We start from the raw sequence: 72,089 nt of genomic DNA, 5'->3' as shown, positions 1-72,089 counted from the left end.
AAGGTTAAAATAAGATTAAAACTTAACGGAACACTAACTCCAACGACGAATTGAAATTCGGGTCGTTACAATCCTCCCTCCTTAAAAAGATTCCATCCTGAAATCAGATACCGGTAGGAACGACTTAGGATAACGAGCTTTCATGTCTTCTTCAACCTCCCATGTCATTTCTGACCCGTGTCTGTTATTCTATTAGACCTTAATCAGTTTGGCTCGTTTCTTTCGTAGTTGATTGGTTTCACGATCCAATATGGCTACCGACTCCTCTATCAGACGCTTTGACTCCTGAATCCACAACTCATTTAATAGTAAGACACTCAGCTCCTGTCTAGTCTTAATTTCCAAAACGAACAATTCCATTCCAAGTTGAGACTTTCAACATCACTTTCTCACCAACCTCAAAGATCTTTGATCAAAACCCCACAAAATTAAACTATGCATGGCATAGAGGTGCTACACCAGACAACTCATCAGGAAAGACATTGCTATGAACATAGACATACCCTCCCTCGACAAGTGGAAAATTCACATGCTTTCAATGCACAGAATCTCAACCTAATTGGCGGACATCCACTGCATACCAATGACAACATCACATGACTTGATCTCGATCAGAATCAAATTCGGATGAAAAGTGTTTCTAACAATCATAATAGAACACTCATCGAACTTTTTAAGAAAACATAATTCTTTACTACTCTCTCAATGCCTAACAAAAAACTCATATGACTCTACGGTAACACAAATGAAGCACAAAAAATGAAATATAAATGGTCTAGTAGCAACAATATCAAATCAAACTATAGTATACACAACATAAACTATAAAAGTTTCGAGACTAACCTCATTGTTGCATCTAGTCTCCTCCTCAATCATCTGAAATGCACGAGCAGGCGCTTTAGACACCTCGGTCTTCTTACCACCTATATCTACCTGAACCTTCAGGTTCGAGAACAGATGGCTAATGTGAACCATTTATCCATGATCATAGTAGAACAAATCAGGACTCTTATAGTCTATCTTCTTGTGGCCCGACTTGCCACAATGCTAGTAAGTGATTATACTCATAACACCCACCCTATCACCTTTCTCCTGGTACTAACACTTCATCTTTGAGGATCCATACGAACCATCCCGCTTCCATTTCTCGTCCCCTTTACCCATAATATTATCACGAACCACAATATCTTGCTCTATCCTATGAGACTCGTCCATAGCTTGAATTGGAGTAGCCTTTGACCTAACCATTTCTAGATACTCAAAAGGTAGCCCATCATCATAACATCGAACCGTCTTCTCTTCAGTTTACACTAGTCTATGCCTAAACAGTAAAGATTTTGTTGTATTTTGCAATCATCATGGTTCCCTTATTCAATGCAAGAAACTCCAGCTTAATCTCATGTTTGCTACCCTCACTACAGAATTGCTCCTCCACTTTCTTACTGAGAATCACCTAGGTCATATCATTCCGAGAAACCTTAGTAATTCTTCTACCAACTACATCCCACCACTCAAGTGCCTCACCCTCGAAAATACTCACATCATGGTTAACCTTCTAGCGCTCTGTAAAATCACCTAATTGGAATTTCTTATCCATCTTCATAATCCAACTTAAGAACTGAAAAGGGTTTTTACCTGCCCAATAATTTGGCGGCTTGCAGTCCATGAAAACTTTAAAAGAACTTCCTTGAAGAACAACAATATCCCCAACCAGCTCCTCGACAACCGGTTCTCTAGTCACCGAACGGTTCTCAGCACCATCCTTAGCAAATTACCCCTCAACTAGAAGCAACCCTACAGCTTGCACTGCCTGCTGCAACTGAGCAATATGGACATCTCGTTCCATCATCTCATCGTCACGTGTCATTAGCTTCTCCTCCATGAGAGAATTTATAGTAGTACTCCCCGTACTACGGGAACTTGGGACTAGTTGGTTGTGCTCACTCTGAGTAGGTTGTACATGCGGTTGACGGACATTCGACGGTGTCTGGAAGATGAATGGAGCTCACTCCTCGTGTTCGTTCTAGTTGTCACCAGCTCCGCCCGAACCATTGTTCGTAGGTGGCCTATATATTTTCCCCAATATAGGAAAATTCTAATTACTTTATAACATGACGGAAAAAAGAGTCATATATGATTTATGTAACTATTCTAAAACACTCAGCACCCCCCCCCCCAAGAGTTTAAAACACTTAATTGAGCCAATCTACATTGTGAGTCCGAACACTGGCTTCAGTATTCAGTCTACTCACAACATGGCTCTAACACCAACTTATAACATCGTGATTTTTACTCCAATTTTTTTAAAACACTTTTAATAGAATACGTTAGTGGAAGACTTACTTAGTAATTATTTGAAAAACATCACCAACATTAATTAACCTCCAATAACAACCCTCAAATAGTTTAAGTTTGTCAAAACCAACTGTAAGTGGGACGTCAATCAAAACATGTCCAATGTGGTATCAAATACTAAAGGAAATACCAAAACATGACTACCCAAGTAACCCAATCTCACCAGCAAACTCCTAAAACACCTACACAAATGCAATGCTAACATAACAAGCACAAAACAAGTGTCAACAAGTGCTAAGTGAGCAAACTATAAGTAAAATGTTAATGAAAACATACATATCCTAAAACAGGTCAATCAATCATCACATTACATGTAATCAACTTCACACATTGCATAACAAAACATACTTCATACAATCAAACACTATATTATGTTCACAATAACCTTCGTATTAATCATCGTTATAATAAGCCACCAATGTTGATCTTTGTAATTATTCATCATTACTCTTAACAATAATGTTTTAAATATTAATGTTCGGTAAAATTAGTTAACATCATTATAATATTTAATATTATTCTTTGTTATCCTCATTGTAATTACTTATCCACATTCCTCAATGTAATTACTTTTAACTAGAAAAATACCCGCGTGTTGCACAAAATACAATTATATAGTTGAAATATTTACAAATATATGTTTTTGAAATGTAACAATCGAGTTGTTGGTACCTTTGATATAATAATTCTTATACTAAATTGATATAAAACATTGATTATTTTGAAATATATGATAAGGTAGATATCTATCAAAACTATATAATAACAATTGTCTCAATAACATATATCTACAGTTTCTCATGAATAAAATTAAATATAGTATATGGTTTAATGTTATTTATACTTCTTATTGTGATTAATTATTTAAAAAAAATATTTGTTTAACATTTTAATTTCTATCATACAATTATGTAAAACATCGAAAGTTTGTTTTCGTTTTTAAATACAATAATACAATTTTTTATATAATGTTACTTTTAAGTTTGTTGTTGTAACTTAATTTTAGTATAATTATTTGGAACCACTTAATGATTATAAAAATAATTTTAGTAATATTTTTAGTTAATCTGGGGTTACAATTTAGGTTTTGCATTTAACACGACAATTTATAACTTTACGCTATTTACAAAATAATCTTTTGATTTTCTTTTAAGTTTAATTGACGTTTTGATTCAAGTAAACCCTTTAACATTATATTTAAATTAACAATTTAAGTATTTTATACACATTATTTATATGTTTTGATTTTAAAATGACAATAGTTTATATATAAAAACTTATACAAACTAATAAGTTATATATAATATGTTAAAAGTTAAAAAACATAATTTATAAGTAGAAGTAAAAGATTATATTTTAATATTAAAGTTTAGTTAATTTAGGATTACAATTTATGTTTTGCACATAACTAACAATAATAACCAATTTATAATCATTATTACAAAGAAATTAAAAAGTCGATCATGGAAGTTTCAAATACATGTGATGAAAAGAAAAATATCTTGTTGTAAGTTATTTTTAGGATAATTATTTCGAAACACTTAATGATTAGAAGTATAATTTTAGTTAATCTGGGGTTACAAGTTAGGTTTTGCATTTAACATGACAATTTATAACTTTACGCTATTTACAAAATAATTTTTGGATTTTATTTTAAGTTTAATCGACATTTCGATTTAAGTAAACCCTTTAACATTATATTTAAATTAATAATTTACGTATTTTATACAAATTATTTATAAGTTGTGACTTTAAAATGACAACAGTTTACGTACCAAAACATATCCAAACTAATAAGTTATATATAATATGTGAAAAGTTAAAGACATAATTTTATAAGTAGAAGTAAAAGATGATATTTTAATATTGGAGTTTAATTAATTTAGGATTACAATTTATGTTTTGCACATACTTAACAATATTAACCAATTTATAATCATTATTACAAAGAAATTGAAAAGTCGATCATGGGAGTTTCAAATACATGTGGTGAAAGGAAAAATATATTGTTGTAAGTTATTTTTAGGATAATTATTTATAAACATTTAATGATTATAAAAATAATTTTAGTTAATCTGGGGTTACAATTTAGGTTTTGCATTTAACATGACAATTTGTAACTTTACGCTAAAAATGACTTTTGATAGAAAATTATTTAGGATAAATAACTTTAACCAAAGCTACAGTGTATGTGACAAGGGTTCCGTACATACAAAGAACGATAAAATCCGACTTCGTATGAAGAAGTTATGCTTCTTCGAAGTTTCACGCTTAAACCAGCACGGCTCTGCGTATCGTAAAAAGTGAAAAGATTTGATAGATTACCTTTTAGACTAAGTGATCTAAAAGAACGTCATAGTAGTCATTAAACCAAGAGCGTGCATATAGAGAACGTCCAAATCTGACTTCGTAAGAGGAAGTTATGATTTTTCGAATTTTCAGCGCAACAATATACGACTCAAAACCGAAGTAGAGATTGGTTGATTGTTAGGAAAAACAATCTAAACGAGAGTTAAAGATCTCATTCATATTTTTCCGTTGATATAAAGATAATCGAGAACGGATATCATATGAGAAAGTTATGAATTTTTAACGAACTTTAATAGTCTAAGACTCTTAAAAATATAACTTTAAAAATAAAGTCAAAGTTAGCTGACGGAGTCTAAACGAAAGTTGTATATCTCGTAGAGAGCTTTCTCAGGATATAAAAGAACGTCAAAAATGGAGCTTGTATGAAGAAGTTACAGCATTTTAAAAATCAATAAATTCGCACGCGCGAAGTGCGCTGCACGCATTGATGATGTGGCACCACGAGAGGGAGCCATGTGGCATGGTCGGGAACCGCTTCCTCCGGGAGACTTGTCGGCGTGTCCCCACAATAACCCAACAAGTGGCTCCATAATAGTGTGACATGTTTCACCTTCTAGAAGGGGGCGAGTTGGGCGAATGGTGACGCGACACGTGGTAAAAGCCCAATGGAGCAACCTATGCCCTAGAGCGAGGCGCACATACCTAGAGTGTGCGGCGTGCAAGTTTTTTCTTGCCTATAAATATCTAGATTTGCATATGCTTTCACCTCACCCCTACATACTTTCTCTTTCGAGCGATCTTACATTTTAAGCCATTTTTCTCTCGTTTATGACCTGCGGCGAAGCCCTGCGACACACCTGAGTACTCATATGAGTAATAGACTTCGAGTAGGAGATCCCAACTCATTATTCTGGATGCTTAGATTCCGGTCTTCATCAAGAACCTCTATAAGTTAAGCTACACTTAGTTCATGTTAAGTGTAACTTTTAATTATAGTCATAGTAGTTATTATGAATCTATAATTAAGGTTTATCAGTAATTCCAAGTCAATATATTTATTGATCTACTTATATGAGTGATGCCTAGGCTGGATTTAGTGAGGTGCTTAAAATGGGATTTCTAAACAGTATACTCTGTATACCAAACATACCCTACCTCCGATATGATCCTACTTGGTTATTCCTTATTTAGATCTTGAAGTAGACTTTAGGATTAATGAGGAATCTAAACCCTTAGGATTAATAATTCCATATAGTATGAAATTAGACTAAGACTTAGTGTTATGTACATCTAGGTGTTTTGGAAAAAGGTGTAAGGCGAAGCTCTACCCAATTCACCAATCACCAGACATTTTGTCAAGTGAGTTAATAGTCCCTTTCATGAACATGATTGAATATAAGTACTAATTAAATATTAAATATCTGCTAGAAGTCGTATGTGAATTATGTGTTTATTGCCTATATATATATATATATATATATATATATATATATATATATATATATATATATATATATATATATATATAATGCAAGCTTTATGATGTATTATGGTCCATGCAAGCATTAATACCTTTGTTAAGTCCTTATTGAGCTTTTGAGTCCCTTTTTGCCATGCTAGCACGTAAAGTTGCCAACTTTACGTGATAAGTAGTCATATAGAATTAGATCCGAGAGTTTGGCACTTTGTCTTAACCGATTAAGGGCTTATTGGAGTGAAAAGGTGACTGGAGGAGTACGTGGGGCGTACTTAAGAGTACGCTCAGCGTAACGCTGAGTTTGTGCATTATGGACTTGTACAATATGCTTCAGGGGCGAGTACGCGGGGCGTACTCCCCAGTGTGTAGTTTTGGGCTTTTGAGGATGGGCCATTGTTGGGGTTTCTTAGTTGGGCCTTGTTGGGCCATTACACTTCTAGGATGGGATTCTGGTTTGTATCTTTTGAGCTCCTTTGGATTTAGGCCCATGATGGGTTTTGGGGGCCCAATTTTGAAGATTGGGCCATATTGGGCTTTGGGGCATCATTTAGGAATTGGGCCTTGGAAGTAGTTGAGTTGGGTATTGGCTTTGGGCCAAGCGAGTAAAATGGTAGAATGGACTTTTACCCTGGTTTTGGGCTATGTAGCTTAGACTCTTGGTTATGGGTCGGAATTCAAATATTAGTTGGATGTTATTTGATATTGATAGTGTGGGGATTTTCTGGACAGCAGCCAGAGATTCATTCAATTGTTTATTAGCGGGTTGAGGTGAATTTTCCTCACTGTACTTTTGGGTCGACGACACCAAGGTCGTCCGTTCGGATTGTTATCCTGGTTTATCATATGATCGTATGCTATAGTGATCTGTTAGATCTGTATCCTGGTATATAGGATGATGCTATGTGTAGTTATCTGTTAGATATGTATCCTGGTATATAGGATGATGCTATGTTTAGTGATATGTTAAGTATGTATAATTGTCAGTATATGCTAGCTAGTGTTTGATATGGTATATGTTGATATGTGCTGGTAGGTTGGGTTGAGGCGGTCTTGCTGTGTGCTAAAGGCCGAGAGACATAGGGTGGCCCGGATAGACTACAGGCCAGAGGGGCGTACCGGTCAGGCCGAAGGCTCGGAGAATGATCCAGATAGGCTAAAGGCCCGGTGAGGCAGTTCAGTTATGCTGAAGGTTCTGTGAGCAGTCCAGAAAGTCTGTAGGTCGGTGGTGCGTTCCAGTCAGACTGAAGGCTCTGTATGCATGCTGTTTGATGTTGTTATTATGATTGTGTGTTGTTTTGGTACTTTGGGGGAAACTCACTAAGCGTTGGTTTATAGGTTTGGGTTATGTTTCAGGTACTTTAGAGGATCGTGGGAAGGTGAAGGCGTGACCGTAACATCCTCATGTTTATGACTTATGATCTTGGGAAAACTCTAATATTGAACATGTTCTGAAAACTATGTTGTAAACAATTTATAATTTTGGGTAGATTTTAAAAGTTTAAAATTTTTATGATTTTTATGGATATTACATGAGAAGTGTCTGTGAATCAATCGATGATGCGAAAAATGAGGAAGTAGCAAGTGTCCCACCATACTAGTGTGATATGCCAAAGACACAATATTCCCCTTCCTAAGAGCATCTCTAACCTACCCCCAAACTCTATTTTTTCCCATTTCTTCTCTCATTCTCCTCCAACCCTACCCCATTTCTACCTCTATTTTTGGAGATATGAATAGTATTCCCCCCAAATATGGAGAAACATTATTCATTTATCCAAAAGTGGAGTTGAAGTTTCAGTTATCGATTTTAGTCACTCTCTTTTTTATTTTATACATTTCTAGTTTATTTTTTTATCTATTAATTATAATCAAAATGTTATATTTAATAATTGTAATATCCTATTATATGCTAAGTTATATTAACTAATCATAAATATAGAGTTTAATATTTATTTATTGAATTTGTATAAAAAATTAAATATATACTAAAGATTTGAAACACGGTAACCTATATTATAAAACCTTATAATTGAAATATATCTTATAAACATGATAACATATTCTAATAAAACATACATTACTACATGATATAAATGACTACACACATTATTTTACATAATATCAAAGGTGAACGTGATCTTGACGTACCAATTCAAGTTGCGAAATAAGAGGTCGAAATATCGATGGATGAAGACAGTTAATTCTAATAATTTCTTGCTCGATATAAACATATTAAAAAATATAGAATATATATTTTTTATAAATATAATCTTAATTATATAATAGTTATTCATAATAAATTAATAATTAATTCAAATTTATTATATATAAACATTTTATTTTGTTATAATTTTATGATAATATATTTTATAATATTATTGTAATGAAAAAATATAAAATATATATTTGTTATAATCTAATTAGTAGAGGGGTGTTTGACAATATATATAAGTTACAAAAATAAAATATACTAAGAATATATTTTTTGGGGTAAAAAATGAAGGAAGGTTGGAGATGAAATATTATTTTATCATATTTTTTACTCCATTTATGGGATAAAAAATAAGAATGAGTTGGTGTAACATCCGTAAAAATTCATAAAAAATTTAAACTTTTTCAACCAACCAAAAATCATAATTGTTTACATTGTAGTTTTCAAAACAAGTTTAACATCAGAGCTTTTCCCAAAATCACAAAACACAACATGAGGAGGTGTACGATCAAGCAATTGCCTTCCCACGATCATTTGAGGCACCTGAAACATAATCCAAAACTGTAAGCCCAAAGCTTAACGAATTCCTCCAAAGTACCAACACAACAAATAACACATATACAATAACAACATAGTATGGGCCCAATCAACCATCAGGTTGGAATACCCCAGGCACCTCAACCATCGGGTTGGAATACCAACATACTATGGGTCTAATCAACCATCAGGTTGGAATACCCCAGGCCCCTCAACCATCGGGTTGGAATGCCAACATACTATGGCTCTAATCATCCTCAGGATGGAATATCCTAGGCCCTCAACCATCAGGTAGGAATGCCCCGGCCTGTTGGCTTACGCACAAAGCAGTGAAGCCTCAGCCACCGACCAAACATGTGCTCATAATACAGATAAGCATACTATTAACCAGCCAGCAAACAAATAAACAGATCTTACAGATCACTAAGCATAAGATTATCCTATCTACCAGGATACCAATCTAACAGATCAATATAGCATAAGATCACCCTATCTACCAGGATGCAGATCTCAACAGTACAAAAACATGCATAACAGGATATTAATCCAAGGGCTAGCATTGGTGCCTTCGACTCGCAAGTATAGTGAGGAAAACTCACCTCACACTGAAAGTCTCCGGCTGCTAGCTCACTAAAATCTCTGCACTAACACAACAAAATAACATCCAATTAATAATTAGATTAAAATCCTTGACTAATAGACCACACTTAGGGTAAATGACCACTTTTACCCTTTCCCTAGATGGGCTAAGACCCAGGACCAAATCTTGATCCAAAACGGCCTAACAATAAATAATCACAGAAGGCCCATAATTGGCCTAATTTTCCAAATTGGGCCCAACTACTATTTGGGCCTTACTCCAAGGTCCAACACTTCACTTGGCCCAAAATACTCATAATCAGATGGACCAATAAGGGCCTAAGCATCCAAGCCTAAAAGGTGGCCCAATTCTTGAAGCCCAAACTCGAAACCCAACAGGCTGAGTACGCAGGGCGTACCCAGCTGTACGCTCATCGTACTGTGCATTGACTGAAAACGCACCGATGACCACCTACGCCCAACGTACGCCTTAGTACGCCCAGCGTACGCGGTGGCTATGCAAAACTTGATTAAGAACTTATCCCATTCAGTCCAACGTCCAATTTTTAGATCTAGGCCCAAATAGGTTCCAAACCATAAAGTTTCACACTCTATGGTCATGCATGTCTTAATAAGGCCCAACATCAAGATTCTAGCTTGTCTTAACCACTAAGGACCTCATGCATGCACCGAAAGAGCCAAGATAACATTTTTATGACTTATTGCACCCCATTTCTTCATAAAGGACATATCATTTGGTCTTATAGTAACACATACTCATTAACACCAAGAAAAGGGACTAAGAACACATAGATTTTGTGACATCCCCAAATTCATGGCCAGAAAAGACCGGTTTAATTTATGCTTTTAAAATAAAATCAGAGTAATCCTTTGATTAAAAGAGTTGCGGAATTTGTTCCCAAAACAAAATATGATAAGAATTTATCAAAGCATTTCTTTAAAGAAATGTATTTTGCATTATATAACAAAATCTCGGGATGTCATGTTCCGATACAGACCAAAAGCATAAACAGTACAAAATATACCTTACAACAGTTATTTACAACTACTGATCTATAATCCAAAATATCTTGATAAGTCATCCAACTTCTGCTCTGGTGCCACTACCTGTAATACAAAGAAAAACTGAGTGGGTCAGGCTTGGGAACCTGGTGAGCATATAGGGTTTTCAACCCACAAACAATAAATTTATTATGTTTAAACATTAAACAATCAACCAAATTTCCCAACCCCATTATCTTCTTTATTCTTAAAGATCTTAAGAATCATCTATCCTTTACTCATTCATTCCTAAGGGTTATCTTAAGGAATAGGCTCAAAGTCCATCTGTGCCTACGGCGCAGCTGCCAATGTTATTTATTAGGCGCAACTGCCAATAACATCATTTATTCTCTAATTGGTATAGTTGCCAATATCATTTATTAGGTGCCAATGTTATTTATTAGGCGCAGCTGTCGACAACATCATTTATTCTCTAATTGGCACAGTTCCCAATATCATTTATTAGGCGCAGCTGCCAATGTTATTTATTAGGCGCAGCTGCCGACAACATCATTTATTCTCTAATTGGTATAGTTGCCAATATCATTTATTAGGCGCAGCTGCCAATGTTATTTATTAGGCGCAGCTGCCGACAACATGTATATCATCTTTCATCCCTCATTCTTTATCTACCCATGTTTTACTCAACATATTTGTAGATATAAAATACATATACAGTTCAAAACCTGTATTAAACATTCATTCAATATCCATCTCAAGTAAACAAAAAACATATAAACACATAACACGTATTTCAAAGCAAATACTTCATATCTTTGTGTTAGAAGAAAGTAACTACACACTCACTTGTTAAGACGATTGTCGGACAGCACTACGACTCTTCAAGTAGAAGTTCTTCTATGAAACCGGGATATCTTCACAAATCGGGCTTCTCGCGGGCAGAGCTTCGGCTTAAAACTCTTTTCTTCTTGGGATCTTTGGGGCTTCGGGACTCGCTTCGGGTGTCGGAATGATACCGGGTCCTCGGGGGTGCTTCAAGAGGGCTAGAGAGGGTAGCGGGAGTGAGAGAGCAAGTGAATTAACAGCTATGGCCGGCTGCCCTTCGGTTTCTATTTATAGGGCCATTTTTCTGGATTCACGTCGTGAATCTAAAAATTCACGTCGTGAGTTCAGTAGTCATCAGGTGCGTCATCGCAACTTGGGTTTGTCAGGCTCCAGAAGACGTTAATACTGAGTTCACGTCGTGAACACTGTGTTCACGTCGTGAACTCTGACACAGTGTCACGGTTCGCGCCCCGAACTTCAGAAATTCATATCTTTCGCATACGAGCTCCGTTTTTCATGTTCTTTATATCCACGCATAGGTGAGATTATGCTCTACAACTCTCGTTTAGACTCCGTCGGCTAATTTTGACTTTAACTTTTATTATATTATTTTTTGTAGGCCGGGACACGAAAACTCCGTTAGGAATTCACAACTCCTTCATGTGACGTCCGTTTTCGTCTGTCTTTATACCGTTGGACTACTATCGACGACATCTTTGATTCTCATTTAGATTGTTTCGGCTAGAAACCACTCGATCTCATATTCGAACTTTGGGCTGCATACCGTTAAGTCGAAACTTCGAAAAATCAAACTTCCTCATACGAAGTCAGATTTAGACGTTCTTTTTATGCACGCTCTCGGTTTAACGTATTCTACGACTTTCGTTTAGATCACTAAGGCTAAATATCGCTCTATCGTAAATTCACTATTTACGTCCTACAGCGTCGTGCCGAATCTGTCGCGAAACTTCGACAGGTCATAACTTCTTCGTTATTACTCGGATTTCAGCGTTCTTTATATGTACGGAAACCTTGTGACATATACTACAATTTGGTTAAGATTATTTATTCTAAACACTCTTCTATCAAAAATTCATTTTTGACGCTTATCGTCTCGAAATTGACTAGCCCGGATCTACGGGCGTTACAATCATCTCCCCTTTAGGATGATTACGTCCCGGAATCATCAACGAAAATAGGACTTGTATAATGATTCATACGTTATCTTTTCATCCTAGGTAATAATTGTAAGTTCTATGTTTCTTCGAATTAGTATCTAATTCTTGGACTTCTTGACCGCAGGCGATGCTCAATCTTGCACCTGCTCTTCATACTATGTTGGACTTTCAATCGTAACCTTCGAGTTACAAAATAAATCCTTATTGAGGACTCCTTCTTCTTCTTAGGATAAGTACTTTCCTTTATCTATTGTAACAGACCGATGGGTCATGCTCTAATTATCTCTCATCGTATGATGCAACGCTTAGACTCAAGTCTCTTTGAGTCAAATTCCAGAAAGGAATATACCTTCCTTCATATTCTATTGTGATATGATCATATTTTAGCATGTAGCATTTCTAGCTACAAGCTTCTTTAACAACGAGCGCGATGCTATTGATCGCATTGATTTCAATATTCTGTCTTAAGGCAGATGTTACATCGAACTTGGTTCTCTGAACCACGTAACAAACTCATCATAGTCGGACTCAATTTGATATGACCACTAGGGTCGGAATAACAATCATCTCATTAGTCATTACCGAAACAATGGCAACGACATACTTGAATAAAACGAGACCAATCACTAGCTTCTTGGTAACCTTGTGACTTTCCCTGATCCAAGCATGAGTCCTGTGCTTCCAGTAGTATAGATCTCTACTACTATTCACACCTACTCATACTCGTCCCAAGTATTGTCTCGCAGTCCCCAAATCCTAAAATCACCAAACAATTTAACACATACGAATGTGTCCAATTAATCATAAAAAATTTCCTAGACTCTACTAGGACTTCTTCCATGCGTATCTTCAATCATCAATTCTACTTCAACTCGGTTGGTGATGGAAATTCCAGATGATGGGACAACTTCAAGAATTACACCAATCGAAGGTGTACTTCAGACGTACCGTACTCCTCTAAACGTTCCGTTATTTTATCAGACATATTCTAAGGGCAAGATACCACTCTTATGATATCTTCCGATAGGTGTCATTCACTATCATAAGCCTTTCATTTCCTTCGTTTACTCAGTTCTCTACGAGTCTTCATCATAACGTTTTGTACACCCAAGCAAACGTTCGGTGCACCGGGCGAGAATTTAAGATAAGAACGCTTTATTTACGATAGACGTATAAATCTCCTTATCACTCTGAAACGTTTACATGCTAGTTATAATACCGTAGTCGTACGCTTAGAATCCTAAACACATAAGGTTTCCAGACCCGGTCGGCAACATACCATAGATCCGAACAAATAATATCATATATGGCAAAGATATAACATTTAGCACATAAAAGCATTTTAGGCATCTTTCCTAAATTATACTAGTGCTCGTGTCTTAAAATATGGTAGACACTCATCTCACAATCATCGCTTAGCATTTTAAGTTTAAGTCTAGAAATCCTACAAATTCCTAGTTCGCTTAAACTAATGCTCTAATACCAACTGTGACATCCCCAAATTCATGGCCAGAAAAGACCGGTTTAATTTATGCTTTTAAAATAAAATCAGAGTAATCCTTTGATTAAAAGAGTTGCGGAATTTGTTCCCAAAACAAAATATGATAAGAGTTTATCAAAGCATTTCTTTAAAGAAATGTATTTTGCATTATATAACAAAATCTCGGGATGTCATGTTCCGATACAGACCAAAAGCATAAACAGTACAAAATAGACCTTACAACAGTTATTTACAACTACTGATCTATAATCCAAAATATCTTGATAAGTCATCCAACTTATGCTCTGGTGCCACTACTTGTAATACAAAGAAAAACTGAGTGAGTCAGGCTTGGGAGCCTGGTGAGCATATAGGGTTTTCAACCCACAAACAATAAATTTATTATGTTTAAACATAAAAACAATCAACCAAATTTCCCAACCCCATTATCTTCTTTATTCTTAAAGATCTTAAGAATCATCTATCCTTTACTCATTCATTCCTAAGGTTATCCTAAGGAATAGGCTCAAAGTCCATATGTGCCTACGGCGCAGCTGCCAATGTTATTTATTAGGCGCAACTGCCAATAACATCATTTATTCTCTAATTGGTATAGTTGACAATATCATTTATTAGGTGCCAATGTTATTTATTAGACGCAGCTGCCGACAACATCATTTATTCTCTAATTGGCACAGTTGCCAATATCATTTATTAGGCGCAACTGCCAATGTTATTTATTAGGCGCAATTGCCGACAACATCATTTATTCTCTAATTGGTATAGTTGCCAATTTCATTTATTAGGCGCAGCTGCCAATGTTATTTATTAGGCGCAGCTGCCGACAACATCTATATCATCTTTCATCCCTCATTCTTTATCTACCCATGTTTTACCCAACATATTTGTAGATATAAAATACATATATACAGTTCAAAACCTGTATAAAACATTCATTCAATATCCATCTCAAGTAAACAAACAACGTATAAACACATAGCACGTATTTCATAGCAAATACTTCATATCTATGTGTTAGAAGAAAGTAACTACACACTCACTTGTTATGACGATTGTCGGACAGCACTACGGCTCTTCAAGTAGAAGTTCTTCTATGAAACCGGGATATCTTCACAAACCGGGCTTCTCGCAGACAGAGCTTCTGCTTAAAACTCTTTTCTTCTCAGGATCTTCGGGGCTTCGGGACTCGCTTCAGGTGACGGGATGATGCCGGGGCCTCGGGGGTGCTTCATGAGGGCTAGAGAGGGTATCGGGAGTGAGAGAGCAAGTGAATTAGCAATTGTGGCCGGCTGCCCTTCGGTTTCTATTTATAGGGCCATTTTTCTGGATTCACGTCGTGAATCTCAAAATTCACGTCGTGAGTTCAGTAGTCATCAGCTGCGTCATCGCAACTTGGGTTTGTCAGGCTCCAGAAGACGTTAGTACTGAGTTCACGTCGTGAACACTATGTTCACATCGTGAACTCTGACACTATGACAACCCGAAACTTTTATTCTGTACGCTTGGTCAACTTTATCAACATTGAATTTGATTATGTTACCTTTTAACGCCGTTTAAGAGTTAGTTTAAGTGTTCTAAGCTTGAGTTCAGTCGAGAATGAGATTAGAAATGAGTCAACAAGTCGTATAGAGAAAAACTGGGCCATACACCCTCCTGAGAGGTGTGTACAGCCGCACACATGAGTGTGCGGCCGCACACCCATCTTCCAGCCGCACACTCACTCTTATATATATATATATATATATATATATATATATATATATATATATATATATATATATATATATATATAGGGTGACCCTTTCACTCATTCCTTTCATTTGGCTGCACTCTACTTTCTCTCTCTACTTTCTCTCTCTAAAACTACATCCAAGAACACTCTAAAGGCCTCAAAAACGTGAAATACTCCATCATTCAGCTTGTATATTGGTAAGACACCTTGATCTAAGCCTAAAAACACTTCGTGTTCTTCGTGTTCTTCATCACTTGCAGGTGTACGGCCGCACACCTTCATAAGGTGGCCGTACACACCTCAAAGAACCTCCAAAGTGAGAGTTGATCCCCTATCTTCTAGTTGGACATCGTTTGAACCTTCAAATGCTGAAAAATCGACTCTTGGAGCATATATGAAGGGTGTACGGCCGCACACTCCTGTGTGCAACCGCACACACCCTTTGTACAGCCGCACACTACTGTGTGCAACCGCACATACCCTCTGTACGTCCGCACACTCCTGTGTGCAACCGCACACACATGCTGACCGCACACACACTCTTTTGGCCGTACACCTCCCTTGTTTGATCATATAGGGTCCCGATAAGCATTTCCAAGTCTTTAGGATGGTTTCCCGTCATGTTTAGTCATGAAACACCCAAATTCTAACACACATATGCGTTATCACATGTTAATAGGATCCACTTGCGTACGAAACACCGGTTGACACTCAGCATTCGTAACCGATCATACACCCAGATCCTACGTCGATCAGTGACTTCATACCCCTACATTTTCCGTTTTTTTAAATGTTTTCAGGGGGGGATACAAGCCAAATTCAAAGTATTTTATTAAGTTTTAAACTTATTAATGCAGTACAACGATTTCCACGTTTAATAACATATTCGGATATTTTATCTCTTTTTGTAATATGTTGAGCATAAGGGAAACTACTATTTTGGAAATTTAACTTCATAGCTTTCAGAAAGGTTTTTACAAAGCAGCTCTATATCAACTCTAATAAACTATAACGGGTATAGTTTAGGATAACCCTCTAGGCATCTCTACCTAATCGGATTTCATAAATGAATATATATAAACTATGGCAGATTTAGTTTATGTTATATATTTTCTCAGGAGTATAAAGTACTATTATCCATGGATAATCATTGTTTTATACTGTTTCTCACTAGTAAACTAGATTATACAGAATTGTGAGGCTCTACTTCAATACTGTACCCTTAGGTGTATAGTGATAAATCCTATCTCAGTATAACCAGAGTCTCCTGGAGGGAGATCATGAGATTTGTGAATAGATCTATTCGGGACTGACAATCCCACACCAGAACTGCTAGCTACAGTTAGGCGGGCACGCATGTGGTGAACAAATGTATTTAGCTTAACGTCTGAAGAACGTTATAAAGGTCTCTCGGTCATATCAAGTATGGTTATACGACTCGCAAATAAGTATAAACTAACTTTGTTTACGGACTCTACTCTTCACTTGTTTTATTTTGATTAATAAAACTACTTTAATATATATACTGATAGTGATCATGGGTTTTCAAAACATACATCTCTACCTCTAGTACGGATAACCTGTTTTTAGGGAAAATATAGGATTTTCCCAAGATAACACCGGCATTTCTAAAGCTGATGGTTTATTTTCTACTAATAGACACTCTTTCAAAACCGCTTTTCATAAGAAAATATAGGATTTTCTTGAGGAACACTTTTCGAAAGGATTCAAAGAACATTTTCCACCAAAACTAAAATGTTTATGAACTCACCAGCTTTATGCTGATACTCTTTCAAAACTGCTTGTATTCTCAGGGAATTAGTAAACAGGTACTTCCAGGAGTTCGGAGAAGACGAAGTGTTAGAGTCGCGTCCTTCTATGTTACTTTTGATATGGATAAAACTATGTATTAAACAATGTAAACCTTTTTCATATATGTATTCAATGTCTGGTTGTGTTTACTATGCTTGCTATACAAATGTTGTGACACTACGCATGACGTCCTCCACCCCGGAACGATTCCGCCATCACGGTTTCGGGGTGTGACAGATTGGTATCAGAGCCCTTGTTTATAGCGAACTAAGTATACCAAACCTTACATGGTATACAACTATAAATACTAAGGGGCCTAAGTGCTCTAAACTAAAAGTATACTTTCAAAAATACAAGTATTTTTATAAAAGTATATAAGTATACCCGAGTATCAGAATCCGTGTCGTAAGTAGAACAAAACAAAAGTATTTGGATGTTGGACATCGCGGTTAAACCTGGTCAGTTATGTAATCATGTCTAGGGTGAATATAGCCTGATCAACTATATTCAGTCGAGACATGACCAACATGTGCTTGGGAGTGACTATAGTGTTGCAGCAAGTCTAAAACTTACCTAGATACTAGAGGAGTTCTAAAGCCAAACATAAGGATTAAAATACTATAGGAGTATTTTAGGATGCTATAACGACTAAGCCGAAAACTTACCCAAGGATCCATCCTTCAAGAATCAAGCATGTAGCCATGATACATTGGAAGTATTATTAGATTCGATGCCTATTAAATATTCCTTTACCATCACCTCGCGTAGATAGCATGGTTGGATTCCATCTTCCTGACGACCCGTACTTTCCTAACCAAGGAGATGATGGATGGATCGAACCAGAGCCAGCAGGAAACCATGAAATCCCTTTTGACGATGGCATTGCCGAACCATTTCCTGAAGAGACTGACTCGGAACCAGAAGTCGAGAACTTACCCCAGTGGCCCCAATACCAAATCCCAACCCTCAGCTTGTACTCGAAGGCCCAACGCCTATGTGGGTCGGAAGCCTGGATAGGTGGAGTCACGAACAAGGCCAACCCCGCCCGTATAATGGGGATCGCCGCTTCTACAATATGGACGGAGGAGGCTCCGCAGATAGAGCCCTTCTAATCATAGTCCGCCGAGTGGCCCGCAATGTCGAAATGAACGTAGCGGCCATTCACCGAACTATGGAACTCGAGGCAGACTTGGATGCCAACATAAACCGTATTCGCAGTCCCGAGGTTGCTCATGGGAGGATTTTGAGAGACCACGAAGCTCAGCAGCGAGAGCTAGCTGCAACTCGAGCTGAGGTCGTAGAGCTCCGAGCACGCCAATCAGTATACGAGAGCCGCCTGCTTGACATGGAGCGCCAGCTGGCTAACTTAAGGTTCCGCCCGAGGAATGCCCGTCGCCAGTAGGAAATATTCTACTTGTTCGTCCTCTTGGTTTAAAGAATAGCTTTCCTATTTATGTTCTAAGTATCTCCTTTCTCTGTAGACATTCTTGTCTTGCAGTATTCACTAGTTCTTTATGTTGTCAAATTGTTCCTCTGTTGGTATGTTGTAGACCTACTCCTAGGTCAAATTTTCCAAACTCTGTGTAATCTTAATATCGACAATGGTGGCAACTATTATATTTCAGTCAAAGATTATCATTGTCAAAAGTATACCTTGGAGCAGTAGCATTCAAATTGAGCAACTTTATCAAGGTCCCATCACTGTTTTGTCCTTAAAACATGAATCATAAGATGTGCTTAGACGATTATTCCTTTTCCCCATCAATTTCATATCAATCTCCATGAAAAGCTTCAATATCCTAATCGGCATAGGACGAACGAGTCTCCCATCGTGCCGATGACCTTTGCTTCGAGAAAGCGATTCGTCTCAATCTTCCTTCTGACGGAGTCCTCACTGGTTTCAGTGATAAGTCTGTTCGAACCTTAGTATCATTTCATGCGTCGAAGCCTACGGAAGGAATGCTATGCATTTCTGGTTCATGTTGTCAATAAGACGCAAGAAGTTAAAGACCTCGAGAGCATCTTCGAAGTCTGCAACTTTCCCGATGTCTTCCCCAAAGACATTCCAGGGATTTCTTCCGAGTTCCAAGTTGAATCCCGTATCGAATTGATCTTCGGAGCTACCCTTATAGCCAAATCTCCATATCGTCAAGAGCCGACGAAAATGTGAGAGTTACTCAGCCAGCCCAAGGAGCTGAGCGACCAGGAGTTCGTAAACTTATTTTATGTGAACTCTGTTGTGTTCAGATCTTTTCTATTCTTGCTAAGACCACATCATGGGGATGTGGGTCGAATCAATGAGAGTCAGATAAGTAAAACGGGAAACCTCAAGGCATAGATAAACATTTAGGATACATCCAGAGGCAACCATTATTGCTCACAAGCTTCTTTTCTTGACATGTAGCAGATCATGCCTCCAAAGAAACGTAACCAACCCACCGGTAAGACCCCAATCCTTCAGATGGATTCAGCTACGTTCCAAGCTACTGTCACAGCAGCCGTAGCAGCCGCCCTAGCTGTCCTTAACGCTAACAACACCAATGCGAGTGGAAGTGTTAATGGTAGTCCAAACCCTAGCGTTAACCAACCTCAACGACAAGTGCCTACTGGAAAGGACACCTTTGATCCCCAACCTAACATCCTGAAACGAAAGTTCAAAGGAAGTTGTTCAACCCAAAGACCTACTGAAAGGTGGCGAATTGGGAAAATCAATACCTCAGTCAGCCCTACTGTTCCAACCCCAACCACACCGTACTTGGGAAATCTCCCGCACTGCAGCAAATGCAACTACCATCATCATGGAGTCTACCGAGTGCCGCATTGCACTAGATGCAACAGGGAGGGGCACACCTCCCGCAGCTGTAGGGACCTAGTCAGGTTCGTCACTCTGACCACTAATGTTGGGGAAAGTCCAACATGTTACCTCTGTGGTGGTGTAGGACATTTCAAAAGAGACTGCCCAACAGAGAAGAACAATGAGGAAACAGGAGGAGCCTAACCTCCGAGAGTGAGGAAGCATCGAAGGACCCTGCCACATTTTGGTACGTTTTCGAAAACCCTGATAATTGTTCATAATTATGATTACTTTCTCGTCCGGATTAAATCACGAAATCTTTATAAGGTTTAAAGCCCTAATGAGCAAATTATGATAGCTTAGTGAATACACTAGGGTCAGTTGTAATTATACACGGCTTGTGTACACCAAACGATCGTAGAGAGATCTAGTGGGAATCATTTAACGAAAGCTCATAGCTTCAAAACATCAGAACCTTCGTATTAGTAGTACCCACCAAGTTCAAATCAAACACAAGAAACACCCGAGACATTCATCTAGGACACCAATGTGTTAGCAAAACGATCCTCCCGGATTAACTTAACGCACGATTCTACGACGTCATTCTGTTTAGTCCCACTGGGTCTATGTCATATCAACCCCTTTTGTCTTAAATCATTCGATCGCGAAACTCCCGTCGCTCGTGACGACAAACCAAATGCGAACTTCAAAAATTCATCACTCTTCGAAAAACCCGAAAGTATCCATACGAAGAGTACCACCTACAAGGACATGGACAAAGTAAGAGGGTTATCCGGACAATTGAAAATACGTCATGGGACACTCAACTACCCTTAATTGAACTTTCTTGCAACAACGGTGACCTTCCCAGTATCGAGGTTGCGCCGCTCAAAGCCCTCTATAGCCATAAGTACAGACCCCATCTGTGCTGGGCTGAGGTGGGCGACACGCAACTAGACAAGAGTCGAGTCCCCGACAGCACTCTCACGAGTCCTGAAATCATCCGAGAGACGGCTGAAAAGATCGTGCGAAAGGGCTACGCCGATGAGAGACAAAAACCATTGAAGTTCCAGATTGGTGGACGTGTCCTTTTGCAAGTCACACCCTGGAAAAGCCCGATACGCTTCGCAAGACGTTGAAAGCTAAAATCAGGATACGTTAGACCATCCAAGATCCTTGCTAGGATCGGTCCCGTAGCATACAAACTCCAATTACCACGAGAGCTCCGCAACATCCATCCTGTCTTCTGCGTGTCGAACCTAAAGAAGTGTCCGTCCGATGAGACACTTGTGATTCCTCTCGACGAGATCGAATTAGGCGAGGGTCTACACTTCGTGGAAGAACCTGTCGAAATCATGGATAGCGAGAGATCAAACGAACAAAGCAAAGTCGCATCCCGATAGTGAAGGTTCGCTGGAATGCCAAGCGGGGACCCGAATTCACTTGGGAGCGCGAAGATCAGATGAAACAGAAATATCCGCATCTCTTTTCTAATCCATGATTTGTATTCTATGTTCGAATTTCGGGACGAAATTCCCTCTAACGGGGGGATGATGTGACAACCCGAAACTTTTATTCTGTACGCTTGGTCAACTTTATCAACATTGAATTTGATTCTGTTACCTTTTAACGCCGTTTAAGAATTAGTTTAAGTGTTCTCAGCTTGAGTACAACCGGGAATGAGATTAGAAATGAGTCAACAAGTCGTATAGAGACAAAACCAGGCCATACACCCTCCTGAGAGGTGTGTACGGCCGCACACATGAGTGTGCGGCCGCACACCCATCTTCCAGCCGCACACTCACGCTTATATATATAGGGTGACCCCTTCACTCATTCCTTTCCTTTGGCTGCACTCTACTTTCTCTCTCTAAAAACTACATCCAAGAACACTCTAAAGGCCTCAAAAATATGAAATACTCCATCATTCAGCTTGTATATTGGTAAGACATCTTGATCTAAGCCTAAAAACACTTCGTGTTCTTCATCACTTGAAGGTGTACGGCCGCACACCTTCATAAGGTGGTCGTACACACCTCAAAGAACCTCCAAAGTGAGAGTTGATCCCCTATCTTCTAGTTGGACTTCGTTTGAACCTTAAAATGCTGAAAAAATCGACTCTTGGAGCATATATGAAGGGTGTACGGCCGCACACTCCTGTGTGCAACCGCACACACCCTTTGTACGGCCGCACACTCCTGTGTGCAACCACACATACCCTCTGTACGGCCGCACACTCCTGTATGCAAACGCACACACATGCTGACCACACACCCTGGCCGCACACACACTCTTTTGGCCGTACACCTCCCTTGTTTGATCATATAGGGTCCCGACAAGCATTTCCAAGTCTTTAGGGTGGTTTCCCGTCATGTTTAGTCATGAAACACCCAAATTCTAACACACATATGCGTTATCGCATGTTAATAGGATCCACTTGCATACGAAACACCGGTTGACACTCAGCATTCGTAACCGATCATACACCCAGATCCAACGTCGATCAGTGAGTTCATACCTCTACATTTTCCGTTTTTTTTAATGTTTTTCAAGGGGGGGGGGGGGGGAATACAAGCCAAATTCAAAGTATTTTATTAAGTTTTAAACTTATTAATGCAGTCCAACAATTTCCACATTTAATAACATATTCGGATATTTTATCTCTTTTTGTAATATGTTGACCATAAGGGAAACTACTATTTTGGAAATCTAACTTCATAGCTTTCAGAAAGGTTTTTACAAAGCATCTCTATATCAACTCTAATAAACTATAACGGGTATAGTTTGGGATAACCCTCTAGGCATCTCTACCTAATCAGATTTCATAAATGAATATATATAAACTATGGCAGATTTAGTTTATGTTATATATTTTCTCAGGAGTATAAAGTACTATTATCCATGGATAATCATTGTTTTATACTGTTTCTCGCTAGTAAACTAGATTATACAGAATTGTGAGGCTCTACTTCAATACTGTACCCTTAGGTGTATAGTGATAATTCTATCTCAGTATAACCAGAGTCTCCTGGAGGGAGAGCGTGAGATTTGTGAATAGATCTATTCGGGACTGACAATCCCACACCAGAACTGCTAGCTACAGTTAGGCGGGCACGCCTGTGGTGAACAAATGTCATTTAGCTTAACGCCTGAAGAACGTTATAAAGGTCTCTCAGTCATATCAAGTATGGTTATACGACTCGCAAATAAGTATAAACTAACTTTGTTTACGGACTCTACTCTTCACTTGTTTTATTTTGATTAATAAAACTACTTTCATATATATACTGATAGTGATCATGGGTTTTCAAAACTTACATCTCTACCTCTAGTACGGATAACCTGTTTTTAGGGAAAATATAGGATTTTCCCAAGATAACACCGACATTTCTAAAACTGATGGTTTATTTTCTACTAATAGACACTCTTTCAAAACCGCTTTTCATAAGAAAATATAGGATTTTCTTAAGGAACACTTTTCGAAAGGATTCAAAGAACATTTGTAGCACCTGGTTCTTGGTACGTATTTCTTTCTAAGTATTTTGCATTTTTGGCCTTGGACTCGGCGAGTTCAAGGACCAACTCGCCAAGTAGAAGCGGGACGGGACGTGAAATTTAAGTGATGTACTCGGCGAGTCGGGTCCCGGACTCGGCGAGTAGACACTGTCTGGACAAAAACCCTAATCCAAGGGTTTGCACCCTATTTAAACGACCTTATGCAGCCTCCATCGCCCCTTTATGCTCCCAAACACCTCTCATTGAAACCCTAGCCGTTATTGAAGCAATCTAAGGCATTTGGAGTGATTTTGGTGCTTTTGTGACCCAAGGAAGGAAGGAAAAGCTTGAAGGATCAAGAGGAGGCTAGAAGGATCCGATTTTGAGCATCATTTGCAGTCTACAGAAGGTATAAAGTGTATACCTTGTTTGTTCTTTTGATAGATCCCATTTTGTGGAGTTCTAGGGCTTTTCTAAGCCATTTTGGTCACCAACCATGGTTGCAAGCATGGTTTGGGGTTGATGTTTCGGATCTAGGTCCTTAGAGGGGTTACAAGGCAGAAAGGAGTGGCTTTTGCACTCAAAGAAGGCCCCACGCATTGTAAGAGCTTGTTTTAGGACCTTTTGAGCTCAAAGTCCCATGCAAGCACGTAAAGGTTGTAACTATACGTGCTAGATCGATTGTAGAAGCATAGATCTATCTTTTGATCAAGGGTTGTACATCAGAAATCGAAGATTTAGTGAGAGGATGTGACCAACTCGACGAGTCCATTCTTGGACTCGGCGAGTCCTGGGGTTCTGTCCCATATCAGTTGAGGGTCATAAGGACCCAGTTGAGTGTGGAAAGGTTTTAGGGAGTCCCGGGGAGTGACCCAACGTTCTGGACTAAGCTATGGTTCTGGAATTCATGGGACTCGGCGAGTGCATGAACGGACTCGGCGAGTCCAAGGCAATCTTCTTAAGGATGAAGATGAACTCGACGAGTTGTTCATCAACTCGGCGAGTCGAGGACAGAACTTGTTCATCAGATGAAGGTGAACTCGACGAGTTGTTCATCAACTCGGCGAGTCGAGGACAGAACTTGTTCATCAGATAAAGGTGAACTCGACGAGTTGTTCATCAACTCGGCGAGTCGGATGAGTTTTCATGTGATGTTCATATGAGAGAAGAACTCGTCGAGTTGACGGCCCAACTCGACGAGTGGGGTTATGGATGAGGACGAGTAAAAGGTGAGGGACTCGGCGAGTTGACGGCCCAACTCGGCGAGTCGGGTCAACTGGAGGTTGACTTTGACTTGGACTTGGTTGGGGGTAAGATGGTCATTTTACCCTAAGAATAGATATCAGTTTCTAACTGAGTGTTTGTGGGGATTGTAGCCGGAGGATTTCCGGAGCAGCAGCGGACGGAGGTTTCCCGCACAGATTATCAGCAGCTTCTGGTACGAGGTGAGTTACCTTCCAGTAGGGGTGGGTCTAAGGCCACAATGCCGGCCCACCAATGAGGAGTATTTAGAAGATGATTGTCTTTGTGATAATTATCTTGGTCTGGTTATGTGTTTGGTTATGAGTTATATCTGTATGATATGTTACGTGCATGATAGGGATAGCTTCCCTGACAGTGGTCCTTAGGACCAAAGGGTAGGTCAGTACCCGGATATGCCTGACTGTATGCTTTTATCTTGTTATTGTATGCTAGTGGTAGGGGGTGGAATAGTCCCCAGTTACCGGTTGAAAGATACTGATGACGATTACCGGTTGAAAGATACCGATGATGATTACCGGTTGAAAGATACTGACGAAGATTACCGGTTGAAAGATACCGATGATATTGTATGGTATGTGGTATGATGGGGGAACTCACTAAGCTTTGTGCTTACGGTTTCAGTTTTGGTTTCAGGTACCTCTTCGTCTAAGGGGAAGGAGCCGGCAGCGTAGCATCGCATCACACACACACACACATGATTTTCCGCATAGAAGTTTTCTGGGACTGTACTCTGATATGTTATTAGTTTATGACTTGGGTTTCAGACATGATACATTGTTTTATGAGACGACGTGTTTTCACAGTATTTTCTAATGGATGTTTTTATGAGTTATTTAAATAAAAATGAAATTTTTGGGCGTGAATTTTGGGCTGTTACAACATTTTCCACCAAAACTAAAATGTTTATGAACTCACCAGCTTTATGCTGATACTCTTTCAAAACTGCTTGTATTCTCAGGGAATTAGTAAACAGGTACTTCCAGGAGTTCGGAGAAGATGAAGTGTTAGAGTCGCGTCCTTCTATGTTACTTTTGATATGGATAAAACTATGTATTAAACAATGTAAACCTTTTTCATATATGTATTCAATGTCTGGTTGTGTTTACTATGCTTGCTATACAAATGTTGTGATACTACGCATGACGTCCTCCACCCCGGAACGATTCCGCCATCACGGTTTCGGGGTGTGACAGACACAATGTTGGGGTTCGCGCCCCGAACTTCATAAATTCATATCTTTCGCATACGAGCTCCGTTTTCGACGTTCTTTATATCCACACGTAGGTGAGATTATGCTCTACAACTCTCGTTTAGACTCCGTCGGCTAATTTTGACTTTAACTTTTATTATATTATTTTTAGTAGGTCGGGACAGGAAAACTCCGTTAGGAATTCACAACTCCTTCATCTGACGTCTGTTTTCGTCTGTCTTTATACAGTTGGACTACTATCGACGAGATCTTCGATTCTTGTTTAGATTTTTCGGCTAGAAACCACTCGATCTCATATTCGAACTTTGGGCTGCATATCGCTAAGTCGAAACTTCGAAAAATCATAACTTCCTCATACGAAGTCAGATTTAGACGTTCTTTATATGCATGCTCTCGATTTAATGTATTCTAGGACTTTTGTTTAGATCACTAAGGCTAAATATCGCTCTATCGTAATTTCACTATTTACGTTCTACAGCGTCGTGCCGAATCTGTCGCGAAACTTCGACAGGTCATAACTTCTTCGTTATAACTCGGATTTCAGCGTTCTTTATATGTACGGAAACCTTGTGACATATACTACAACTTGGTTAAGATTATTTATTCTAAACACTCTTCTATCAAAAAGTTATTTTTGACGCTTATCGTCTCTAAATTGACTAGCCCAGATCTACGGGCATTACAGATTTCCCTCATGGCAAGATCTAAAAGAATACAAGGCAAGATTGAAGCTTTATACCTTATGAAGCTTCTCAAGAAGGTAAGCATCCTAGATCCACAAGTTGCTCCTTCACCAAGGCTTCTCCAAGGATCTTCTTCTTCCTCTAACACGCCAAGAACACACCAAAAATCATACACTTGAGCTCAAAAAGGCACACTCAAAGACTAGGGTTTGCAAAAACGTCCCAAGGGAATGGAGGCTGAAACGTGGAAAGGAAATGAGCCAATATGATGCTTAAATACCCTTCAAACCCTAAAATTTAGGGTTTCTTCTGACATGAGTACGCCCAACCACTACAAACAAAATGACGTTTAGTGGCACGGAAAAAGTGCCACTAAAAACCAGAAAAGTGCCACTAAAGGTCCCTTTGGTCATCAGCGGCACAAAAAAATAGTGTCACTAAAAGCGCTGCCACTAAAGACTTTTAGTGGCACTTTTTTATTGTGTCGCTGCAGCCTTTCGGGTTTTAGTGGCACTTTTTTTATGCCACTATAACAAGTTTGTTTTTTGTGGCATATTTTTTATGCCACTATATAATTGGTAAAATAAAAACGTTTTTTTATGTTTTTAGCAGCACTTTTTTTTACCACAAAAAATTTATGTTTGAAATTATGTCAAAATTTTTTATAAATGTAAATAGGATATAAAACAATTAAGATAATAAACGAAAAAAATATAAAAACATTACTTAAATTTAACTTGTCTTATAACAATATTCTCAATATTTAAAACAAAACGATCCTTCAAAATGTTTAATAAGTCTAAATATTGTGATATTGACACCCAAAACATAAAACTATCAAACTAAACACTTTTTGGGAAGAAACATGAAACTTTGTTGAAGATGAACTTTGCAGTTTGCATTCAGTCAATCCTGATTCCAAATTTGCCCTTCTTTCCCCACACTAACCTAAAGAGTAGAAGAGGGAAGAGAAAACAACATATGTTACTCCAAGTAAAGGCGTCATATCCAACATAAGAAACTTCTCAAAACGTCTATTTAAAGACATTGTAAGTATAAGTACCATCTGCATCCACGTAAAAAAATGATACACAATATCGCAAGTGTGTATAAATTATAATCATATAATGACTATAAGAAATATGTAATGAAATTGGCAGCTTACCATGAAGAAGTTCCAGTTGACGCGACTCATAAGGCTCTTCTGTATATTGTTTCACAAGAAAAAACACTTGTACAACAAAGAATAATGGGCACATTGTATATTGTTTTATTAGTATACTTATTAAAATTACAATATTTCTGACCTGACGTCTTCCTATCCCAACCAAATGAATCTGATCGCCCCTGAAAAGAGATCAATGAACCAAACTATTATATTAAAGACTCTTATATCATCTTTTTTGAAATGATGAGAAAATAAACAAAATAACAAGAGTAAATAAATCCACTGTACTAACATCATAAAGTTAGTGGACATGTATTTTCCCAGGCAGATAACATAATAACTAAGTAGTAAATACATAAAATATTTATCCATAGATAGCTACAGTTCTACTTTATGCATTCAAGAATGCAATCCACATATAATGAATCAGAAAGATAAATTACCTTAAATAAAGGATAATTCTCAAGATACAATGAGCACTTTGATAACTTACATTACTATATAAACAAATGTTTAAATAACATCAAAATTTCCAAAAAACACTAAATAAGATTAGAACTAAAGAAACGCTAAATTATACAAGCCCAGACAACAACCCTCTCGATTAATATACACATAAAATTTTATAAACACTTCAAATTCAAACACTTTATTAAAGGAAACTATCAAAAAACTGAATAATAGATTTTCCTAAATCAATTAATATACTGGAAGAATTTAGAGTAAAAAGATAATGATGTACCAGTTCAAAAATCCCTCTTTGGTGATTTAACAAACACCTGGCGGACATAATTTAGTTGAGTTTTTCAGTGAGTCGATAGGTGGTTTTGATAAAGCTCGATATGCCTGGCATTAGTATTATATCCAGTGAACTGGCATATTTAAACTCGTGTTCCAGAATCAGGTTGGGGAGGGAAGAAGAGATGCATCAATGTATTATTCCGACAATCTATCGATGATTCCACGGTTTGAGAGAGAGCCTAAGAGGCTTGTCAGGTTTGCATGCCGAAAACAAGAACTCAAATTACATTTTTGAACTTCAAAAAAAATAACAGGATCTAAATGATTAAGCACTGCCCACACGAAAAAGGAGGAAAAACATCGAGAAGTCGAATAAAATCGCACTCAAAATCAGAGCTTTAACAGAAAGATACACAACTGAATTTTTGAGCTTCAATAACAATCGAAATTAGAAAAACTTACGAGTAAATGAATCTAGTTTGGATCTCTGCGGGCTTGTTCTTATTCTTGAACCTTTTCCTTCAGTTTGGCTTCTACTAATAAAAAACAAAAGAGAAATATGAAGGGGATCTGAGAGTTTGGGAATTAGGAATTGGGAGGGATTTTTGTTTATAAGGAATCTGAAAGGGTTGGATGTATTTTCAATCTCAGTTTAAATTATGAGTGGTTTAGAATTCTCAATCAGATGATACAGTGGCAACGATATGATCGACTTTGGAGAAAACTTGATTTACGTTATGTTTTTGGGATGGGGGAATTAAGTCAAAATTTTGGAGACTAGAGGGAAATTAAAAGCTGAAAATGAAAATAAACTTTGGTTGCAGCGGGAAGTTTAAATTTTGGGAGAATTGGAAGCGGTAAAAGAAAACGCTACGATACAGTGACACAAAAAAATATATGCCACTAAAAACCCATTATAGTGGCACAAAAAAAAATGTCACTAAAAGTTTGTGCCACTAAATGTAAATTTGTTTGTAGTGAGATACGTATACACCCACCGTACTAGGGCGCGCCTTAGTACGCTCAGTGTACACACATGTACGCTTAGCGTACTCCTCCAGTTTATTTTACCAAAATACCACTAGGGCTTCAATGCATAATTCTTGAACTTAGGGATCAAATTGACTTATAATTTAAACCATGGATGAATTTAAAAATACATGAAATATGGGACGTTACAAATTTTAAACCAATAGATGAATTTAAAAATACCTGAAATCTGGGGCGTTACAGTTGGAGATGGTCTAATTGCCTAATTCTAACCCCCCCCCCCCAAAACACAGACACAACTCAGAAAATTCAAGGGAGGGGGGGGGTAGTGACTAGTGATGTTATTTTTCTATTTTTTTTATCATTAATAAAATCATACTTCTTCAAGAATGCTTCTTCAAGAATGCTCAGTAATATATGGAAAAAACTCTAGTAACCCCCCTCCCCCCTCCCCCAAAACACAGACACAACTCAGAAAATTCAAGGGAGAGGGGGGGTAGTGACTAGTGATGTTATTTTTCTATTTTTTTTATCATTAATAAAATCATACTTGATATATGAAAAAAACCATTTCACCCTCACAACAGTTACCTACGCTTAATAGCAAACAACTGACGGAATGACCAAACGTTAAAGTTTTGAAACTAAAGAGACCAATGTTGATGACCTAAAAAGTGAACGACTAAACTCAATTTTTTTTTTAAAATCACAATGACCATTTTTTAAGATTTGTCTTTTCATGATAATAAACAATAATGTGTGATCAGTGATTATTAAGACTGTTTCACATTTATTTTTTATTATTAAATACAAATCCTTATATTTTACAGGAAAAAATAATGAATGATCCTTGGCTAATAATAAATACTTAGCATACAATAATATATGCAAAAAGGAAAAATATCATTAAGAATGGAAAACTTACCGATATGAACGCTTTTTGTGTACTTTTAATCAGAATTTATGTTTTCATAAGTATTTATTTAAAAATAATAACTCTGATTTTGATTCATCACATCGACAGCAATTTTGATTTATTATCATTAAAAATAATTATAAACGATCAATCATTAATCCAATCTTTTTATTTGATTATATATATCAAATCAAATAATAAATATTTTTTACAAAAATAAAGTAATACATATAGAGGTCACGTCTCTACCATTACCAATTATGGAATAAGAAACTATGTATATTTTATTTCTCTCTTCTTACGAACTTGAACATGACACCCCTATTATGTAATATAAATGCACGTCTCGAATACGACTATTACCACCAAAATTATATGATCATCAACAACCCTTACACCACCCTAAAAATGTTCATATTGCGGTGGTGCACCCGTTATCTATCAAAATTTGGATTAGGGTTTCTTGATACACCTTTTATTCATCAACCATCAAAACAAGCTCTATTCAATCTTGATATTGGGCCGTTTCATCCTAACTCAGAACCTGTAGAATGCGCTGTGTGTTTATCTACAATCAAAGAAGATGATGAAACAAGAGTGTTGAGATGTAAACATCTTTTTCACAAAAAATGCTTGGATCGTTGTGTGGAATACAGGCACACAACATGCCCGTTGTGTAGGGGGTGTTTAGCTGGCCCTCATTTAGTATCCGAACATGGCTGGGAATTGCTCTATCTTGGTTTCTCTTTTGTTAAGAGTTCAACTGATGACGATTACTGTAAATGGTGGCTACGTTGATTCATTATCATGTATTCAATTTTCATGGAATATTATTAATATCTTGATCGATCAAATATGTACGTGTTAATAACGTTTATAATAAATCACCATGAATTCCATTCGTATTTACTTGTATCAATTAAATATATACATTGCACAACTCACAAGCAACTATATATAGTTCCTAATTACTATAAAACAGGGGGCATTATATTTCCAACGTAGGCAATCTGTCCCAAGTGCCCCGATGTGATCATAGTTTACTGACAAGAATATCAGTTAGTGAGTAGCGACATACTAACATTGGTAAATTTTGTTATGGATTCGTTTTGAAACAAACTACGATTGGATACTATTTGTGTTGGATTGCTAACGGAATAGTTTTTGACAGATTACCAACGAAATCTTTTGTGACTGTGTTTGTGAAATTTGGGATGAATTTTCACTGACATAATTCCAGGCAAATTAGTGCGGAAACCATCATAATCCGTCGATAGTGACAATTAAAACCCAATCACCCAATCATGTTTTACAATTTCAACCACAAATATAATGAGTATAAATCTACAAAATATCCAAACATATTCCATAAACAAAACAAACAGGTGTCTTAAAAAAATATTTAAATAACAAACATAATGAATGGAAACAAAGATGCATTAATTTTCGCTTTTAAAAATTTGTAGATTAGTGAAGTTGAAATTGGTTTTGTGCAGTAGCAACATTAGAGAAATGTTTTTTCCGTGATGAAGTTTGTTAAGTCGAATTTCTGGATAAGTTTTTAAATGATTGTTTAATTTGCACGGATGAAAAGGAATAAGGATTTATCAAAGTTACGAATAAACAGGATAGGAATTGATTCCAAATTATGAGACATGATAGAGATCAATTGCAAAAATAACATTTAGTTCTACGTTTTAATGTTATTTTACTTTTTATTATTTATTTATTTATTTATTATATAGTAGACCCTAATTAACTTTTGATCCATTAAGATATTGATTTTGTACAAATAAAAGTAGTTATAGTTTTTTAACATTCAACTTCAACTAGTGGCAACTAGTAACTAGGGGGCCTGTCCTAGGGGCCTTTAGTGCAATAAGTCATTTGACTGATTTTGAGGGTGTGGATGATTTGTTGGTTATTTATTAGTACATATTCATGAGTTCCATCTTTCAATATCTTTCAATATTTCCTCTTTCAAAATTATTTGGAGTCATGTATTCGTAGTTTTGGTAAACATCTTGGTTGTACGTCATATCATCTATTTATCATCTACTTATTAATAAAAATTGAACCATTTAAAGAAGTTTCTTTCGTATTGGTAAAATTAATTGTTTCGAAATGAATAAGTTTGAAGTGATCTAGATAAAAAACCACTTACATGAATACTTGTTTAAAAGTAGAAAATATCCTGGTTACTACGTAACATTTTCTTGGCTTTAGCGAAGTTTGTTTGTTTGTTTTTTTTTTTTTAATATCCATATCTCTCGTTTTGTATTTCATCAAGATTAATTGATGGATTCGTGAACGGCAATATAAACCATTCCTATTTATATCCATCTCTCTAGTTTTATATTTCATCAAAGATTAATTGTGATTCACATTCACTTTGGTAGCTTCACAAAATGCTATCAGATACCCAGTGGTCATGGTGGTCGGAACTAATTACCAGCAAGAAAGACGAGTTCACATTCCAAGTCCTCACCCTTTCAGTCATTTCGTTAATGGCGATTTTATGGTACAGATCACGGAAGACATTATCCACGTTGCCTCCCGGACCTCGTGGTTTTCCGGTGGTGGGGTATCTTCCATTTCTTGGCGCCAACTTCCACCATGAGTTCACCAAATTGGCCCAACGTTATGGCCCCATTTTCAAAATCCAACTCGGAAGTAAGACCTACATCATTCTCAGCTCCTCAGACCTAGCTAAAGCTGTGCTCCATGAGCAAGACGATATCTTTGCTAACCGCGATCCTCCGGTGGCTGGGCTGGTCGTCTCCTATGGTGGCAAAGATATAGTCTGGTCTAACAACAACTCATATTGGCGTAACCTGCGTAAAGTGTTTGTGCACGAAGTCCTGAGCAACAAGAACCTGGAAGCAACTCAATCTTTCCGGCGAGGTGGAGTGAGAAAAACCATCAAGCAGGTGTATGAAACAATGGGGACGGAAGTGGACATTGGTGGGATCGTGTTCTTCACATCCCTCGGCGTCATAACCAGCATGATATGGGGGAAAAGTTTGGTTGAAGATGAAAAGAACAGTGATGTTGGGGTTGGATTGCGAGAAGTGATTTCAAAGATAGTGCAACTTTTGGGTGCGCCAAATGTGTCGGACTTTTTTCCGATGTTGACGAAATTCGATTTACAGGGGGTGCAGCGAGAAATGAAACGACAATGGAAGACGATGGATAGGATTTTGGAGAGGATAATCGAGGAGCGACTCTCCATTAAAAAGGATGAAGCTGGAAGAAAGGATTTCTTGCAGATTTTACTAGAGCTTAAACAACAAAATACTGCATCGGCTTTCACTATGACAGAAATCAAAGCTCTTCTCATGGTATCTTTATCATATAATTGTTTCTTTTGATATCCAAAAACCGTTTTAACTTGCTTTTTTTATGCACCATCTTTTCTCAAACAGGACATCGTAGTTGGAGGAACAGACACAACATCAACAATGGCAGAATGGACAATGGCAGAGCTTCTGCAAAATCCCGATGAAATGAAAAAGGTTCAAGAAGAATTAGAACAAGTTATAGGGAAAAACAACATTGTGGAAGAATCTCATCTTCCAAAATTACGTTATTTAGATGCAGTGATTAAAGAAACATTCCGGTTACACCCTCCACTTCCTCTCTTGATTATGCGAAGTCCAAAATTACATTACATATATTCAGCCATTAAGGTAGGTGGATACACAATTCCTAAGGGTTCCAATGTCTATTTAAATGTCTGGGCAATACATAGGGATCCTCAGTATTGGGAAAATCCTCTAGAATTCGATCCTAATAGATTTTTAATGGCTGATGGAAGAAACAAATATGATTATAGCGGATACAATACCAACTTTCTCCCATTTGGATCTGGTAGAAGAGGGTGTCCTGGAGTTCCCTTGGGTGAGAAGATGTTGCTTTACCTTTTGGCTTCATTGTTGCACTCATTCAATTGGATTTTACCAAATAATAAAGAACATGAGTTGTCTGATAAATTTGGGCTTGTTGTGAAGAAGAGAAACCCACTCATGGCTATCCCTTCTCAAAGGTTACCAGATAAAAATCTCTACATGTAGTAGAGAGTAGAGACTAGAGGCCATCATTTGCATTCCTAATAATTTCTTAAGGGGCTTCTTGAGAAAAGCAACCAATGTACTTAATTTTGTCAACTCTTGTTCAAATTTTAGTAAAAACCACTTGATGAATTTGTTGTGGTTAATAAATTAAACATGTTTAATTACTTGTTCAGTTTAGACTGTCCTTTTACATACTTTGACTTATAATGAAACATCTATATATAATTACATAATGAATCAAATATATTGAAGGATATGTTGCGGTATAAGCATTTTTACAAACAACATAACCATATCATGCAGAATAATAATGCTAGCGAAAATAGGAACATAATATTTAACGTGGTTCATATGATTACAATGATCGGTTATGTTTACGGAAAAACATCAAAAAAAAGATTTTATTGATGACTAGCTATTCGTACCAAATGACTTACACATGATTTAGGTTATATGAATTCAATTAATATATATATATATATATATATATATATATATATATATATATATATATATATATATATATATAATGACCTAAACTATGTCAATAAGGTCAAGCCCATAAAACACTGACGAAACTCGAACATGACTCGTTTTAATATCATAAATGATATATGAACTAGCCCACGAAAAATTTCTTCCTGTTGGTTGGACCCGGCGGCTCCACCTAGACCCCCGTCCGCTCTTTTGTGACCTCATATTTGATCTACTTAGCGGCTAAAGGACAAATGGTGAATCAGTCTTAGCTACTTACGATAATTATGCGTGTGATTCTTATTCGTACACAATAATTTTTTTTTCATACACAACAATTTCTTGAAAAATGTCAGTTTTACTTTTTCCTCAATTTTATCAAACTTTATATTTTACCCTCTCTCACTAAAAAATATTTTTTTGACCCAAACTTTACATGAATGCATTTTTTTCTTTTAACCCTTCCCCGAAATAAATGTTTTCTACCTAATTACTTTTTTCATACATAAACTTAAAAAATATAAAACACTTGGATATATTTTTGTTGACACTAACTTTTAAAAGTAAAAAACATGTTATATCACCAAACGTTTACCAAAAAAAATGTTATCAAACAACAGCCCAAAATAGAAAATTAAACAACCGTCCAAATAAAAAAGATAGGAAAAACTATGACATACTCAAAAGATTGTCTAAATCAAACGTATTTAACAGTTATACATTTAAATCAATTAAGTTTTCATCATCCACTTTATTGCATCTTTGTGATGATGAGCAAATTTTGTCAAGCATGTTTTTAGTTTTGAAAATGTTTGAGATTGGTTGAAGACGTGTAGAAGTGATAAAATCATTTAGTAACCCTTTCAATAAAACATCATTTAGTTATACTTTTAAGTTGAAGCTCACATTGCAATATTAAAGAGCCCAACAAAATGTCAAAATTCAAATTCAAGTCCATTTTTTTCCAAGTTCAAATCCAAGCATGAAAGTTAGATCGTTCTAAAAGTTCATAAGGGAAAGTCTTCATCTAATCTTTTTTTCTTCATATCCAAGAAAATAGGAAACGGATAAATCTTACATCTAACAATGAAGATTGAAAGAGATTTTACCATGATCGTGTTCCTTTTTGGATGCATAAAATCTTTATATTTGTCATCGATAGAAGGGGAACCATCGTTTTCATCACCCTACACGACCCCAAAAACACCACCCTTATCCCTCCATTAAAGCCAACCTTTCTCCACCATGCGCATCTTATACCATCACCAAACTGCCACCCTTCATCACCATCAAACACCCCCAAATCCACCCTAACAAGGAAGACCTCTTACCATATTCACAACTTGAATGCTTTGCCATTACCTGACACAACTAAACACCAATATTATCACTCCATTCCAACAATCAACCACCTTCATCAGTTTTACAAAATCTACCATCATCATCTCACCACTGCCAAATCACCCAGCATACACTACTAGTATCCTTCCCCTGATATGACCTACCTTCATCACCCCCTTCACAACCACCATCGACCATCACTACATCACATACTACCCATCGTCACCATGTAACACCCGTTTCCCAGAATAGATCGGTTGAAGGTCTAAGGATCAAATGTAAGGTTTTTGGGAAAGACCTTGTGCCACGACGTGGCGAATGGAGCACCACGTCGTGGAATGTAAAATACATGAACGTGCATTCAGGTGTCTACCACGATGTGGCAAGGGGAAGGCCACGACGTGGCATCAACTACAGCCCAATCTCATGATCTTTTAGGGTTCCTCCATATTTAAGCCCTAAACTTAAGGTTTAGGGCATCCCCTTCACCCTCCATCCCTTCCAAACAAAACCTTGGCCTCCTTGAAGCTTTGAGAGATTGTTCCTTTGATTTGAAGCTTAGTTCTTAGTCTTTGGTGGAGCTTGAAGAAAGAGGAAGATCATCTTGGTGTAAGGGAGCAAGGAACTAGCTTGGATCCACCATGTACTTCAGATTTCTGAGTGAATGAAGGAATAAAGTTCTCATCTTGACTTATGTTCTTCTTGGTGCATGTTTGAGACCTTTTTGAAGGTTTTGGTCCCTTATTTGGATGCTTTTGGAGTTTGAAGAACTCTCGAGCTTGTGTTTTCTTTTCAAGGACATTAGACTTCTGTGGAATAAGAAAAAGGACCATGTTTGGTGTATCTTGTTGTAACATCCTGTTTCGAGAAGTTCTTATTTCAGGATTGTGGACAATAAATGAATCAAATGGAGGCCCTGGGCTTCAATGGAATGTAGTTTAGACTCTATTGTAGGTATATGATGTTGTACAAGTGATTTAAACCTTAGATTGTTCGATGGAAGCTGAGGGGTAAAATGGGAAAGGTTATGTTTTGGGATTCTTGCATAAATTAAGGATTTTAGTTCGAAATGTTTTTAGTCATAAGTATCAAGATAGAATTGTAGAGCTCGTCGATACCTTCCCGTGGATATAAAGATCACTGAAAACGGAGTTGAAACAAAGAAGTTATGGCTGTTTAAAGTTAAGCTGGAAAAAGGGAGCATGGCGGTACGTTGGGCATACACTAGCTAGTACGTTGAGCGTACTAGGCTGAAGAAATGCATTTTTAGGGCAGTAAGTTGGGCGTAACTTTAGGTACGCTGGGCGTACAGCCGTAGAGTAAAAACTCTATTTTCATGGTCTTGATCCCTATTTAAGGTCTCTAACCCCTTGGGGGTCCTTCCTAATATCTGCCTCGACCCTCTTGAGCCTCCAACTCGAAACATGTTAACGTATCCCACTAGGAATACGTCAAAGATAATGAGACCATTATCTAAGGATGACCTAGTGAATGGTCGCTGCTCGACAAGTGCTAGGCCCGAGCTCCTCTCCACCGCAGCCTCGCACTTATGTCTCGGCGCTCTAGCGCCAAGGCCAGGCTTGGGACGAGAAGCTTTGGTCTATAACAAGAAAAAATAGTACCAGACGCCTCCCAGAGTGACAGGTGTAGCGCTCAGCACGTTGTCCTCTGGTAGTTCTGCACCAATAGCGAGAACTGCTAGTGAAGCACGATTCGCCAATAGGACGCCTCCACATTGTGTCAGCTCAGAAAGGACAAAAAGGTATTGTCGGGGTTCTGTCCCCACGACGACAGGTATTAAAAGAACATTTCTCCTCCAAGAGAAGGGATCGCCTCTTTCTCTATCTCGATTGAAATCCTAATTCTCTCATCTAGATATTGACTATACCATCTGAGCTTCGTTCAAGGATCCCCTCCCAGATGACGACTGACGTCTATTCTTTCTTTGTTGTGATTCTCATGATTAACCCAGACAAGGTAACCAGTGACGACATTAAGTCCCGACGACATATCACAACATCCGGCGCCATCCGGACGTGTACTTAGTGTTACTCAACCTGTAAAATGACACTAGACTTTATAAATGGCGGATGGAGGACTCGTACCGCCGGACGGTGGTGAAATCGGCCCAGTCAGACCCATGCTATCCCTCGACGGCACTAGTTCATCAGCACCATAGGGGCAAACGTCTACTCAAACACCAACGATGTCGGCATCCGGCTCCGTGGCGAAATTCATAGCTAATCTATGGCGCCCGCCACCCGCCGCAGCAGAGCATTTGGTCACAACGACCACCACAGCGCCACAAGGGACACCAACCCATCAATCGCAACCAGCTAACAACCGACCTCAGCCTCCACCACGACAGACGGCATCGAGTACTTGGTCTCCAAGCACCATCTCACCTTCCCCGCAACAGATGATGATGGCCTACCAGTTCTCCCCCATGGCGAGCATGTCACACGTCCTGCTCTTCATGCAACAGCCGATGTTCAACCCCTACTCTCACCATCTCCAGGGAACATTCCCCCAAGCAATGCAATCACAAGGGCACAATGCCCAAACAACACCGATTCAGGGGACCAACTTGCACACGCCGGAGCAACCGGAGTCAAACTCACAATCTCATCAGCTCATGTACGCAAACGCACCGCAACCACCGTATATCCCACAGAAGCCCATGTACAACCAAGGGTATAACTACCGATACGGCTAGGGGTACAACAGTCTGTACCATGCCCAACAGTTCACGGCATATGGTGGATTCCTGTTCCCCCAGATGGAAAGCTCATTGGGAAGCGCCAACTCGACATTCTGCCAAGATCTCCTACAGTACAAGATACCACATTCAACTATGATACCAGACATACCGAAATACGATGGCACAACACCGGATGAACACATCGACACTTACGAATGGACGATGACATCGCTTAGAATGGACAAGAGGTTCACCTGCACGAATTTCCTTATCACGTTATCAAGGAATGCAGGCAAGTGGTTCAAAGCGTTGCGGCCAGGGAGCATCTCAAGTTTCGAACAACTGGGATACTCTTTCTCAACAACTTCATGCAACTTAGAAAGGGGAAAGGGGATGCAAACTCCATAATGGCATGCAAACAGAAGGAGGTTGAGTCCATACGAGCATACTACGAGAAGTTCACCGTCGCAACGCTCAGCATCCCAGGCTATGAAGAGTTCCTTGTTACGGGCGCCTTCGCCCAAGGGCTGCTCCCCGACCCTCTATCCAAAAATATGCAATGAATAGTGTCAAAGACCATAAATGAACTCAAATATCGGGTGGAAAAGTTCCTCAGGAAGATCAAGGACAAGGAACAAAAGTTAGCCAACCTTAAAGTTGTAACAAACACATACATCAAACAGGAGGATGCAAGTTCCCGCTCTATCCCCAATCACCATGATCGTCATGATGGGAGCAATGATAAACATAGCCGGCACTCAAGGTACCCATCTCGCAGATTTTGTCCATTCGGCAAAGATGAGCCCCGGAGCAGTAGGGTCGAGGTGTATCTCGTCGAAAAACCATCACTGATGCCAAACAAAGAAGAAGGGAAATACTACGAATACCATAAGAGCAAGACTCACGATACCGGTGAATGCACGGTACTGAAAAGAGAAGTGGAGGAAAAACAACTAACAGGCGACCTCGCGGAGGTTGCGAAACACCTGAGGTCCAAGTTCGAAGCTGATCACAAAGAGGTCCGAGCTCGGAAGGACACTGATAGTGTCACATTTATACATATTTCTAGGCATTATTTTAATACATTTTAAGCTATAATTTTGTTAATTGCAAAGATATTTGGTACTTGTAATGTTTAAATTGTATTTTGCAGCCAAAAGTGAACATTGTCGAAGAAAAGGACCGAAACCGACAAAAGCTGGATACTTAGAGGACTGGAGCTGAAAAAGATACAAAAAGGATGTTGCTTGACAGCTTGACCCCTCATCGGTATTTTGACAATATATCATGACTCGTAACTCCGATTCATGAGATTCAAAATGTTCTGAAAACTAGACAAAATTTCGGACGACTTTCGTTTTTGTGCCAAATGCAAATTCCCAGTTCTCACGACGTGAGATTGATTCTTATAGAAGATAGCTACGCGGAATGCAGTTTCCTTGCCGAACACGAATTCTACTGATCTCACGACGTGAGACCCTAATTCTCACGACGTGAGACACGATTTTTGAAAGCTATATATATATATCCCTTTGCTCATTCGATTTTGGGAGTTGGTTTTGACATATTTTGTAGAGATACTCGAGTTTGGAGGTCAAAAACCTGCGAAAAACATCATTGGAATGAGAGCTTGTTTGAAGATCGATGATTTGAAGATTAATTCATTACATTCGGTTTGCATTTATTTAATCATGTCAATTTCTTATGAACTTATGTGTTTACTTTCAGCAATGAGTAGCTAATCTAGTTTACTTTCATTTAACTAGATGAAACCTTGAAATTATGAGTTAGTTTAGTATTTATTGGATTTTATAATGTTGGTTTGGTGCTTATGTTTGATTATCATTACCTAACATGTTACAGTTTGTATCTTTGTTGCTTAAACTCAAGTTTAGTGTAGCTTAGTGACCATTAAATTACATGAACTTGTTTACCTAGTAGTTTAGTGAGCATTAAATTGCTAGAGCTAGGAGTGACTACATGTTAGATAAGTGATAAAAGTAACAACTTTAGCTGTGTGTGAGAACATAATTGTGATCATAATTGTATTTGCTTAATTGCCTTAGATAAATCTTACATAGCCCAATTATCATTAATAACTAATTATGTATTTGCTTGTGTAGGACCATTACATAGTAGTGCACGAATTGGTGAAAATATTAGTAGATTTGGCCAAAATTGTTAATTACATATAAATTGGTAACCAACTTTATTAATCCATAAATAAGAGCTAACCATAGAAAAAGGTGGTTTCGAAACTAAACAAAAGTGTTTTTATTATATTGATTACAATCGTTTTTAGTTTAGTGTTTAAGTTAGTCTGAACTTGAAAAATCAGATAAAACCCCTTTTTAATTATTCCTTGCTTTTAGATTAATTTTTAGCAGTTGTTTTAACATATTGAATCCGTTCCGTGTGTTCGATACCCAACTTAGTTTACTATACTATAAACTGACTAGGTACACTGTCTATAGGTGCATTAGTAAATAAGTAGTTAGGTTATAAATTTAAAGCTAGATAGGTATAATCTTTTTCACACATCAAGTTTTTGGCGCCGTTGCCAGGGAATGACTTATTTGATTTTTAATTTAATTGCTTTAGGTTAATCGATCATTTTTATGGGGTAAAAACCGCAATAAGTTATTTTTCTGCATTTATTTTTTCTGTCTGATTTGTAACCACGTCGTGGTCATCTTTACCACGTCGTGGTCACGTTGCGGTTAGATTTTAGTTTTTGTTCGTTTTACGCATGTGTTTTCTAGTTTTTTTAACAGGAAATATGGGGGACATCACGAGCATGTCAATGGAAGAGTACAAGCGACATATAAGGAACGAAAACAAATGGGGTCTTGATCCACCAAAAATCCCAACCACGACAAAGTTTGAACTATCGGGACATATTCTTGGCACGCTAAAAGATCTAGCTTTTTATGGGAAGGAGCACAAGGATGCCTACGAGCACATAGAAGAGGTGGTGGAGATTTCAAATTATTTTAACGCTCCAAACGTGAGTAAAGATGCAGTGATGCTTCGTTCTACCGGTCACATTGAAGGGTGAAGCAAAAGAATGGTTAAAATCACTTCCCTTTGGATCAATCACGACATGGGATGATTTTAAGACTGAGTTCATAAACCAGTTTACCCCTCCTTCAAAAGTGGCGAAGCTTAAAAGAAACATACAAGATTTTCAACAATTAGAAGGGGAGTCGCTATACGAAGCTTGGGAGCATTACAAGAGATTATTACAACATTGCCCTCAATATGACTTCAATGTGCAACAAGAAATGTTGATATTTTATGATTGAGTCAATGTGTGAACTCGCCAACTTCTAGACTCTCAAGGGACCATGACAAAGAAGGATCCGGCAAAAAATAAAGCTTTAATTGAAGAATTTGCCAAGCATTCAAGGGAGTATCACAACCCAAGGGGTGAGGATATCACGAGAAGAAAAGTGAATATAGATGGAGTTTCTGAAGTCTTAATGATTGTAAACTCGACGCCATGGAAAATAGGCTCACAAAGATGGATGGATCAATTAATGTGGTACACGATAAATGTATATCTTGTGGAGGACCTCACTCTACAAGGGATTGTGAATTGGAATACAAGAGAGCTCAAGACACGACAAAATATCAACAACTAGAGCATAATCTCTACCAACTAGAACGAGTCCAATTTGAGACGATAGATGATCTCGAGTCGATGCTATTTAGATTCATGGAAGCTAGCGAAAAAAGACATGATGCAACAGTTAGAGATCAACAAGCATCTATTTTGAGCATCCACACACAAGTTGGGCAATTAACAAAAGCTTGTACAAGAAAAGCTACCGGATCTACCTTCAAGAAAAGTCGAGTCAATCCCTATAGCTCAAGTCATGGCCGTTGATACAGAAGAAGAAGACGAATTGGTGCATATGAAGGACCTTGAAGAGGAGTATAATCAGTCACTCGAAGTAAAAAAGAAAGAAGAAGAAGAGTATCGTGAAGCTGCCCAGTCGCCACGACGTGGAGGCAATAGTGCCACGTCGTGGGCAATAAAAGAATATTATGATTTTTCTGTTGTTAAGCCGTATCAACCACCTCTTCCTTTCCCAGCTCGTGCCAAGGAAAATCTGGTGAAGCAAGGAAACACAATGTTCATGGAGCATAAAGAACTTGAAGAGCAATTGGAAAAAGAGGAAAACCATTCGAAACCTCCAATGTCAACGCCAATGATTTTTGAGGTGTTTGCTTTTACAAGGACACTGGATCAAGTCACAAAGACAACTGAAGAAAAAGAAGAAGAATATGATGAGCCTCATTTTGACAAGAAAAATCCGGAAAGAGACAAGACAAAATCTAAAGACGTGGGAATGAGGAAAGAACCCAAGCGAAAGCATAAAGAAGGTGTCAGCCCAACAATGCAAGAAAGCTCAAGAAAGACATTCAACAGACGGGTTGCCTACAAATAAACAAGGCTCAAGATGATGGAGAACGGGGAGGTTACACTTCCACCTCACGCAATGTAGAGTGGGAAGGAGTCCAGCTCACGACTCTTCAAAAAGAAGCACTTCTCGGCAGGCAACCTGATGTTTTTAGAGTTTGCATTTTCTTTTCTTTTTTATTTAGTTTGAGTTTTATTTTTTGTTTTAGTTTTATTTTACCTTAACCGAATTATCATGTGTTTCTCTAGTCTTTTGATCTTATTTTGTAGTGATGAAAGAAGTGAAGCAGTGAAGGAGCTTAATTGTAAATAGCCGGGAGATTTTAGAAGACTAGAACCTAGAACCCACATTTTTGAATAAGTGTGAGTACCTAACGGGAAGAGTTTTGAAAAAAAAAAAGCACTTTGTAAAGACACCATGATGTGGTCATCATTACCATGTCGTGACAATTCAGATTTTCGCGATCAAACGAGTTCTGACTAATCACCACGCTGTGGCCCTCAATTACCACGACGTGGCAATTCTTATTTTCACGATCAGATTTTCCCACCATCGACACCACGACGTGGCGTCTCTTTCCCACGTCGTGATCGGGCTTCAGTAAATTATTTTGATGTTTTTCGCACCATACTTTTTGAAGATGCAAGTCTCTGGTTCACATTTTTCCGGCATATTTACGAATGGTTGCATGGGTCCAGTTTCCAATTACATTTTCGAGATGTCCAGACTTTCCCACCACTAATTAGAGATCAATCTCGCAACTTCTATCCCAGGGGAGTCTGTTCCTTTTTCTCCCTCTTTACTTTTATGTTTTGCATAGTATGCAATGGGGACATTATTAAAAATAAGTGTGGGGTAGGGGGTTGATTACATTAGAGTACAAGCATTTGATTTTTACAATAATTGCATTATCATAAAAAAATTGCTAGTTTTGACAATATGCATTCACGTAAACTTGAAATAATAGTTTAATTTAGGAAAATCTAGTCAATTAAAATTTTTTGCTAGTATTGTGTGGGATGAGCCGATAAGAGCCCAAATGTTTACCTGAACCAATATATGTTATAGTGTATTTGTGGCTTCCTATTCTTAGTGAAAAGTCATGAGATATGAAAGATAATCTGGTAGTTTGTACGATGTAATAAGTTTTGCAGCGTATACCTGAAATCTATCCAGGAGAGCTCATGTAGTCATTGCACTTATACTAATGTCGCTAACTAATAAAGGTTGAAGTTAAGCTCTCTTGCTTAAGCATGTAAGAATTAAGAGAAAAAAAAAGTGAGTTATGTAAAAAAAGAGAGAGAGAGAAATTGCAGAAGTTGAAAGAATTTTGGAGCTATCAAATATGAAGATCAAAAGATCAAAAATTCTGAAAAATCAAAAATTGAAGATACCAAAAATCATACAAAAAGGTGTTGAATTCAAAGAAATCAAAGAAGCAAATATCAAAGAAGAGATGAATTTGAAGAGCTCCATTGTGGTATCAAAGTTGTAATTCTTTCTAGATATTATGTATGCTTGGGTAGCTTCACTAAAAATACCTTGAGGTTAAGAAAGATTTATGGGGATGGATTCGGAGGGTTGCAAAAATGAGGGTCGTATAAACTAAGGGGTGAAGGTTCATAAGGGTTGTGAGTATTTAGAATTATGAAGTTTTTAGGAACCTCAGACACAAATATGTGTATTGAGGTCTTGGTGTAATGACTAGGTTCTAAATGGATTGTCTTATGTGATGTTGGTGATGAAAGTTTAACTTAAAAGATTAGTTTTGCTTGGGGGCAAGCAAAAGACAAGTGTGGGGTATTTAAAAACCTGCACAAAGTTACTTTTTACCATTAGTTAAAGTTTTCTGCAATACTGAACTCACGGCATGATCTCTTAAACCTCGCGACGTGAGATCTGATATCTCAGCTTTTATTTTGTTTTTGTTTTCTGTTTTAGTTTATCTGCTATACCACGAGGTGGAACTTATTACCACCCCGTGGTAATCAATCAGTAGGTCTTTTTATTTAATTTCAGTTCGTTTTTACGTTTTTTTTTTGTTTTTGTTTCAGTAATTTATGACTCGCGGACCAAACACACCATTGACACCACCAAGTGAAGATCCAGGGTCAGGTTTTCATAAAAAGAAGGACAAGAACGTAGGAGCATAAAGCAACAAGCCGAAAAACAAAAAGCAAAAACAAAATAGAAGTTGAGATATCAGATCTCATGTCAGGAGATTTAAGAGCTCACGTCGTGAGTTCAGTATTTCAGAATACCTAAACTAATGCTAAAAAGTAACTTTTGCAGGTTAATGCCAAAAACTAGGCAAGAACCCGACTAAGAAGGAAGAAATATTTACCATCGTGGGGCCCCACGAACGGAGTGAGTGCCAAGAAACAGACAGAAATATCGAGGTGCTACCTAGAAACATCGTCAATATTAGCTTCTCGTCAAAAGATCCACGAAAGCCCAGCTGGAACCCTAGGGATCCACTCGTGATAGTTGCCTACGTACACCAAAAGCAAATTCATCGAGTACTAATCGATAATGGCAGTAGCACCAACATTCTTTACGAACACTGTACGTTCCCGCCAACTCCCGGACCCTTGTAAAGAAGGCCTAAACCCTCCACCATAGGTCCACTTGTCGGGTTCACGGGACATCAGTTATGGCCGCTAGGCACCATAAACCTTCTAAATACCCTAGTCAGCCATGAGGAAAGGAAAAAACCACAAGGGTAATAGAGTTCTCGGTAGTACGTCGCCCAACCGACGATGACATGCTCCTCGTACGACCAACACTCTTCCAGCTCCGGCCTATACCATAAACGATTCATGGCATGGTGAATGTTAGTACAAGTGCAAGGTCAGCCACAATCGTCGTCTTCAACCCCCATACATAGCGCCTCATAGCCATCGCTACATTAGGAACAACGCACGTTCCAAAGAAACGAAGAACGAGCCGCCGCATGAAGAAGAATCCGATCACGACGACTACCACACGAGACCAAGCCGGAAAGTGAGAGAATGCCTGAGTCAAAGAAAATCAGGGGGAAGGGCACAATAGTAGCGACACAACTATGCTGGAAGTCGCAAAGACAGTTAGCATGAACACTCACCAGGGTTTAATCTTCTTAAGCTTTCTTACGTACTACCCGACATTAAGAAAACACGGTGGGTTGCAGCAGGAGTGTATCAGTCACCCCATCTCAAGTGAGGATTCGCCGCCCTGCAACACCAAAAAGACCCCTAGGCTCTAGCAAGAACACACAACAAGGTCCAAAAACCACACCCAATGAGTAACACAATAAACGAAGAAAAGTTTGGAACGAACCGGTGCAAAGAACGGGAAGTCGAAGTAAGACGCGTACCGACCCTCAGTGAGCCCCCTCTCACCTACAAGACTAAAAAATAGAGGGTCCGTAGACACTGAGACACAGAGCAGAGATTGACACGCACGCATAGGGATACCAAGGTCGAGCAAGCTCCCTAAGAGGAAACTACGAATGCCGACACAATGTCGCTCGACAAGAAAATCAAAAAAGAGATCAATTCAAGACAAATCGCCAAGGCTGCGGAAACGTCCCGCTGGTTAAGTCGTGCTCAGATCACCATTTGTGCGGGCCGCCCCTAGGGAATTCCCCAAATAACGGTGCACGGGGAGGCCTGAGATGTATGATTAGGCAAACGCAGCTAGGAAAAGGAAAACACTCGCCCGTAGAGAAGAACTAGGCGGACATAACCAATGCATGAAGGGATCTGAGAATCGTCTTCAAGAGGACAACTCAACCATGAACGCTAAGCCCCAACACGCAAAGAAACATGCCCGGGGAATATCCAGGGTGCCAAGGCATAGACACCATGGGACCACGCCCTATTGGAGAGGTTCCATACAACCTGAGGTGAACATCAACAAGACAAAACAACATTCATACATGAGCAGGCTCAACAAGAAGGATGCCGCCAGGGAATGTGCGAGCAGGACCGTACACGCACATCAAGGGGGAATTCATGCCCCAAGAGTTCAGAATGAAGGATTCACTCCCACGATCTAGGGCACACGCGGTCTGCACCATCACCCCTAGAGCAAGGGGAAAAGCCCATACAAAGCACATTTGGGGCAAGGACAATGTGATCAAACTCCGAACGGACAATCACATCCCAGTAAACCAGCCCAAGAACTGGGCCTTGGCTTGCACTACAGTCATCACTCTTTCTTTACTTACCAAACAATGTAGATGTTTCCAAAACACTATAAATGAAATAATGAAAGTTGACATTTACAAAAAATAGAATGTTCCTATTCAAGCTTGATATCATTCACATAAGAGGTTGTGTACGTTTACCAAATGATAACAAGGACTGATCATCCACATCATTTGAGCGAAACCGTTGTGAGGATGCAACCATAGGCTTCAAAGCCTCATAACCTTTTCCTAAAACGTGTCAGTTAAGCTAAAAGAGCCACAACTCCTGGCCATAACGTAAATAAAGGCTTCAAAGGATCCTAACCTTTCCCTTGAAACAAATATCACCTAAGTCCCCAAGCCTCGAGGTGACGACCTCAGCATAACATAGATGATTAGGCTCGGAGTACGAACCTCTGAGACCCAGGACATAGAACAAAGTCCCAAAAGGGTGATCAATAAACCTTAGCTAAAAAGGACACCCTAACAAAACAAACTGGACAAGTTGCCCTAATCTAAAAACAATGGTCCAGGACCTAAAGAAAGAACTAATCCCAAGCTCACAACATGAGCTCCCGAGATAAGACCAAAAGTCCCTAGACGAATACGATTTCTAAGGTAGCAAGCGGGATAAATCCAAGAATTATGGCCAAGCCACCAAATAAACGAATGCTCATCTAGCAGTATAACCTAGCCCTCCACAAGGCAAGGTAGATATGTCCTAGGTCAACCTCCATAGCTAAAACGAGCACGGGGAAGAATCACCCCAGAAAGGAAGAATAAGGGTAAAAACGCCACGATGGCCAACACAAATCACCTGGGATAACGATCAAAGGAATAGCAAATGACCCATTGCATATATACCATACAAAAGAGAGAGAGAGGGAGATAGAGAGATAGAGAGAGAGAGAGAGAGAGTGAGAGAACAAAGAAAAAATAAAAGAGTGTACAGTTTGCCGGACAAACCCCGGACTTGAGGAGACGGCCACGCAGATCCCCAAACAAATTTAGGATTCATAGATACAGACTGTTCCATAAACACCAAAGCAGTACAAACATTGTCTCAAATACTGGTAAGCAAGGAAGAGAGCAGGAACTACATACCAGGACGAGTGGAGGATGGCCTAGTCCCGGAAGTGCTACCATAAGGATGTTTTCCTTCAGCATCGGGGTCGCTACACAACTGGCGAAGGCCCTCCATGTCGAGATCACCAAGGTGGAGATAGGAGGAAAATCCATCTATAGAAAAGATTTCACCTCAACATGCATCGCCTGGGTGTGTTCCAGAATGGAGCTTGGTTCACCAGGTATGAACTTTACGGTGGCAATCAGCTCCTTAATCACCTATTTCCCACCCTCCACCCAGCAGTCATGCATGTTGCCTTTATACGCCTAACGCCCAAAGAAAATTCGACATTCTCAACCACCTTGTCCACAACACGGACAACACCCTTCTGCAAGAACCGCGCCACATTCTTCTCCACTGTTTTCGTCCTCATCTTCTCGGCCTCTAACTGGCTCCGCCATGTCTCCACCTGATACTCCAGTGCTTTCTTATCCTCCACCAAAGTCTCAATCCGCTGAGAGAAACGCTCCACTCCCCCATCCAAAGTTGCCACCCGATCCTCCATAGACGCCTTCTCCCCTGCCAGAAGGTCATAACGCTCCTCAAATGCATGTTTTTCCTTCTCCAACTCCAACAGCTTCACCCTTAAATCATCTCGCTCGAACATAACAGTAGAAAGTTCACTAGAGTCCAAACTAACCTGGCGTAAGCGCCGAGCAAAAGAAACCATATAAGGAGCTACTTGAGTTGCCGGATACTGAAGGCTATTAGACATGTGAGAGTTGGAGAGAAGCTCCAAAGCTTCAATAGTAGCAAGGGAAAAGACATGGAAACCCCATTCATACGCAATAGAATGTCGCACAAGGAGGGACTCTCGAGTAAGTCCCCATTCTGGCACGTATATACCAAGGGTCGTTGAAGGAACGGAGGAAGAACCTGCAACAACACCATCATTTTTCAAAAGCAAAGTTGGATCATGAGGAACTTGGGAGATATCATCCAAAATCTGCCCAAAGATTCCCTCATCGGGGGTAGCAACATCCTCAAGAGTCTTCTTGTGTTCATGAGGTTGTTTTGTCATCTATTCATTTATTCCCTCTGACAGTTTCGATGGGTCATCATCGGGAATATCCACAATAACGTCGGACTCCCCCAACAGGAAGTCTACGTTTCGCCTCTTACGGAGATGTCGGATAACAAAGCTAGCCTTTGTGCCTTCTGTAAGTGGGGAGTCCAACTAGGCCAACTGTCGCTTAGAAACCGAATGACCCTCCCTAGTCACCAACTCAGTCGATCGCTCGTCCTCCTAATCAGAGGACAAAGGATCGTCGTGGGAAACTCCCCTAACAGGCGCGACAACCAACACCTGGTTAGTCTGGGATCTAGATCCTTGCGCAGGGACAACAGCAGGCCCAACAAAGAGCCAAGGCACGATCAGCGATGATCGGTGGAGGAAGTACCTCCACCAAGGTCACTTCTCGGTGCTGACAGCTGCCCTGGAACCGGCCCTTCAAGACCATCTCGAAAGGAATGACTCTCTCGCGACCTGCAACCGAAATACAAAACAACATAATCAGGGAAAGGCACTCACCATCGACCCCACCATATAAAGACATACATACAAAAGAAACCAAAAATAAAAGGGGTTTGGGGTAGCGAAGGAGAGGCACTCACCATCCTTCTCAATGAAAAACTTAGTCATCGCTTCATGTGCCCTCCAGACGGCGCTCATACCAACGGCGGCCAACATGCAGTCTTCCCAGTCATCACCATTAAAATAAATGGTCTTCAGCACATTGGCCACAGACTCACTGGCTCCCCATAGGGTAGGTATCCGATCAGTGATTGTACCTTTTAACGTCATACATTCCTTGTGCGCGGATGACTTTTATATCTAATTCATACGGAGTCGGATTTCTATGAAAGTTATATTTTTGGGATCGGGACGACGCATACTTTCTAAATAGAATATATATATATATATATATATATATATATATATATATATATATATATATATATATGTATATATATATATACACACACTAATAAAAGAGTAGTTCTTTTGACATGTGTCACCATATTAGACATTCTAATTAATGTCATGCCACTTGTCAATATATTAATTCTCCATTTCAAATTTCAAGTTTTAAATTTTAAATTTCTCACTCTAATTACATTAAATTAATAACAATAGAATAAAAAATAAAATAAAATTAATACAAATTATAAGGTGATATAATTTCACGTACTTATTTGAATCAACGATTATAATTTTATATAAGTAAAAAAATATCTCTTAATTAGTAATTTATTTAAACTAATTCATTAATAATTTGAAGTTTTTAATATAAAATTTTAATTAATTTTGTAACTGTGGTTCCCACGGGCTTTAAACTAGTATATATATATATATATATATATATATATATATATATATATATATATATATATGTGTGTGTGTGTGTGTGTATGTGTGTGTTTTGGCACACTTATTTTACGACTTACGGACGATTCAACTGATTTTTCGTATTTTTCATTAATACGAAACTTGTATTATATAGTCTGCAGCGCGCACGACAATAGACTATCTTAATCAAGGATTTAATTTTAATAATTGTTACTTATTATGTGTAGCCTAAATTTGCGGGCGTTACAATATCAAAAAGGGAGCAACACCGTTTTCCATCCAAGCTTCTTGTCAATCGAAGCAACGATAAACACCCCCTGAAATTGTGTTGTTGATCTGCTCTTTCTTTCTATCGAGCATCGCAACCAAACACCCTTTTCGATTACCGATACTGCTGCATGACTCCACAACCGACAACGAGAAGGGAAACAGTGGAAGGGAGCCACCGAAGCAGCCCCCCGACAACTCTTGTCGACGTTCACCACCTCCAAAACCCTTCTACGCCCTTCTCCAGTCAAATAACACCAACCCAGGTCTCCCTTTCGATCGTTGTTGCCTCCCTCGAAGAACAATAACTGACTGTTGATGCTACATGTTCTCCTTCCGATTTGATGCCGCCAGCGACGAGAATAGGACCACAACGGAGTCGTCGGAGATGAGTGGCTACCCCTCCTTTCCTCAAAACTGATTAATCACCACCGAACCACAACCTGAAAGCCATTAATCGGAGATATGAATGGAAATGCTCAAATCTATGATGCTAATAGTTATGACTCTTCTTTTAACTGATGATTGGAGTTGTTTTTGTTAACTGAGATGGAAAGAGGAGAATGATTTTGATCATATTTTTCTTAATCCAGGTTGGACTTCTATAAGTGTGTGTTCGTGTGTATTATTAGTATTGTGTGTTAACTTGAACCTTAATCATGAAGACAGTTTATGAGTTTTATTAGGACTTGTTCAAAATTTAGATCGTGACCAGAAAAGATGAACATAGAGCTTGGGAGTAGTTCTGGTGGGAGTAGATCATGCAGAAAGAAGGAGAAGGATGCGAGGGGTTGTTCCCGCTTGACTTTCGGAATTCTCCACCTCCGGTGGAGGTTTTCTTGACCAAATATGAAGTAGAATAAGAAGAAGAAGAAGAAGAAGAAGAAGAAGAAGAAGAAGAATAAGAATAAGAAGAAGAGAAAGAAGGAGCAAACCAACACATCAATTTCAAGGGGTGTTTGTGTCTGTTTCGATTGACAAGAAGCAAGGAGGGAAAATAGGGTTGATCCCCTTTTGATCTCGCCGGAAACAGCTCCACCTCTGGTGAAGTTTTTTTGGCAGCCTCTTGAAGAAGGAGAGAGAGAGAGAGAGAGAGAGAGAGAGAGAGAGAGAGAAAAGTGGGCCCAATGAATTATTTATTTTGTTTTTGTATGTTTTTTAAATAGAATTATATAAAATAAATTCAAAAAAGAAATAGAAAATGGAAATTGAGTAATCTAACCACTTTTTTGGTTTTTTTAAATATAACCAAGTTTTTTTGTTTTTGAAAACTAACCATTTGGTTCGGAATGGGTCACTCCGGACCCGAAAACCGGCCCAAGCCCAATAATGTAGCCCAATGGTATATATGGGTTCCACACACACAAAAAATTCGGAATACGCGTTCCGAAATTAACATATCCAAAGCACGATCTACCCAAATTTCAGACCAAATTTTGAGCATGGATTCGTCAAATCAAGTAAGTTATACACTTTAAGTTACTTTTCATTTGATTTTCTGAAACAATTTACGTATTCCGGAATTGTCCAGAATGGTCTGGAACACAAGGAACAACTGCGGAATATCCGGATTATCCTTTTTTTTATCTTTTCCTCGTTGTACGTGTATGAATGTTATGTAAGTACTTTGTAATGTGTTTCTGATCGATTGTTTTAGTCTGGAATTAGGTAGTGTAGGGGTTTCAGAATGGTAATGTAGGTCCGAAACACGATGAACGTGGTCCAGAACACGATGATCTATTCCGGAATGATGATCCGGAATAACTATAATATATAATTTTTTTTCTAAGTATTGTTTAATAACCCACGTTAGTCCAAAGACGAGTTAGTGTGGATGTTGTTAAAAAAGTGGGTTTTACGGACGATGAAGTTGTATTCCATTTACAGGAGCTTTCAGAATTGCGTCTGATAAAGGTAAAATTGAAAAACAATAATTTTATAATTATAATTTATTTTTACGATAATGTATTAAAATGTTCTTGGAATTTTGTTTTTGCAGATAAAAAATGACGATGTTGAGTTTCAAAATAAGATAAAAAAATAAACCAGCACCCATAAAATTAAGAAAGAAATCAGAAAGGGTGTTAAAACTTAAATTGAAAGCATATATGACTCCGAAAGATGGCAACGGAGCAAGTGCTGACAAACATGTTATGATAGACTAGTTGCAATTATGTTTTTTTTTTGTTATGAATATGTTTCAGGAAGTGTTTTTTATTATTATTAAATACTTTTATGGACATTGGTTTTAAAATAGTATATTAATATAACTTAGGTATATTCTATTTTCAGTCTCCAACATCCAGTGACTCGAACAATGAGGATCAGTTGCCTATAGAGTATGTTATACCATGTCTTGAATATGAGCAACAACGTCTAGTTGATACGACTGCATTAGAAATGATTTGTGATTATCAACATGCTAAACAACAAATGGTAATACTGGAAATCACATTACTGCCTTCATCGGCTGAGGACCATAGAAAAGTAGCATTGTATAACATGCACATGCTCTTCGTTACCATGTCTGAAGATATACGACAATTTGTGAACACAATGGACATCATCACAGAAACACATAAGACAACTCCAACAATAGAAGATCAAGTCGAATTGACTGATAATGGTTTCGAACTAATTGAGACCTACAAGGAATTGTTTGAAAATCATGTAGACACGGCTATTTGCATCAGATACAAGTTCCCGGTTATCGGTCAGAAATTTAATCTAATTTTAAATATGGATATTGTAATGTCTTTTCAAACTGAATTTTGTAAAAGGAACGGTATGATTATCTAAAATGACAATTACTCTTTTACATTAACATTATTGCAAAGAGCGTTACAAAACCTAATACATACTTAGATTGGTTTCCACAAATTAGGAAATTGTAAGGGATACATATTTTATTCCCGGTCAATAAAATCTCCTCTAATTCAAACAACATCTGTTAGACGGTCTCATTCTGCACGCAACTTATTGATCTCCTTATTTGCATTTTCAATCCACTTCTTATCTTGTTTCACTTCTTTCATCCCTTCAGCAACCCATTTTTCTTTTTCATTTACTTGTTCCACTAGATCGTCTGCACGTTGATTTAGTGTGCGACTTCTTTCAGAGTTCCTTTCGTTTGCTTCTTCAGCAGCCTTCATAGCTTGGAAAACGTCATCAGGCATTTTATCCGGGAGTGGGAAATCTGGGCCTTCCGAAAACGGGTTATTATCTGAACAAACATAACAATCATCTTCTTGACAATGACAAACGCCATCATGAGATGAACTCGTTCCAATTTAATTTATTTCAACATTGAGGATTCATGCTAGGTGCATTTTAAGGTCGAAAAGCAATGTCCGAAACAAGTGTCTGAAATAGCCATTCTGGAAAGTGGCTCCGGAATGGGGTTCCAGAATAAGGGTCTGTAATACAGTCAGGCATCTATGACATTTACTGTTCGGAATGACTACACATAGTGTCAGGAATCTATGACTTTTACTATTGGGAAATGACTACACATATGTCAGGAATCTATGATAATTACGTACAAAACCAATGTCTGGAACAATGGTCCGAAATAGCTGGTTCGGAACGTGGCTCCGAAATATCTGGTCCGGAACGTGGCTCCGAAACAATGGTCTGAAATAGCTGCTTCGAAATACTGTCAGGAATCTATGACATTTATTGTTCGGAATAACTATACATATGTCAGGAATCTATGACTTTTACTTTTCGGAATGACTACACATATGTCAGGAATCTAGGACAATTATTGTTCCGAAATTAGGGTCCGAAATATCAATTCCGGAATGTGGCTCCGAAATGTTTTTCTGGAATAGTGTCAGGAACCATAACCCTAGTAAATGCCATTATATAAAGGAATTCAAGCATCAAAACTCTTTACCTTTTTAAATTTACTACTAAAAGTTCATTTCTCATAATCCAAAGAAATGGCATACTGTGATTGTGGCTCTGAAGGTATTATAAGGACATCAATGACTACATAATACCCCTTGATAGTTTTTTTATGCTTGTCCTAAAGAGGTATATGGGTTATCCTTTTATACTTACTTCTTTGAATTAATATTAATTTACACAATATACGTCATGTGTTTGATCTTAAATTTTCAGGGACCATAGTATGGGTTTATCTGTTAGGTTAACAAAGCAAAAGACAATAATTCATTGATAATCAATAACTTATTTCGATCGAAGAATAAAATTGAAAACCAAAATATGAATTTGAAGATAGCGTTAATTTGTAGTTGGATTTTCATTTTTGGAATCATTTTGTACAAGTTGTAAGTCTTATGTTCATCAACTAAGTTTCCCTTCTGTAACGCTTATTAATCTTTTTAATATGTAATGTTTGCTTGTTTGTTAGTATTACTATGGTACTTGTAAATTATGTTTTTTCTATCTTTGTAATATGTAACAAATATTAGAGCAATAATAATATTTTTCATTACACGCTGCAAATCAATTACAAACATAATTAATTGCAATTACATTGGCAATAAACTGCAATCAAATGGTCTGGTATTTACCATTCTGATGGAGGGGGAAGAGGGTGCACGGTTTGTGTCTGGTAGGCAGCCTGAAACACATCAGCCCAATAATATATCTGAACCATATCAGGTAATTCATGGATGTTCGAATGACATGATGCCGCAATAGCATGACCGCAAGCTATACCCAAACTGCGCTATTTCCCGCATGAACATGTATGACAGTTCAGATCAACAACACAAATTTTTTTAAAATCAAAAACTCGACAAATGTCGGATAGGAGCACAGACGGGATCTCTGGCGGGATCTTTGTTGCTTGCCACCGAACAGACTTTTGCATCCTTTTATGAAACACCATTTCAACATACGGGGTGAGTACGGTAGTTAAACTCGCTGAAAAGTAAATATGATCAAATAAGGTTCTTGTACAAGTATTTAAATAAATTTAATATTTCACCCGGTATTTTACCTGCCATTAATCTGTGTTTATCGAAAGTCCGTTGAATGTAGTCACGAATTGTCTCGGTAAGCATTATTATCGGTATATTGCGTTGATTTATCGATAACACAAAAAAAATTGGGGAACATCAATGTTGACTACATTCCAACGGATTTTTGGGAAATAGGATCTTGCCCATTTCGCATGACCGATGTTGGCAAGCATTTCACGAGCATCAGGGGTCAGCCGACGAAAGTTTTCTTCAAAATCAGACACATTATATGAGTTGGATGTCATCCAGAACAAAGGTTGTAATGTATAGCCAGAAACGCCTTTTGTGCGCATATACTTGAACACACTTTTAGAAGTATAGACATGATAAGAATCAGGGAATACATGCTCATTGCAAGAACTAAAGACATTGTCCACATTTGTTATGAACGATACTTCCCTACCCTGTCTCAGAGCTTCTCTTAACCTCATAAGGTACCAGGTACAATAGTAGCGATTATTTTCCACGACCATACCAAATGCTATAGGGAGGGTCTGGTTGTTCGGGTCGATAGCAACCGCTACAAACATTGTTTTTAGGTACTCCCAAGGGGGACACTACCTATAAAGATGACAGGCAAGAAGCAGCCTATGAATGCATGGACCTGTATTTTTTTTTTTGGGAACAAAAACAAATTAATTTAGATGTAGAAACATTATATATTTTAAAGAAGCAATAGAAAAGTGCAAAAAACAAATATACCACCCATCCAATAGCCACAAAACAAGCTTCGAAACAAACCATCAAATCAGTTTTGATGTGAGTGTAAGTATGCGGGTTAGTTCGCCTAAGGTTGTGAAGGTAAACAGGCAGGTTGTTAAAGCTTTCTTCGTGCCGACTCTCTGGAAAACTCATTTTGAAGCAGTTTTATAAGAGATAATTATGAATTACATGGTTGAAGGTAAGGTTCTAAGCGCGCGCGCGCACACACACACACACACACACACACACACACACACACACACACACACACATATATATATATATATATATATATATATATATATATATATATATATAGGAGACGAAAAAAATAGATTGAGGTTATAATTTGGATTAGGAACTCCGGAATAGGTATTCCGGAATGGAGACCATTGCTCTGTAATGCTATCTTCCGGAGCAAGTTGTCATTTTACCAAAAAAATAATGTTGGTTTTTTTTTAAATTGTCGTTTATAAGGGTTAGATTACTCAATTCTCCAATAGAAAGTGCATATAAGTCTTTTTATGTGGGCAAGAGATTGTTTGTTAAAAGTTTTGAAACCATAGGACCATCTATAAGGTTTTTTGAACTTAAGGACAAAACTTCAGATTTCGGGATACCACATGGACCATTTATGAAGTTTTCTCTTAATGTTATGTTGTGGTGTAACTTTCGTCAACATCATATAAACATTATGTTATGGTGGAAGTTTCGAGCATTTTGTATAAATAGTAATGCCTTCAAAGCAGACATATAAACATTATGCTATGGTGGAAGTTTCAAGCATTTTGTATAAATAGTAATGCCTTAAATAGCAATGTCTTTTGAAGCAAACATCTAGAGTAAGCATGTAGAATTAGGCATGTGATGTTGAGAGATTTCAAACGGTTTTTATTTTTTGTTTTTTGTTAACGACAAATCTAACATAATTCTATATTACTCCTAAATCCACACATCTCCCCAACAGGTCTTGAACTCTCGATCTCAAGAAGGAAGGACAATCTGATACCTCTAGCCATTTGGTAAAACGGTTTTTGTTGCCGTTCGTCGAACCATAATCGCTTCATGAGAAAATTTATGGCTTGTAAATGTGATAAAATTGCTAATTGACTATCAACTTACAAATGCTTTATATTTAATATTTCTATTTAAGTAATTTAATAGTTATTAAATATTATGATCAACTTATTGTGTTTAATATCATCGAATCTATATTTTTATTTACATCAAAAAAATATTTATTGAAGTATCTCGTATTTTTGTAAGTTTTCCAATCTGAATTATACTCATGACAATTGTTAAATGAATCCAGTTGAACAAAAAATTAAAATAATCATTTATATAACAATTATTCATACAATATTTTCTACTAACAAACATTATTTATTTTCTACAAGATGGTTTTTAAAATTAGATATTTAGTATAAAAATTTTACATCAAGGTCGCAAACAAATAGTATGCAATAAGTTGTGTTGCAAACTTTTCTTTGATAACGAAATTAACTTTTTTAAACATAATATCTATAAATTTTGAAGGTAATAATATTACTATACATCCCAAAGTATAAAAACAAATGATATAAACAAATTTTGATTTTTGAATGCCCATGGGAAAGGGGAACCCCCACAGGCCACAATCATGTGTGTAGAATGTACCAACCACAAAATTTAATTCTGTATGTCTTAATTTCTGAAATACAACCATATTTTATTTGTTTATATATATATCTCTGTCTTTGTATTTCATCACATCAATCTACACAAAATGATATCAGCTAGCCGGTGGTCATGGTGGTCGGAACTAATAACCAGCAAGAAAGACGACCTCACTTTCCAATTACTTATCTTTTCAGTCATCTCCTTGTCTGTTTTTTGGTACATATTCAGGAAGGCCACATTCCGGTTGCCGCCGGGACCTCGTGGCTTGCCGGTGCTGGTATACCTTCCATTTCTCAGCCCCGACTTGCACCATGAATTCACCAAATTGGGTCAACGTTATGGCCCCATCTTTAAACTCCAGCTCGGAAGTAAGACCTACATCATCGTCAGCTCGTCGGATCTTGCTAAAGAAGTGGTGCGTGTGCAGGACGATGCTTTTGCTAACCGAGACCCTCCGGTGGCAGGGGTTGTCGTCACATACGGTGGCATAGATATCGTCTGGTCCGATAACAACTCATACTGGCGTAACCTGCGTAAAGTGTTCGTCTCCGAAGTCCTGAGCCACAAGAACCTTGAAGCTTCTCGCTCTTTCCGGCGAACTGGAGTCAGAAAAATTATCAAGCACGTGTACGAAGCGATGGGGAATGAGGTCGACGTCGGCGGGATCGCGTTCACGTCATCACTTAGTGTCGTAACCAGCATGATCTGGGGGAAAAGTTTGGATGAAAACGAAGAAAGCAGTAATCTTGGGGTTGGGTTCCGGGAAGTTATTACTAAGATTGTGGAGCTTATCGGAGCAGCGAACGTGTCGGACTTTTTTCCGGTACTCTCGAGATTCGATTTACAGGGTGTGGAACGAACAATGAAGCAACAATTGCACAAGGTTGATGAGATTTTTCAGACGATTATTGAGGATAGAATGAGTGTTAAACCTGAAGAATCAGTAGAACAACAGGGAAGAAAGGATTTATTGCAGATTTTACTAGAGCATAAACAAAAAGACAATACATCAACTTTCAGTATTAATCAAATTAAAGCCCTTTTCATGGTATCTAGCAAGCGTTGTTTTGTTCAACACATAATCCTTACCTTCAACACATAAATTACTAAGTTTTGTTGAAACAGGACATTGTTGCTGGAGGAACAGACACAACATCAACCATGGCGGAATGGACAATGGCGGAGCTTTTGAAAAATCCGGAGGTATTGAAGACGATACAAGACGAATTAGAGCAAGTCATCGGCCTAAACAACATTGTAGAAGAATCTCATCTTTCCAAATTACATTACTTAGATGCAGCTATTAAGGAAACATTCCGTTTACACCCTCCACTTCCTCTGTTGATAGGGCGATGTCCAAATATGTCTTGCAATGTAGGTGGATACACAGTTCCAAAGGGTGCCAATGTGTTTTTGAATGTCTGGGCAATACACAGGGATCCAAAATACTGGGAAAACCCTACGGAATTTGATCCCAATAGATTTCTAAACCCCGATGGAACAACCAAATACGATTATTCTGGAAACAACACCAACTTTCTGGCATTTGGATCTGGTAGAAGAAGGTGTCCAGGAGTTCCTTTGGGTGAGAAGATGTTGGTGTATCTTTTGGCTTCATTATTGCACTCATTTGACTGGACTTTACCAAAAGACAAAGAACATGAGCTGTCTGATAAATTTGGGATTGTCTTGAAGAAGAGAAAACCGTTAATGGCAATCCCTTCTCAGAGGTTACCAGACAAAGTTCTCTACAATTATTGAAGTTGATTTTGGTTCATATAATCTATCTTTTTTAGCTTATTGACTGCTATTTATCAATCTTTGACTTACAATAAAATGTCACTATTTAGGTAATTATACGTTAACTCAATGGTTTTGTTTATAAATGAAAATATTACTTTTGCCATATAAAAAATGAGAAAATAATGCCATACAAATTTAAGGAATACTAACATATTGAGAACATCTATTTATGAAACAAGCTCATATTCTTATATCACCAATTATATTATATTATAATAATGAGTAAAATACACGAATCGTCCTCGCATACATGTCAAAAAAACACGTTCAATCCATATTTTTAAAAACTAATTCAGGTTGTCCACCAAAGGGCTTGTAACCCAGCAGGATGTATCAGGTGGTGTCATTCCTCTTTAAAGTTGAGGGTTCAAATTCCATCATGGAAATAGACGGAATTAGGTGTTACTTTAGGAATAAATTATATATTTCTATATTGTCGGTTCAAAAAAAATATTCAGTCTCATATCGTAAAAATGTGTATGTTTTATTCATCGTTAGTTTAAATTTGCACGCTTCATTCTTTGTGAGATTTGAAATGACTATAATGCTCTTTGCATTTTTTTTTTGACATTTTTTATTATTTTTAATTATTAAAAAAATATTTTAATTAAAATTTTAGGTCCACCTAACATTTTTAAAACTTTAAACCTAATATCTATCCAGTCAAAAAGGTCTGACCATACTTATTACGAAAATAAAAAACGACCTTAACCATCATCGATCATTCAAAATCAGCACCACTATCGGAACCACCATCATAAAATAGTTCCACCATCGTAAACCTAGATCTTCCTTCAACACTTCCCTTTTAATGTGAAATCATACACTAAAAAGCATATACCTTTACCTTTTGAACAACAAAACCCTCGAAGCCTAGCAAGATTCATGTTTCAAAGAGGTTCACAACCTCAACCCTTTTGTAAACTCGATTTCATCAGCTTTACAACTCGTCACAATCACACACTTCACTACCACAGCCAATCTGTCCCTCAAAACCCGTTTGTAAACTGAAGAAAATTTGCTCCTCCCCAGCAAATTCTCATTAGAAAAGTACCTGGTGACGAACTGGATTTCTTCCAAGTTGAAGCTCTTTCACGAGTTTGATTTGACACAAAACCCTCCGGTAATACTGTTGGGTTATGAGTAAAACAACATTCATATGGTGTTCATGCAAACCCTAATGTTTGGATCTAGTTTTTCTATTTGTACATGCAACAATAGTCCAAGACTTGCAAACCCTAATCTAGCATACTATAAAATGGAAATTAACATCTAATAAACAAGTTAGAAAGTTGCCTTTGATTGTAGCTACAAGATCTTGAGCTTATGAGAAACCTAGCACCTCAAATGTGATGCCTCTAATGAATCACAAACACCAAAACAATTGGATGATCTTGGAGAGAGAGGGGAAGGCAAAAATTGACTCTTGATCTCTTAGGGTTCAAGTGGTAGCCGAATTAGGGAGCCAGGGGGTTCCTTATATAGCTAAGGAATTAGGGTTTCAGTGAAAGACCTCATTCGGTTGCTTAGGCTCTAAGCAGCCCACAAGAATCTTCCAGAATCAAACCCTATGGACGAAATCCTTATGGGCTCCCATAAGATTTTGTCCAACACCTTTCCAAGGGTTCCTTAGCCCAAAAATGCAATTATCTTATAATTACAAGATCAGTCCCCCAAGTTTAATTAATATCTTTTGACCACAAAATTAATTCTAAATTAATTCATGACCAATATTAATTAAACAAATATGATTTCTCTTTTAATATATTATTCATATAATATATTAATAAACCATAATAACCTCTTTCTCCATTATTCATCCAGTCAAGATGCTCTGGTGAAGGCAACCCAAAAGGACCATGCTACAACCGGGTCAAGTACATACCAAATATAGTTATGGGCTTAGACACATAATCCAACAGTCTCCCACTTGGATAAGTCTAATAACTATAAATGCAAGTACGACTTCAAAATCTTATTAGCAATCGTAGCTCTCAAAAGCTGCTGTAAAACTCTGACACGTCCTTTAGATAAGGGATCGTATAGTCCTCCGTTCTCAAGATATTGTGCGGACAATCACATGGAACATAGTCATACTTATTGTCCAGCAGTTTGTTTCTCGATCTCTGATTTGTCTGACATAGAACATAATTGAACACATCAATTTAGTCCTGACCGGACCCGACATATAAGTCAGAACAAAATCATCGAGGGGCCTAGATATCGCTTTTAGACTTGTAGGATAAAATGAACATATAAACTTCGACTTATATGCTTGCACTATTTACTCATCAAATCGTACACAACAATGCGTTTTATAACATCAAGTTACTGATGCGTTTACGCATTATCAATGCACAACCGACTTGTAAACAACAACTCGTATATCTAGGTTTAAAGACTTATATGATATTATCATATCACAATCACCCGTGATTAATTCCATGAAGTGATTCATGTGAGTGCGGGTTTAATCCAATACTCAGATCATATTTCATAAGCACTCATGAACGTTGCAGCAAACATTTTCTATGTCTAAACGCTTAGACAATCTACAAGCCAATTCATGACAGTATTTTTTCGTACTTATTTCCAACATATGATCTGTTGGATTAGGTGTCTAAGCCCGTAACTATTTTGGTATGTACTTGACCCGATTCTGAGCATGGTCCTTTTGGGTTGCCTTCACCATAGCAACTGATAGGATGAATTAAGGAGGAAGAGGATTAATTATGACTTATTAATATATTATAAGAATAATATAGTAAAAGAGAAATCATATTGTTTAATTAATATTAGTCAAGAATTAATTAAGAATTAATTTTGTGGCTAAAAGAGATTAATTAAATAGAGGGGACTGATGTTGCAATTATATGATAGTTGCAAATTGGGCTATGGATTCCTAATGGAAAGGGCATTGGACGAAATCTATGGGAAGCCCATATGATTTTCGTCCAAGGGCTTTCTAGAGGGACTTCATGGGTTGCTTAAGGCCTAAGCAGAGAATTAGGGTTTCATCTGAAACCCTAGCAGCCCTCACAACTATATAAGGACCCCTAAGGCTCCCAAAAACGTGTCTAACCTTCTAAGAGAAACTCTAGGACATTTTTGGTGCCTCCTCCCTCTGTCCTTGTTCATCTTGTTGCTCATGGTGTTTGTGACTCCATTAGAGGTGCAACATTTGAGGCACTAAGCTTTCAGAAGCCAATTACAAGAAGGAATAGATTGTTATTGCTACATAACAATCAAAGGTAAGATCTAAACCCTTTATTATGATAATATTGATTATTGTATGGTAGACAATTAGGGTTTATTGCTTTGGTATTCATTGTTGTATGTTTACTTAGAAAAACCTAGATCAAAGCAATTAAGGTTGCATGAACACCATAGGAATGATGTTATGCTCATAATCCATCAGTGGTATCAAAGCCTAGGTCGTTTTTCTAGTGAATAGATGCAAAAGTGAACTGCCAAAGGATCAAAAAATCGAATTTTTTTTGCTGTCTACGACGCCGACTCGGCGAGTCTGTCAGTGGACTATGCGATTAGCCTGAACTCGGCGAGTCTATCAGTGGACTCAGCGAGTAGCCTGAACTCAGCGAGTCCATCAGTGGACTCGGCGAGTCCAGTGTGCTGTTGCCGAAATTTTTGATTTTTTGAGCAGATTTTGTTGAGGATAATTGCCAAAACTTGTTTTTATTGCCTAAAATCGATTTTTTTATGTTTGGAATGATTATCCTTATCAAAATTAATGGATTTGGTTAAATATGGATGATATAGGATTATTATGAGTCAAATATTTGACCTACTAAGTTTGAAAAGTTTCAAATTACACCCTTTAGGTTTTATAGTTTAAATTTGAACTTAAAAGTTTTAGTTTTTGAAATTTAAATAGTTAAACCCTAATATTTTGAAAGGTTTCAAAATTTGTCCTCAAGTTTTGGAATTTAAAATTTAAATTAAAAGGTATTAATTTTGAAATATTAAATTCTAAGACCCTAGTTTTTTGAAAAGTTCAAATTACACCCTTATGGTTTTATTAAATTAATTAAGTGTATAATTAAAAGAGAGTTAATAAATCCATAATGATATGGTTTATATTTAATTAAATTGAAAAAGTATAATTTATTAAATTAAACCACCTGGTATTTTAAAAGTGTAAAATACACCCTTATACTATATATAAAATTAAAGGTCTAATATTATATATATAAGTAAAATGTCAGTCTTACCCTTAGTAGGCCTCATTCATGAAGCTGGTCTATAAGGGGTGTTTAAGGAAGCGGCCTGTAAAATGACCGCCATTGGGTATCCACTCTTACCCACCACACTCTTGACTAGTGGAGGGTCGTTAGCCGAACGGGTAGGATAGGACACAACCTTCCATTATAAGTATAATGAAATACGAAGTAACTAAATGTTTTATAAATTCCCAAATCTTAGTTACTTTAGGAAAAATGTGGAGTTGGTGCTATTCCATGAAATTACACTTTGTACCCTTGCTAAGACGTTAGTGGAGCATGTGTGGTTAACTGACACACTAATTGGGCTCTAAGCAAAGGTGGCAAAGGGTGACTCGATGTTTGTCATAGATCGATGAAGCGTGTATGGTTAACCGGCACGTCGATTAGGTGACTGTAACATTGGGGGCACCATGTATATTTGCATGGTTATCCACAACTTGTTTGTGATCCTCAGCATCCCAGTCACAAACGAAGGGCACACTCGAGATTTAAACATGTCATTGAAAAGTTCAATGAATCTCAAAAAGATCTAGGAGTTTCAATTCATTTAAAACTTAATTTTCAATTTTCGTTTTTCATGGTGGAAATTGGTAAATCGTCATTTACCTACCTTCAAATATTTTGCGAATTGGATTACGGCATCCCTCTTCCAATTTGTAGAATATTGTGTTGGGTCCTAGCCTTGATATTTCATTTGGGTGTTATATCAAGGATTCCAATCAACTAACTTGAATTTCTCCCGTTTTGTAGATGTCAAAGTCTGACAACTATGGTCTTCTTGAATTCGTTGGAAAAAGTTTTCCACATGAAGATGATGTTCCACGATTGGATTGTGGAAATAGAAATCATGCTTCACTTCCTCCACCTCCTCCGATAATTCTCCCTGACCCACGTGTTCGAAGACTTGAAAAGTTCAAGGTCACTCAAGCCCTATTGGCGAAAATACATGAAGATGGAAAGTCGGTATGCGCTCATGTCTTGGATATGAAGTTGCATATTGATAGATTGGGAATGTTGGGCGTCGATATCTCGGAGAAGTTGGGTGTTGACTTGGTTCTTCACTCAATTCCCGATCCATATGGTAAGTTTGTTAGAGAGTACTATATGCTGGAACACGACGTGACCCTCATTGATTTGACTTATTTGCTTATTGCTAATGAATCAACAATGATTTGGCATACTGGTCGAGCAAATTTGTGTGGTAAATCAATATCCCAACCTTCTATGGGCAATGGCAACATTGGAAGTCCAGAAAAGTTTTCTCTACGCAAGAGAAAGACTGAGTCTGAGATAGTCCCGTGTACCATTCCAGAAGAATCCATATGTTTCTACTACCAAAAGAGGGGGCATTGGTTACGAAGCTGCCCTGACTACCTGAGAGATCTAAGAGATGGGAGAGTCAAGATGTATGACTCTGCTTCAGGTAAAATCCACTATCTAACTCTATTAAGTTTTCTATTTTAGATTCTTAATACATGATGTGATAAGATTACATTTTGAAGTTTTGTAGGATCGAAGAAAAGAAAGGAAGCTTAAAGGAAGAAGTGAGCTAAGTCTGATCGCGAAGAAATGGATTTCGATCGCATGATTCGATGATCAGATTTTTGAGCTGCTGCTTAGAGTTATGATAGATCGCTTAGGAATATGTAATAGCATAGTTTTCATTTGAATTTTTGTTGTAAGGACAAGTTTTCCGCACCTTTTTATAAATAAAATAAATTTTGAGTTTTGTCTTATTTATATCCTTGCAATTTCTTTTGTGAAAATTGATGCTTGTGTATTATAAGCAATATTGAGTAGATGTGATTCTTAGTTATGTTATTTGTGGTAATGTCAGAAATTTACCAAATGAGGAAAGATTCTCATCGCCCAAGTATCAATTGGACAGAAACTTGGAATCATGCAACTGGTATTGTATGATGAATGAGAACCTTCGTATTTGGGAAATTAAGACTAATTCCTTATTCACATAAGTATGTGAGTCAAGTGAAGGAATAAAGGATCTAGTATGCATTGTTGTATGCTAGGTCAAGTCCGCCACAAAGAATGATAAGAATATTCGTCATGATTTTACTAAAAGTTTAGTAAATGTGGTAATGCTTAAAGGATTAAGTATGATTTTGAATCATTGAAAAGGTTTCAATGAATAGCAGAACGAATAAGAAGAATCAATTAGGTAGAAAGATAAAAGTTTCTCCAATCTGAAAAGATGGGAGAGTACTTAAGTATCTATTTTATGATTAACTTAGTGATTATGAAACCGTATCACAATTGATCCTCTAAGGACACCTTAGTACACTAATATGGCTAAGAAGAGGAATCGGCAATTATTGAAATGGTTAAATCAAAAGGTGTATAATACTTCGTTCCAAAATCAAGTCTTAGAGTCATACTCCAAAATTGTGATTTGAGTGACATCATCTTAAGCAATTTTAACACACTCATCAAATGTGAAGTAGGAAAATGTTTTCTTGCTATTGCACGTTCGAAATTGGTAAGTTGTGATGTCTTGGATAAGACAAAGACCAACTAAGACCAATTGTGTGTAGTGTTTGTCTTGATAAGGACCCACAATAACTCTTGAATATTTGTTTGTCAAGGAATGTTTCTTGACAAGAGAATCTTATATGTCAAGAGGTCAGTGGGAGTCTAAATGATCTTGAAAAGTTTCAAGAACTAATCAAGGGCAAACCTATTGTTAAACACTAGCACACGACTTGAGGTTTGTAACCTATCGTGTTGACATATTCTTGTTTCTGTGCCATTCCAGTAAAGTTACTTATGCATATGAGTGTTGGATTAATGTCTAAGTCCATAACCATAATTGGTAAGACTTGACCCGACCCGGCATGGTCCATTTGGGTTGCATGGCATCATGCATTTGGATAGACTATAATGAGAGAAATAACATTTAAAGTTGGTTAATATATTATAAGTTCTAATATATTAATAAGGTTATTTAAATAGTATTGATCAAGAATTAATTTGGAATTAATTAAGTGATCAAAAGGAGACTAATTAAATATATGGGTTGATTGTGTAAATCATTCATTCTTATATATGTGGGCTTGTGATCCAAGATTCCTTATGTTGGACTAAGTCCATGGGGTGACCCATGGATACTCCATGGAGGTTAAAATCCATGGAGCATAAGGAATGGGTAAAGTTATGAGTTACATGGTGTAACCCTAATAGCCACCATATAAAAGAATCCCATGGCTCAAGAAATCGTGCACTAATGTGTGTGTGTGAGGGCTAGACGATTTCAAGGAGTGTTCAAGTTTCTCTCAAGTTATTCCAAGTGTATTTGGTGTTGTGTGAACCATTTGAGGTGTCACACTTGGGGCACTAGGCACTCAAGCTTCATGAAGACATTCTACATCAAAGAGGTATGTATTCTATCTTGTTATATTTATTATTTTGTATGCTAGATTAGGATAATACCTTGGATGTTCATAATTGTATGTATAATAGAGAAAACATAGATCCAAGGTATTTAGGGTTGCATGTACACTTAGGAGTGTTAGAATGCTCATAACCCAACAGTGGTATCAGAGCCTAGGCTTGTTTTCTTGTTATACTTGCAAAAGTAGTTGAAAAATCGAGTTGGATGCACATATTCGATTGTTTTGGCTGGAATTGGACTAGGAACATTACCCTAAGATGTTTTTGGACTTGTAAACTTGTTTTTGATGTGGTAATGTTCATGCTAACCCAATTTCTAAGATAATTGTCATAATTTCAAGATTTGTATTAGTTTGTATGTTCATGCTAATTTCTTGAAGATTGATGATTTGAATTATCTTGTTCTTATGAGGTTCTTAGATTAATAGAAAAAGTTGTGTGAAATAGTTGTTTTCAATCCATTTTAATCTAAGAGTTGATTCCAAAGTGTGTTTTTGTAACTTGTCCTCAAGTTATATGAAAAGTCACATTTAAGAATCATAAAACTCATAAAAGTTGGCAAAGGTTACAAAATGAAGAGTCTAGTTCTAATTAAATGGTTTTATGACTCCATAACTTGTCCTCAAGTTATGGAGGTTCAAGAGTCTCTTCATTAAATTAAAAAAAAAGTGTAACCTTAATTAGTTCCATAAGTTACAATAAAAAAAAGTTATTTTTTTATTAATTAGTTTAAAGTCTTCCATAACTTGTCCTCAAGTTATGGAACTTGAAGAGTTTTTTTTTAATTAAAACTATTTTAAACTCATCAGTTATGGAATTAATTAGTTTTGAATAGTTTCAAAACTTGCCCTCAAGTTTTGGAATTTGAAAAGTTTTCACTTATGAATACTTTAATTTCAAGTTAGCCCTTAGAATTTTAAAAGTTAAAATTCAACCCTTATACTTTATAATATTATAAGTTAATAATATTTATATATATGTATAAGAGTAAAGTCAGTCTTACCGTTAGTAGGCCTCATTCACGAAGCCGGTCTATAAGGGGGGTATAAGGTTACTGCCTATAAAATGGCAGTTTAATGGGTGTCCACTCTCACCCACCGCTTCCTTGACTGGTGGAGGGTCGTTAGCCGAACGGGTAGGACAAGGACTATAATTCTCCTTTCATTAAAAGTATTAATAATAAATACTAAGTAACTAAACTCTTATTAATACCCAATCTTAGTTACTTAGGAAAATGTGAATCTGGTGCTAACCCATGAAATTACACTTTGCACTTTGCTTAAGTCGTTAGTGGAGCGTGTGTGGTTAACCGGCACACTAACCTGGACTTAACAAGGTAGGCAAAGGGTAACTTAATATTTATCATAGTATCGGTGGAGCGTGTGTGGTTAACCGGCACACTGATTAAGGGGTAAATATTAAGGGTACCAAGTATATTTGCATGGTTATTCACACCTTGTTTTGTGATCCTCGGCATCCCAGTCACAAAACCTGAAGGGCACACTCGAGATTGAAACATGCCTTTTAACAGTTCAATGAATCTCAAAGATCTAGGACTTTCAAATCCAATTAAAACCTAATAAATTATTTCGTTTTTCATGGTGGAAATTGGTGAATCGTCATTCACCTACCTTCAATATTTTATAGCTTGGATTACGGCATCCCTCTTCTAAGTTATAAAATAGTTTGTTGGGTCCTAGCCTTAATATTTCATATTGGGTGTCATATTAAGGACTTTAAATCAACTATCTTGAATATCTCCCAAAAAGATGTCTGGTCTAGACATTTATGATCTTCCAAAATCTCTTGAAACAAGCTTTCCTAAATGAAGATGATGTCCCATGGATATCATACTTCTTTCACCTCCTCCAATTATTCTCCCTAACCCACAAGTTCCTAAAAAGTTTAAGGTCACTCAAGCCCTATTGGCAAGGCAAGGTCTAGGTGTGATCACATCTTGGAGATGTAGTCACATATTGACAAGCCGGGAGAGTTGGGTGTCAAAGTCTTGAGAAAGTTGGTGGCTCAACTACTTTCTAAGTCACAAGTGAGTTCTTTTGGGAATCCTATGAAACAGACTAAGACAAGACCCTTAATGATCTTATCTATTTGCTAAGATCAACTTCCTAAAACGCTATGGACATTGACAATGATGACATTGGATATCCAGTAAAGCTCTCTCTTCCCAATGGAAAGGGATCGGCCATAGTCAACTCGGTTGACCCAATGGTAAAGAGAGAGGCGAAGTCTGAGATAGTCCCATTATCAAGGGTCCATAGGTAACTATTGCCAAAGGAAGGGGCATTGGTTACGAAGCTGCCAAATTTACCTAAGGATGTTAAAGTCAATAAGTTTGGCTCTACTTCAGGTAAAGTCCATTGTCTAACTCAATTAAGTACATGCTGATTCTGATCGCGAAGATGGATTTCAATCGCATGGTTCGGTGATCAGAATTTTGGGCTATTACTTAAGAGTTATGATATTTATATTGCTTAGGAATAGATAACAACAAGGTTTTCATATGGATTGTAAGGATAAGTTTTTCCGCAAAGTTTTAAAATAAAAGAAAAAGGTTTTGATTTTATTTATTTTAAGTATCCTTACAATGGCATTTGTGAAAAATTGTTGCTTATAAGATTCCATTGATAGCAATATTGGAAAAATGGATTTGATTCTTTCGGTTGTGGTAGTGTCTAATATTACCAAATAAGGAAAGATTCTCATCACCCAAGGTTCAATTGGACCGAAACTTGGAATCGTGCAAGTTGTATAGTATGATGAATGAGAACTTTCAGCTTGGAAAATTAAGACTAATTCCTTATGTGAATAAGGAAAGGACTAAGGGATCGAGTACACATTCTTGTGCACTGGTCAAGTCCACCACAAAAGATCAAGAAGACTATTCGTCATGATTTACTTAAGTTCAGTAAATATGGTTATACTTATAAGTTTAAGTATAAGTCTGTAGCATTGGAGAAGTTTCAATGTGAGACAGAACGAATAAGAAGAATCAAAGTATGGCAGAAAGATAAAAGTTTCTCAAATCTGAAAAGATGGGAGAGTACTTTAGTATCATGTTTATGATCATCTTAATGATTAAGATACCATATCACAATTGGTCCTCTAAAGTCATCTTAGTGCATTCTTATAACTAAGAAGAGGAGTCATGAACTGTTGAAATGGTTAAATCAAAAAGATGAGTCATACTTCGTTCCAAAACAATTCTTAGAGTCATACTCCAAGATTGTAACTTGAGTGATATATCTTAAAGAGGGTTTGTTAACACTAGTCAAATGTAAGAGTAAAAGGTTATCTACTCTTGTACATTTGAAATTGGTAAGTTGTGATGTTTTGGATAAAACAGAGACCAACTTAGGCCAATTGTGTAAAGTGTTAGTCTTGATAAAGAATCCGCACTATCTCTTGAATATTTGACAAGGGAGTCTTATATGTAAAGAGGACAGTGGGAGTCTTAAAGCTCTTGAAAGTTTCAAGACTTAATCAAGAATAAAACCTAAAGTCCTTCACTAGCACACGACTTGAGGTTTATA

At 37.6% G+C, this 72,089-nt stretch overlaps 2 protein-coding genes, 1 long non-coding RNA gene and 1 other non-coding gene across 7 annotated transcripts; 2 read left to right on the top strand and 2 right to left on the bottom strand.

Annotated features, from left to right (window-relative positions):
• Positions 1-27,698: 27,698 nt before the first annotated feature.
• LOC145162192 (uncharacterized) lies at positions 27,699-29,687 on the bottom strand. 4 transcript variants are annotated; one of them, XR_013738946.1, is made up of 4 exons: positions 29,358-29,687; positions 28,897-29,191; positions 28,152-28,333; positions 27,699-27,934 (listed from the first exon to the last, which is right to left on the bottom strand). It is a non-coding gene; the product is annotated as an uncharacterized LOC145162192 (long non-coding RNA). The 4 variants fall into 4 exon arrangements; XR_013738949.1 differs by having other exon boundaries at positions 28,897-29,142; XR_013738947.1 differs by having other exon boundaries at positions 28,897-29,134; positions 29,358-29,686.
• Positions 29,688-33,140: 3,453 nt separating this feature from the next.
• LOC145165166 (geraniol 8-hydroxylase-like) lies at positions 33,141-35,003 on the top strand. Its single transcript, XM_079083848.1, has 2 exons — positions 33,141-34,142; positions 34,227-35,003. The coding sequence occupies exons 1-2, from the start codon at positions 33,210-33,212 to the stop codon at positions 34,872-34,874; spliced, it is 1,581 nt and encodes a 526-aa protein (XP_078939974.1). The 5' UTR covers positions 33,141-33,209; the 3' UTR covers positions 34,875-35,003.
• Positions 35,004-42,551: 7,548 nt separating this feature from the next.
• LOC145167999 (small nucleolar RNA R71) lies at positions 42,552-42,658 on the bottom strand. The gene has a single exon (XR_013741595.1). It is a non-coding gene; the product is annotated as a small nucleolar RNA R71 (small nucleolar RNA).
• A 16,499-nt stretch (positions 42,659-59,157) lies between these two features.
• Positions 59,158-60,940, top strand: LOC145165165 (7-ethoxycoumarin O-deethylase-like). The gene is made up of 2 exons (XM_079083847.1): positions 59,158-60,134; positions 60,212-60,940. The coding sequence occupies exons 1-2, from the start codon at positions 59,193-59,195 to the stop codon at positions 60,845-60,847; spliced, it is 1,578 nt and encodes a 525-aa protein (XP_078939973.1). The 5' UTR covers positions 59,158-59,192; the 3' UTR covers positions 60,848-60,940.
• The last annotated feature ends 11,149 nt before the right edge of the window (positions 60,941-72,089 follow it).

The sequence above is a fragment of the Lactuca virosa genome, chromosome 3 (genome assembly GCF_052849685.1).
Source record: "Lactuca virosa cultivar CGN04683 chromosome 3, Lactuca_virosa_CGN04683_v6, whole genome shotgun sequence".
Taxonomy (NCBI): Eukaryota; Viridiplantae; Streptophyta; class Magnoliopsida; order Asterales; family Asteraceae; genus Lactuca; species Lactuca virosa.
Note: the sequence above shows the minus strand (reverse complement) of the source record. Positions and strands in the feature narration are given on the sequence as shown.

What these genes read in the sequence shown, in the direction of transcription:
- LOC145165166 (XM_079083848.1), top strand. Translation starts at nt 33,210, where the DNA reads ATGCTATCAGATACCCAGTGGTCATGGTGGTCGGAACTAATTACCAGC. An exon ending in AAATCAAAGCTCTTCTCATG is followed by an intron (nt 34,143 to 34,226) that starts GTATCTTTATCA and finishes TTTCTCAAACAG; the next exon opens with GACATCGTAGTTGGAGGAAC.
- LOC145165165 (XM_079083847.1), top strand. Translation starts at nt 59,193, where the DNA reads ATGATATCAGCTAGCCGGTGGTCATGGTGGTCGGAACTAATAACCAGC. An exon ending in AAATTAAAGCCCTTTTCATG is followed by an intron (nt 60,135 to 60,211) that starts GTATCTAGCAAG and finishes TTGTTGAAACAG; the next exon opens with GACATTGTTGCTGGAGGAAC.